Consider the following 60,948-nt stretch of genomic DNA (forward strand, 5'->3'; position numbering starts at 1 on the left):
AAATCGAACCAGAAATCCGGCGAAATTGAACCAGAAGTCGCCGGTGTTGTTAGCGAAATAAGTGTTGGTGGCGGTGGTTGTGGTTCGCCGCTGCTCACCTCTCTCCGTCGTCGCTGCTCACCTCTCTCCGCCGCCGTTTCTCTCCTTCCGCCACCGCCGCCGGTCGCAACAATGAAATCCCTGCAATTCAATCGCCGCCGGTCGCAGCAACTCGATGTTGTTTGAAATCGAAATCTGTTCTAATCGTAGTCGTCAAACCAGAATTCGAAATCGAAATCGCTGGTGTTCTAATCGTTTTAATGCTGGTAATTCGATTTCTGTTAGATTTCTTCGATTACGATTTCAATTTATGTTATATTTCTTCGATTCTAAAATCGGTCGATTGATATTTTCTGAGATTCTAAAATCAATCGATTCTAAAATCAATTGATTACTTCGATTATAAAATCAATCGATTCTTTAATCATTGATTTTTCAATTTAAAAATTAAAATCAATTTCAATTTTGGTGGCTGCGAATCATATCTCGTTTGAGCCTATATCGGGATTTAGAACACTGTTTGATGATGTTAAATTGTTAAAACATGTTTGGATAAAATTTGAACACGGTTGAATAAAGTTAGTACATGTTTGAATAAATTTGGAACATACTTGAATAGAGTTAGAACATGTTTATATAAAGTTAGAACATGTTTGAATAAATTTAGGAAAATTTCGTATTTACTACCTTTTAAATACCCAACTTTTGTAATTACTACCTTATGAAATTTTTATTTTATTTTACTACCTTAAACTTCCTATAATTTTTTGTTTACTACCTCTTAAAGTTTCCATCCGAAATTCCGTCACGTGGGGCCCACTAACGGCTTAAATTCTTATTTCCCTCCTCCTTTTGAACTTCCTTGCACGATTTCCCTTTATGAGGCCAAGAAAGGCTTGAAACATGACCCTCAAATCTCACCCCTTATTATTCTGATGCGGTGGTCACTCTTAATCAACTCATTCTCTCTCCTCCGCAAACAGACCACCTCCAACGCTACACCAATAACATCCTCAACTTTCTCTCTCCTCAAAAACCACACCATGTCCACACCCGAACCCATCAGCCCATCCACCACCAAAGTGGGTTGGATCGGTACCGGCGTAATCGGTCGTTCCATGTGCGCCCACATCCTAGAAGCCGGCTACAAACTCACCGTCTTCAACGACACCATCTCAAAAGCCCAACCTTTACTCGATCAAGGGGCCCACTTAGCTACCGCCCCCGCCGAAGTCGCCTCCCAATCTGACGTCGTTTTCACCATCGTAAGCTTTTCATCCGACGGTGTAATCTCTCTCCTCCAATCACGTGGAATCCTTGTTTATATGAGCACTTCAGATCCCACCCTCGCCGTCGTAATCTCCACCGCAGCCGCCGCTAAATCTATCGCCTCAATAGAAGCACCCGTATCCGGCGGCGACTGTGGAGCTCGCACACTCTCCATCTTCGTCGGCGGCTAAATCTTGCGCCAAAATGACACTTTTGCTTTGACAAAGGAGAAGAAGTAGCCATTTTCCCTACCACTTACATTAATTCAAGTTAATTATGGTAGCAATTCGAATAATAGTAACCTAAATTTGATAATTCTTTTGAAGAACGAAAACCCCCAAATTGGATTAAAACCCTAATTAAAGAACAAAAACATAAAATTGATACCTGTAATGAGCAGATTTATCCTTGGTTTGAGCAAAAAATGAACGATTCACAAATTAAAGTAAAACCCCTAACCTAATTGAAGAATTGAAAGTGATTGTATAATTTGGGTAAAATTTTCGGGGAAATATGAGGGAAATCGTGGAAGGTTGCAAGAATATAAGGAGGGAAATCCTAAACTAGCCGTTAGTGGGCCCCACGTGACGAAATTTTGGATGGAAACTGTTAAGAGGTAGTAAACAAAAAATTATAGGAAGTTTAAGGTAGTAAAATAAAATAAAAATTTCATAAGGTAGTAATTACAAAAGTTGGGTATTTAAAAGGTAGTAAATACCAAATTTTCCATAAATTTATAACATGTTTAATAATTTTAGAACATGCTTGAATGGATTTAGAAATACTTGAATAAATGTTGAACACTTTTGAATAGAGTTAGAACATGCTTGAATAAATTTTGAAACACGGTTGAATAAAGTTAGAACATGGTTGAATAAATTTATAACATGTTTAATAATTTAGAAATGTTTAAATTAATTTAGAACATGCTTGATTGGATTTATAACATGCTTGAATAATTTAGAACATGGTTGAATAAATTTATAAAATGTTTAATAAATGTTAGAACATGTTTGAATTAATTTAGAACATGAGCTTGAAACTTCAGAACATGTATATATGTATATGTGTTGACTAGGTTCCATGTTCTAAATTTAGAACATTGTTGGACAAATTTAGAATATGTTTTAATAAAGTTAGAACATGGTTGAATAAATTTATAACATGAGCTTGAAAATTTAGAACATGAGCTTGAAAATTTAGAACATGCTTGAATAAATTTAGAACGTGGTTGGATAAATTTAGAATATGGGCAAACAAGTTTAGAACATCGTTGAATTAATTTAGAACATGCTTGAATAAATTTAGAACATGCTTGAATAAATTTAGAACACAAGCTTGAAAATTTAGAACATTTATATATGTATATGTGTTGACTTGTTTTAAATTTAGAACATGGTTGAATAAATTTAGAACATGCATGCATAAATTTAGAACATAGTTTAACAAATTAAGAAAATGGTCGAATAAATTTAGAACATGCATGCATAAATTTAGAACATCGTCGAACAAATCTAGAACATCGTCGAATAAATTTAGAACATGAGCTTGAAAATTTAGAACATCGTTGAATAAATTTAGAACATGCTTGAATAAATTTAGAACACAAGCTTGAAAATTTAGAACATTTATATATGTATATGTGTTGACTTGTTCTAAATTTAGAACATGGTTGAATAAATTTAGAACATGCATGCATAAATTTAGAACATAGTTTAACAAATTCAGAAAATGGTCGAATAAATTTAGAACATGCATGCATAAATTTAGAACATCGTCGAACAAATTTAGAACATCGTCGAATAAATTTAGAACATGAGCTTGAAAATTTAGAATATGGTTGAATAAATTTAGAACATGATTGAATAATGTTACAACATGGTTGACTAAATTTAGAACATTTTTGAATAATTTTAGAATATGGTTAACAAAATTTAGAACATGCTTGAATAAATTTAGAACATTGAGAGTGTAAAAGTGTTCTTACCGTAAGAAGTGTTCTTACATAAGGGAGGTGTTCTTACCGGATCCCTCCCCTATATATATATATAAGTGTTCTTACCGGATCCCTCCCCTATAAGGGAGGTGTTCTTACCGGATCCAAAAAACTTTAGGTATATATATATACCTAAAGTTTTTTGGAAGGCATTTAGAGCATCCACGTAGGATTGTACTGTCACAAAATTAAATTATAATAATATTTTTAATTTAAACAATAAAAGTAAAAAATATCATTTATCTTATTCTCTCTTTTCCATGTTATATATATAATATGTATCTTTAGTTATAAGATAAATATTTAGTAAGATTACAACAAACAAAAAAAAACAACAAAAGATAAACATTTTAGAAAAAAATATAGAACATTAAAAAAAAAAAAGTCACCGAAATAATTTAATTAGCTCGTTAAAGTTAATGCAATATTAACTGAAAAAAAAGTGAATGAAATATTGATAAGATTAGTCAATTGGAAATTGAAATGGATAGTTAGCAAGCTAGCATATTCTAACGAAAATTTAGCGGATTATATTAGTATCTTTAAAACACTCCATACAGTAACATATTCTTACGAAAATTTATCATATTCTATCTTTTCCTGTTTTCTACTCCATATATACCATCCGTAGTTATGGAGAAAAAGATAAATATTTAATAAGATCGCAACAGACAAAACGATGGTAGATTTCCATGAAAATTTATCCTACTTCTATCTTTTCTATGTTTTCCATTTATGTATCCTTTCGACCTTTAAGTTACACATGACTTCCAAATGACAACACATTAAAAGAAAAAGAATAGCCCGCAACATAATTCAAAAGAGGTTCAAGATACATGTACCAAAATTATCAAGACGCTATGGCAATTTGTAGATGGTATGGAAGCCCACATATGTTCATACCATTCACCGCAAACCCGAAAATGCCAGGAGTAGAATCAGTGTTAAGAATAATAAAAGGACAAAAGCCGAAAGATTACCCCGATTTTATGGAAAAAGTTTTAAGCTCAAGCTAAAAGAATTGATGCATGAAGTGTCTTGAAGTAGACTACTTCACGATGTGATTAAAGTAGTTAAAAAAAGATCTATATCATTTTTGCAATACATATGTTATCACCGTGGAGTTCTAAAAGATCGAGGGATTAACTCGTGCTCATATACTTCTATTGCTACAAGGAAATAGTGTACAACTCACGTCGGAATACAAAGGCACCATTACCATTAGAAATTCTAGACAAAGAAATTTTGAATTGCACGCAGTTGTACCACACTATATGGTTCATGGACCATGCGGTAATGCCAATACACAATGCCCGTGCATGGTGGATAAAAAGTGCAACAAGAATTATCAAACATATTCAATCTTGCCAAGCATATTTAAGGAAAAGAATAGATGTAATATTTTACTTGGACGTTATTATATGTTTTACTCTTTTTTTTAAAACATACAGAGTAGTTTTTTTAAGCTCATTATAATTATTAATAATAAGTTGTTATTGTGATTTCAATTACCAACGACCGAAAATAAATTGAAGGAAAATAACAAACATAAAGTCATCAATCAAACAAACAAATCGACAATAAAAGTAATTTAAACAACAAGACCAGTTAAACAAAGAACAAATCTAATTAACCTTTAAAAAAATTGCACAACTACGAAATATTATCGAATATATGAGCGCAGTGGTAGATTAGGAAAATAATATTACGTCCCTCTAAAGAGCTGACTAGACTAATGAGCTACGAAGGAATGAATTTTCAAAAGATAAAATCATGTACTTCGTATATGTTAACCAAATTTCATATCTAATGTGAAATTTGATTACTATGTAAACTCATTGATATGATATGTCGACTCCAATAAAAGATTGAAACAATGAAAGTTTTGATTACCAGATTAGATGGTTATAGTATGACAATGAACAAAGAAAGATGGTCAAGAATCAAATAATACAACGCAACATAAATTAACACGTGCATTGCACGGGTTTAAATCTAGTTTAATAGAATTCGAATGCACGTGATGCGTGCCGATATTTTCAAAAATCTGATTTGATATATACGCAAGTAATGGTCCAACGTTTTAAAAAAGAAATAACAATTTTTAAATTTTTTATCAATATCTTACGTGGTGATATGTGTGTTTTATATAGAGTTTTTACCCCCGTCCCTTAGTACTTTTTGATCTCAAATGAGCTCTTCGGAGCGATTTTTAGTACTAATGTGCTCCTTGTAGTGTGTTTGTAGTTTCAGGTTCATTCATTCTAGGAATTAGCATATTTTTGTGCATTTCCTACTCATTTGAATCAATACAAGAGATTATGTACTTTCGAGAGCACAAACATTAAGTTTGAAGAGTTTTGAAGCAAAGCGAATAACGAAGGAAGTACAAAAAGGACTATAGTCCACTATCTTAAGCATAACTCAAGTTCTACAACTCCAAATGATGTAATTTTAATTGGGTTGGATTCTAGACTTCAACAGCTTTCCAACAAGTGGTAACTCGCCTAATTCCGACGAATAATAAAGGAGATACAACGTTTTGAAGATAGAGGATCGTGCAGTTTCAACACGCGCCCGATCGGGCGGGCTTCGCCCGATCCGGATCGGGTGGTCATTCTGGGCGCTGTTCTGGGCATTTTGTGTTAGGTTATGATTCATATGACAAAACATAAATCATGCGGAAAAACCATAAAGCCAGGAAAGCATATTATTTACACATAATCATTTAGCATAGTTTAGATGCATACGCTTTGTTGCGTGCCCTCCCTAGCTGCGCCCGAACCGAACAAGAACAAGTCTTTAGGACTCCAAGTGTCGTCCCTCCGTAGATAGTCCACAGTACGTCCGGATCCGCCTTAAGCTTGACCAACTAGGATCGCCCTTAAGGTACTTAGAATTTTCCGCTATTGTAGGCAATTATATGACTGAATTTTTGCTCTCAAAAATCACTTTGAATACTTGAATACTCGATATAAATTATGAGCCCTTAACTCATATTTATAGACCATGGAATAAGTAATCGAATCCTACTAGGAAACGAATTAATTAAATTAGAATCCTAGTAGAATTCTTATTTAATTAATTTATCTTTTAGGATTAGGAATTTAATCATTAAACAAATCCTATACTCTTTAGGTTTCGTATGTGAACACAAACTCTACACGAGCATGACCCGCAAGCGTGTAGGCAATGCCCGCGCATAGCCCACACGGCCGCTCGGCCTACGCGAGCTACAAGCCCACGCGAGCTGCAGCAATGCTCGCAGCCCATTGCTGCGCGCGCTGCGCGCGCTGCCACGACCTGCTGGGCCTGGCCTTGCGCTGGGCCTGGCGTGGCCTTGGTTGTTCGTGTGGCGCACTTGGCTTGCTGGGCGATGGCCTGGCTTCGTGCTGGGCCCTCGTCCGGCAGGCCTCGTCCGATGCTTATTCGTACGATACGCTTCCGATTAAATTCCCTGTTCCGGAATTCATTTCCGATACGAACAATATTTAATATTTCCGATTCCGGAATTAATTTCCGTTTCGAACAAATATTTAATATTTCCGTTTCCGGAATTATTTTCCGATTCCGATAATATTTCCGATTCTGACAATATTTCCGTTTCCGGCAATATTTCCGATTCCGGCAATATTTCCATTTCCGATAATATTTTCCGATACGTACCATGTTTCCGTTTCCGGCAACATCTACGACTTGGATAATATTTATATTTCCGATACGATCCATATTTCCGTTTCCGGCAATATCATCGTTTCCGGAGTATTCATTTCTTGCCTGTGACGATCTCAGCTCCCACTGAAACCAAGATCCGTCGATTCCGAATATCCATAGATGGAGTATTTAATGCCATTAAATACTTGATCCGTTTACGTACTATTTGTGTGACCCTACGGGTTCAGTCAAGAGTAAGCTGTGGATTAATATCATTAATTCCACTTGAACTGAAGCGGCCTCTAGCTAGGCATTCAGCTCACTTGATCTCACTGAATTATTAACTTGTTAATTAATACTGAACCGCATTTATTAGACTTAACATTGAATGCATACTTGGACCAAGGGCATTATTTCCTTCAGTCTCCCACTTGTCCTTAGGGACAAGTGTGCATTTCCTAATTCCTTTGTCGCTCGATGCTTGCTCTTGAACATAAGGTAAGAGTTGTCATCCTTATTATGTCCAGAGGTGTTCCTCGGTTTCAGAGTTCAACTGATCAAATAAACAGATAATCATAGCCTATGATTCATCCGAGCACGGCCATGTATTTCACAGTTTCTAGCTCTCCGAGTGGCCTTGTACAACTTTTAAGCATCTCATCCCGATTTATGGGAGGACAATCCCAATCTTGCGATCTTGAGATTAGACTTCGTTTGATAGGTGATTACCTGAGCGTTGCCTTTATAGCCTCCTTTTACGGTGCGACGGTTGGTCAACGTCAAAGCAACCAGTTCTCAAACAAGTAATCTCAAATCACTCAGGTATTGAGGATTTAGTGTCTAATAACTTTAATGAAATTTACTTATGACAGATTTTCATCTCTTACAGTAAAGTTTCATAGGTCTTGTCCGATTCTAGTCTTCCCAAAGTAAGTATCTATGCAAATGATTATGACATTGCCATTTCCACATAGTTCAAGAAACAGAACTACTAGTCATCTTGCATTCTAGTTGTCTAACGTTTTCTATGCGTCCAGTTTTATAGAAAACTCCGACTAGGGACCATTTTCAACCTTTGACATTCAAGTTCACTTGATAGACATTTCTTAGTCACAGGACTGGTCCTGACAGTCTATCTTGAATATATCGTCAAATTGAAGGGACTCATCATTTAATACTAAACCAAGATTAAATGGAATATGAAAATACTTTTCATATATGATAAATGTTTCAACCCCAGTGTTTTACAACCATGGGCCTCAAACCCATCTGTAAAACAGTTCATGGAATTCAAAGCTATGCTTGATTTCCAGTGCTACCATGTGAGTGTTGTTTCTCACTTGTTGCATAGGTTTAGTTATCATGCTTTGCGAATCTTAATATCCTTTTCATCGAATGTCTCTTAGAGATAGGATGATAAGATCTTTTGAGTGTGTTTAGTTTGTGATCTATTCTTTCTAGCTACAAGAGTGGTTCTACGCTTTTTGCAATGAAGAACCATCAAGTCAGCAGACATGTGATCTACCCAAGTTCAATGAAGAACTCTTTAACATAAACAACCCTGTTTAATTGCTTCTTAGGCAATAAGTACTTTTATTTCAACTGTATAGGTTGCTAGTGATGCTTTGTTTGGATTTACTTATCCAAGCAGTTCACAGATATGTGGAAGACTTTCCAGCTGTATCTTAGAACATAGAAATTAATATTTTAATTTCCCACGCAACAACTCATGGTCTCCAATCCATGTTGCCATTTCAAAACACGATGCTCTATAGCTCGTCCTTGTCAATGGTTAACTCCAAATGAATCTTGCTTGATCCTTTGCTAGTGTTTATGCGTGCAGCATCAATATTTAGCATATCTTTATTTCCTTGAATCAAGAACTATTCCTATGTACCTTTTCAAGTACCATAAGTATTCTTGATCTCAATCTAGTTGATCTTCACTTAGATCAATAGAGATTGGTATATTTACGTCATGCCTAAAGTCATACGATACGTTTTTGGCGATCCTCATATTATATCATACATGATAAATTCTTTTGCAGAATAATTCCCAATTGAATTCTAGTCATGTAACTTTAGCTCATCTAGTTTCAGTAGATACTAAATCCAGCTAAATTCTTTGACATATAATATAGGTTAAGAATCTTACTTAGATTCTTTGATGTTTAACTTAGTAAATGCTTATACATAGTTCAAACATCCTTTACTCAGATTTATTCATATGGGTCGAATATCTCCAATGGAGTCTTTCGTGTTTGATTTAGTAAATGCCATTACTTAATCCAAAACATTAATATAAGATCTTTGTAAATAGATCTTAATACCCAGTATGTACTAAGTTTCGCCTTGGTCCATCATTGATGAATAATTTCAAACCTAAGTTTTTAGCATTTGAATGTTATTTCACAATAGAGAGATATGTGTGTGATACACATAGGACCAATTAAGTTTTATGTACTCCCACTAAACTTCTTATATATCTATAAGAATCATGTATATTTTATGAAACTAAAATGCTTATTAGCTTCACTTAAAATACAGTTCCAATTCCCAATTGCTTGCTTAAATCTGTACTTAGATTTTATAAGCTAGCTTTCCTTTTCAAGCATTTATTTGGATCCACAAATCCTATGACATACCATGTACATAGTTTCTTCCAACATTTGATTGAGGAATACATTTTGTCATCCAATTGCTATATGTACCAATATGCAATCATTGCTTGAATTATAGACTTGAGCATCACGATTATGCATGAGGTTTCAACACAATCCACACCGTGAATTTGCTTGTAACCTTTTAGCAACTAATCTAGCTTTGTGTTGTGAACACAATTTCATGTTTGATGGTTTTTATCCTTAAAATAAACTTGCAACCAATAGGTGTGAAACTATTCTTGCAAATCAACAAAATTTCAATTTTGTCATCAAAACATTGAGTATGTTTTATGGCCTCTAACCATTTAAAACATTTGAGTCTATATATGGCCTCTAACCATTTTAGGGAATCTGGGTTTCGTCATAGCTTTCTTACAGGTCACAAACTCATTAATCTACATGATAATAGTTTGACTGTAAGTTGTAGGTTTCTTCACTATCTAATAGAAGAATTGCATAGTTTCAGTGACCAGAACTCCATGTTTCTTCACTATCTAATAGAAGAATCTCATAGTTTCAGTGATTTGAATTCTATGCCTACTTGGGTATAGAACATCAAACAATAGAATATCAATAGCCACTTGAAAGTCCTTTGAATATTCTGTTCTCCTTGAAGCACTTGTAAAGTCTTCTAAGAGATGTCTATTCTTTAAAGCCACTTCTAAAGTCTTTAAAGAATAAGTTCGGATTTTCTGAAGCACTTCGAAAAGCCTCCTGAATGCCCGTTTATGTTTGTTGTTCGCCTCGAAAACTTTCGAGGTCTATTTTCTCCCACTTGTCATTTTGGAAACGAATCTCCAAAAGGACATTATTTCGAGCAAACAAACATTATGTTCTCAAAAATTCGTGGTAGAAACAATACCCTTGTGTCTCATTTGAATAAATCACAATGAAACATATATCTATACTTGGGCCTTAGTTTGTCGAATGACAAACACTAAGCTCCCACTGAGTTTTGCAACTCTCTAGATATATTTTATGAAAAGTTATTCTGAAATTACTTTTCAATAGCTTTGACGATTTTGGTTTAGTTTGGTGGTAGTTGAGCATTTTGTTTTAGAAATTATAGGAAAAGTCTTTATGATTCATCATTAATCGAATCAAGTACTAATTGACTTCGATTATTCCAACTAAGATATGCCATATCTTATGGACCTAGATTGTGAAATTACAACACACAATCATTGATGATCATATTTGGTCTCAAGTAATCATGATCTAACCTAGATCTTTATGATTTCTTGCCAAGTGGATTTTATACTTCTGAATCTTTGAACTGGCCAAACAGATTCAACTTATATCACATTTGAGTAAATAAACCTATATTCACTCAAATCCATGTGAAATAATAAAGTCATAAAATCTTTCTTTAGCTTTGAACTCTATTGTCTAGGCGTTCTAACAATAGTTCATATCTTTTGTTACTTTCAACAAGTAAGACTAGCTGTCTTAAATTGATCTAGAAATCAATCAACTTTCAAAAGTCCATCAAAATAGAGCTTTTGAATGTTAACTTGTTGATATGGTCTAAGCAACAATGCCAAAGATTAGTGGAACTCAAATCAAGGGGTTGATTTGAACCTAGTAAAGTTTTATTGTTAAAGAGTTGTTTGTTTTAATCAAGCATATTGACTCAACCCGTAATTGACCATTTCATTCAAATAAACAAACAAACATTGTTTTTGTTTTCTTGAATGTGAGTCTTTCTGTGTTTGAAACAGAAATTTAGGTATGCTGATTATGGAACAAAATAGCCATTAAGTTCCAGCCTTGAAGGACTTTGTTATTCCAGTAGGAACACGCACAAGAGGGGGGGGGGTGAATTGTAATTAGAACTTTGATAGAGTTTCTTGCGGAACTTAAGAAACAATCAAGGAACTGAGAATAGAGAAGACAATAACAACAATTGTGAAAACTTCTTGATACTAATCAAGAAGAGAATTCTTTTATTATGGTAATGCCTCGATTACAATAATCTCTCCAACACAAGTTCCTCTCAAACTCGTGTTCCTCACAGTAATCTACTTCGATTACAACTCCTTAACTTCTCTCTCTCAAACTTAAACTCTAAGTCTGAACAGGATAACTCTATCCTTACTAATACAAAATATAATTCGTGTTTGGATAACTCTAGATATTAATAATGCTTTTGTGTGGATATAAGGAACTTAGGAACTTTGATTTAACTAGGACACAAACTGTTTTAGAAAATCTTAGACAAAACGTTTTTAGGAAAGCAAGAACTCTCAGAATGTTTGTGTACCTTAAACCAAAAACGATTTCCCTTTTATAGTGTTTATCCTTAGGGTTAGTTCCCTTCAAAACCTCAACTTCTAACTGCCAGCACTTTGGTCTCCACGTCCCTTGACTTGAGGAACAAGGGGAAGACCACTTCCCACGTTCAGCCATAAAGCAGTTAGTGGTTTGACTCAATCAAACCCTAAAATATTTCTTTAAAACAGATTTTATTTATCTACAAAAACTTAGGAGAATTTTTAGGAAAATAAGTTTTGTTTAAATAAAATAAAACGTAAATCTATTTTATATTAAATATGTAAAACTTGTTTTTATTTATGTAAATGTTTTCCATAAAAATTGCTTCCAATAAAATAAATGGCCTAATTAAATCATAAGTTCCTTGAGTACTCTATATACCATTAGCATAATTAATATTTACATAAAATTCTAAGTACAGTAGACTACCTAGACTTTATGTCTTCCCTTTGTCTGGAACTTGCAACTCAGAAGCTTCAGACGTTCCAGCTAAGGAACATTGATGAGTTCCTCTCTTGCTAATACAGGAACTCTTGGCTATGAGTCTGTAATAGTTCTTGTGGATATTCGGAACTCTTGATATGTAACTGTGTTGCTCCTCTTGTGACTTCAAACTGGAACAGATACAACTTCCAGCTCTGGAACTCCAGTGACTGTTCCAAGTGTACATCAGGAACTTCACCAGCTTATTCAAGTTCCTATCCTAATAGAAACTTGGGCATTTGCCTGTTCAAAGTCATTTAGCAACCATAATCAGGAAGTTTGCAATATGTGTGTGTCATCAACCAAAACTTAGGAACAACAATATTCCCCCTTTTTGGTGATGACAACACTTGCAAACTTTTTACAAAGAGAGTAAGTACAAACAAGAACTTATACAGACTATTGTGAAACAGAACATAAAAATTGAAAAACAAAAGAAAAAGATTAAAGAGAAGAAAGAAAGAAAAATAACCTTACAGAGAGATTCAGAGAGATTGATGCAGGAACTGGGATTGAGTGTGCCTTGGAAGTTTGCACCCTTGACTTCCCCCTGTTGACATCAACAAAAAGCATAGCACGAAATATAGCCATTCCAAACACAGTGCCCCACGATCAACGTTTGGCAAGTTAAGCTAGCCTCAAAGTATTAAACCAACTCATACAGTAAATTGAAAGCAAGCAGTAATGATCAAAACTAGAAAGCACAGATATGTGTAACCAAGCAAGTCAAAATAAGATGGAACAAATACCCAAGTTTGAAAATTATACAAACCGAAAGCAAAATTAAAAAGATTGTTCCATGGCAAAAGATAAAAGAAACATGGGATAGGGTGATTTAGGCTTGGGATGGGGAACCAGAACCAGCAGTTTCTTCTATCACAGTCTCCTCAAAAGATTCCAGATTGTTGATCTTGGTGAGGATTGTGGCACGAGTTGCATTGGCTTGTTCTGAGTAGTGGTGAAGATTGTTTTGGAGAGTCTTGACACTTGTAACCAATGCACCTATGTGGGCCTGCATTGAGCTAATCCTGTGATCTGTTCCCTCCTGTAGTTCCACCAGACGAGCAACTGTTGCCTTTAGCTCCAATATCTGATCATCCTTTGTGTTCCAGGCACCCCCATGATCTTGAACATGTTCCTGTTCAGATGGAACACGACGAGCTTTGGACTTTTTGGAGGATCTGGGTGTCCTTTTTCTTGGCCCAACAGTTTCAGGCAGTTCCTCTTGATTCAGTGGAACAGCATCCTCCTCTATGGGCATCTCCTTGACATCCCCTTCCTCATTTATTTCCATGAAGACAGGCCCTCTTTTCTTGTTCTCCTTCATTGCCACCCTCAAGCTCTTTCTTTTTCCTACACTCTTCTTGTTCCCTCGAGATAAAGGGACCTCTATTTGTTCGAGTTCCTCCTCCTCCTCCACTTCTTCTTTAACTACAGTTCCTTCCTGATCTTCCTCATCTTGTTTCTCTTCCTTTCCAGCCCTAATGACTTTACCCTGAACCACTTTAAGATTTAATAGATGGAGCATTTCAAGTTGAAGGATTTGGGTGGATTTTAAGGGAATCACAAAGTATGGGCTAAGGTCAACTGAGAAGCTTTTGAAGATTTCTGTAAGAAGGGAGGAGTATGGAATTTTGAATTTGGGGATACAGGTGGATAAGTGTTTGATCATGATTGCAGGAAAGTTTATGGGAATTTTCCTTTCAAGACAATACATGAGACATGCATCAAACAGACTTGCTATGTTCCTTTTCTGAGTTCGAGGAACTACACCTCTCCACACAATATTAAACAGTAATTTTTGAAGAGGTGAAAAGCAGTTGTGTGAGGTGGAGGTGGATACTTTAGAATCTCCTCCAATGGAACCAACTATATCTTTCTCATCTACATTATCTATGGTCACTGTGATTTGACCTTTGAGCCACATATCAAAACCCCTATTGGGTGTACCAAACAGCTGTTCCAGATAAGAGGCATCAAATTCGATGCGAGTTCCATTCACTTTACTTGAACATACATTATCAACACATGCAAAGTTCTTGCAGAATTCTTTCATAGCTTCAGGAATTAAGGGGGATTTGGCATAGGTACTCAACAGACTTACCCACTTTTGTTGTTCAAGGATTTCCATCAACTCTTTAAATTTCGTGGCTTCACACCATGTTGAGTTGATTGCGAACCCCTCGACCAGATTGTTTTCCTTTGCAGTGAGTTTCTTGGACCCTTTTGCTTCCCCCTTAGTTTGAGCAATCTCCTCTGTTTCCTCGATGTTTTCACCAGAAGCTTCCACTCGTCGTTTTTTGGATTTTCTTGTGGAGGATCTAGGGTTTGAGATTGGGGATTTCATTTCGATGTCAGTGTCGGTTTGTTCCCCCTGAGTGATTGCGAGCATTGGATTGTGGGATCGAAGAGGAATTGGCGATTGAATGGGTGAGGTATCCATGGGAACTGGAGATGAAGGGTTTCTCTTTCGTTTGAGGGATGTGAGATCAGTGTTGTTGCTTGTGAGAACCATGGTGGAGGTTTTTATAGGTGGAAGGAGAGGTGATGTCAGTGGAGAAGGCGTGTGAGAGAGAGAAAGGGGGTTGCATGGATTGATTGTGGAAAGGGAAGAGTTTCTCCTATTTATTGCCAATGGAACCGTTCCAAACATTCTTTGAATATGGGTATTCGGTTTTTAATTTAAAAAATAAATAGATAAAAATAAAAGGAAAATGTAGAAAAAAAATTGTGTTTGACTTTGACTTGCTTAATTTCGTATCTCTGACTTAACTAGTTTGAAAGGAACTGCTTACCTTGCTCATTTGAAGTGTGAGTGAATTTGCCACGATGGTAAGCTTCAACTATGTTTGCACACAAGATTTTGTGTTTGTAATAGTCTATATGTACCATGATTTTTGCTTTTGCCTTAGAGGAACTTCAATTTGGCAATTACCTTAGCTTGATCATTCCGAGTTCCATTCTCATTTTCTCATGTTTCTCTCTGTTCAAAGGCTTAGTTAAAATATCAGCAATTTGGTGATCAGTTTGGCAAAAATCTAATTTGATCAAACCTTTCTCAACATTATCTTTAAGGAAATGGTGTCTGATGTGGATGTGTTTGACTCGGGAGTGATGAACCGGATCTTTTGAAATACAAATAGCACTAGTGTTATCACAATAGATAGGAACACAATCATAGATAATACCAAAATCTCTTAGCTGTTGTTTTATCCATAGAATTTGTGAGCAACAAGCTGCAGCAGCTACATACTCAGCTTCAGCTGTGGATAGAGCAACAGTGTTATGTTTCTTGGAACCCCAAGAAACCATGCATGGACCTAGGAACTGTACCATACCTGATGTGCTTTTTCTATTCACTAAGTCACCTGCATAATCAGCATCCGCATATCCTCTTAGCTCGAAGGATCCACTTCTTGGATAGTATAGGCATAGGTCATCAGTTCCTTTGAGATATCTTAGTATTCTTTTCACCGCAGTTAGATGGGACTCCTTTGGATTTGATTGAAATCTTGCACATAGTCCTACACTCTGTATTTCGTTTGATTCACACTTTTCCCATTTGGATCAGTGTCTAATCTGGTAGCAGTTCCCATGGGAGTGTGATTTACTTTGGCTGATTCTAGCTCATATTTCTTTAGGAGTTCCTTCACATACTTTTGTTGGTGTATCATGATTCCCTCCTCGGTTTGCTTGATTTGTAAACCAAGGAAGAAGTTGAGTTCCCCCATCATACTCATTTCAAATTCACTGCTCATCAAGCTTGCAAAATCCTTGCACAAATTTTCATTAGTTGCTCCAAATAATATATCATCAACATAAATTTGAACTACTAACAAGTCAGTTCCTCTAGATTTTAAGAATAAGGTTTTGTCTATTCTACCTCTTTTAAAATCATTTTGAAGGAGGAACTTTGATAATCTCTCGTACCAAGATCTAGGGGCTTGTTTTAGTCCATAGAGAGCCTTATCTAATTTGTAAATATGATTTGGAAATTCGGGATTTTCAAATCCAGGGGGCTGTTCCACATAAACATCTTCCTCTAAGAAACCGTTTAAGAAAGCACATTTAACATCCATTTGATAAAGTTTAAAACCCATGAAAGCAGCAAAAGCAATTAAGATTCTAATGGCTTCTAATCTAGCAACAGGTGCAAATGTTTCTTCAAAGTCAATGCCTTCCTGTTGGTTATAACCTTTGACCACTAACCTTGCTTTGTTCCTTATGATTGTTGCATGTTCATCTTTCTTGTTCCGGAACACCCATTTCAGCCCTATCACCTTCTGGTGTTTTGGTTTGGGTTCCAAGTGCCATACCTTGTTTCTTTTGAATTCATTTAATTCTTCTTGCATGGCAATGATCCAGTCAGCGTCTTCCAGAGCCTCAGTGTGATTTCTTGGCTCAAATATGGAGAGGAACGCGTGGAATGCGCAAAAGTTCCTTAGTTGTGACCTTGTCTGAGTTCCTTTTCTGATGTCACTCACAATGAGTTCCATTGGGTGGGACTTTAGATGCTTCCAAGGTTTAGGTTGAAATTGAGCTACTGGTGTTGTGGCATTTTCGTCAGTTCCTTCTATGACCTGAGTTCCCTGTTGGTCATTGTGGGGTTCCTCTGGTGTTGTTTCTGGATCTTCTTGGTTTTCTGCTTGTTCCTCTAGTACGGGAACTTCTTGATTTTGTTGAGCAGTTCCTCTGGCTGTGTGTTTGCTTAGTTGGAACTCCTCATCATTTTCTGCAGCACGAGATAAACCAATCTCGAAAAATTCTTGTTCCTGTACTATGTCAGTTTTGTTAGATTCATCAAATATTATATGTACACTTTCCTCAACACACATAGATCTTTTGTTATAAACTCTATAAGCCTTGCTATTTAAGGCATATCCTAGGAACACTGCCTCATCGCTTCTTTCATCAAACTTCCCCAAGTTCCTTTTTCCATTGTTGTGGACAAAACATTTGCTGCCAAAGGCTCTAAAGTAAGAGATGTTGGGTTTTATACCTTTTAGTAGCTCATAGGGGGTTTTGTTTAGGATTGCTCGAATCATAACTCTATTTATAATGTAACAAGCAGTATTGACTGCTTCAGCCCAGAAGTTCCTAGGCAGGGAACTGGCTATTAGCATGGTTCTTGCCATGTCCTCTAGGGTTCTATTTTTCCTCTCAACAACTCCATTTTGTTGTGGAGTTCTGGGAGCTGAGAAATTGTGGTCCATACCTTGTTCCTTGCAGTATTCATCGAATTTGTAATTTTCAAATTCTGTTCCATGATCTGATCTTATATGGATCAGTTGGTGACCTGTGGTTTTCTGGATTTTCTTTGAAAATGTAACAAACTCATCAAACGTTTCATCCTTGCTTGTTAGAAATATGACCCAAGTAAAGCGAGAGTAATCATCAACAATAACTAATACATATTTTTTCCCACTTCTGCTTTGAATTCTCATTGGTCCACATAAGTCCATATGGATGAGCTCCAATGGTTTTGTGGTGCTTACCAATTTCTTAGATTTAAAGGAACTTCGGACATGCTTGCCTTTTGCACATGCATCACACACTTTATCAGTTAGGAACTTGATTGAGGGGAGTCCTCGAACCAGTTCCTTTGATCTTAGTTTGTCAAGCAGAGAGAAACTAGCATGTCCAAACCTCCTGTGCCATAGTAGGGAATTTTCTTCAAGGGCACTGAGGCAGGTTAGATTGTTCCTGGGAACTGTATTGAGATCCACAGAATATGTGTTCCCTTTACGAGTTCCTTCCAAAATAACCTTCCCAGTGTTATTGTTTATGATTTGACAGTTTTCAGAAGTAAAACTTACAGAGTTTCCTTTGTCACAGAATTGAGAGATGCTTAGTAGACTGTGCATCAAACCCTCGACTAAAAATACATTTTCAATGGCGTAGGAACTTGACCTTCCAACCTTTCCAATTCCAACAATTTCTCCTTTCATGTTGTCTCCAAAGGTCACAGTTCCTCCATTGTAGGCTTCTAGTGAGAGGAATTTAGATTTGTCTCCTGTCATGTGTTTGGAACACCCGCTGTCGAGATACCACGAGCTGTTCCCCTTCACTAGAGTCTGTAAAGAGATCAAAGGTTAGTTACAGGAACTCGGGTTTCCTCGAGTTCCTTTTCAACTATAACTTCAGACTTCTTAACCCATTTTTGCTTGACATAATTTATGTTTCTTTGATCCTGTTCCTTCATCTTGGAACACTCAGTACTTATGTGACTTCCACTTCCACATGAGAAGCAGACTTTTACACTAGGAAGATCCACATACTTCTTCTTATGACTGGTTTTATGGGTAAAGCCCAATCCTTCTGTTCTCTTAGATTGAGCATTCTCAATCCATTTGGGAGGAACTTTAGGTGGTTGTCTCTGTGCCCTGGCCATGGATAGTTCCCTTTCCAGTTTTTCTTTTTGTTCCTTTGTGGTGATCAGATCTTTGTTTAAGTTTTCTAAGTCGATGTTAAAAACTCCCATGTTGATTTCCAAGGATTTTGTAGGATCTAAACTTAGATTAAACATCTTATATTGACTGAGTTGAACTTGTAGAAGGATGTTTTCATTTCTAATTTTTTCGAATGACTCATTAATAGAGGTATTTCTATCTAGTAATTCAAAGAACCTGCCTTGGACATCAGATCTAATATTGTTCAGATAATTTATGTGGTCTTTACTGAGTTCCAAGGCTCTATCACTTTGTGCTTTTAATATACTTAGCTTTTTGTAATCATGTAGAGTTTCTAGCAATAGTTCAATTAGTTTTGACTTTGAGAGACACTGAAGAGTGGAGGGACTTACTTCTTCTGATGGAACTTGATCAGTTCCTTCTGTTCTAGCCATAAGACAGAGATTTGCAGTTTCTTCATTTGGTTGTTCCTCATCGTCTTCTGAGTCTGTTGTTTCGCCCCATGCAGCTATCATGGCCTTCTTGAAGTTTGGTCTGTTGAAGGTAGACTTGTTAAAGCGATCTTTGACCTGTTCCTTCCCTTTTCCTCTGGTCTTGTCGTTCTCCCACAGAGGGCATTCACGAATTTGATGATCAGTTTCTCCACATTTGAAGCAACCTTGCTCAGTTTTGGAACTAGTGATTTTCTTGGCAAAGTTCCTTCCTTTCTGGTTTCCTGGTTTGAAGTTCCTATAGAGCTTTCTCATTCTTCTGACCAGCATGGCAGCCTCTTCTTCATCTGGTTCAGATTCATCGAGTTCCTCAGCCTTTAGAGCAAGTCCTCGACTTCTTGAGCTCTCGGGAACAGCAGCTCCAAGATGTAATTCGTGTGTCATCAAGGAACCAGCAAGTTGTTCAATGTTGAACTTGGTGAAGTCCTTGGTCTCAAACAGTGCAGTGACCTTTGTTCTCCAACGATCATCTTGTGGCATGCTTCTTAGTATTTTTCTTACCTGTTCATCTGTGGGAATGATTCTACCAAGAGAAACTAATTCATTGGTTATGTTAGTAAATCTAGTGAACATTTCTTGAATAGTTTCTTTTGGAAGCATTTCAAATCTTTCATATTTAGACATCAAAAGGTCAATTTTGGAACGCTTAACTTCATAGTTCCTTCGTGGGTTACTTGAAGTAGTTCCCAAATCTGTTTTGCGTTCTTGCACCCCATGACTCTGTTGTGTTCATGAGGTCCAAGCCCACAATGTAAGATTTTGACAGCCATGGCATTCATCTCATATTTATCAAAGTCTTCTTTAGAAAATTCAGACATTGGTTTAGGAACTACCTCGTTTTCAGCATTGGTCTTTGTTACCTCGAAGTCTCCAACTTCAATTACACGCCAAACTTGGTAATTTTCAGCTTTGATGAATATCTCCATTCTATTCTTCCAGTATGAGTAGAACTTGCCATTGAACATAGGTGGCCTTTGTGTCGAGTAACCTTCTTCCAGTTTCTCTTGTGAGTTCATACTTTCAGGAACTTGACTCAAACAGGGTTTCCTGTGTTTTAGTGAGTACTGGCTCTGATACCAACTGTTATTCCAGTAGGAACACGCACAAGAGGGGGGGGGGGTGAATTGTAATTAGAACTTTGATAGAGTTTCTTGCGGAACTTAAGAAACAATCAAGGAACTGAGAATAGAGAAGACAATAACAACAATTGTGAAAACTTCTTGATACTAATCAAGAAGAGAATTCTTTTATTATGGTAATGCCTCGATTACAATAATCTCTCCAACACAAGTTCCTCTCAAACTCGTGTTCCTCACAGTAATCTACTTCGATTACAACTCCTTAACTTCTCTCTCTCAGACTTAAACTCTAAGTCTGAACAGGATAACTCTATCCTTACTAATACAAAATATAATTCGTGTTTGGATAACTCTAGATATTAATAATGCTTTTGTGTGGATATAAGGAACTTAGGAACTTTGATTTAACTAGGACACAAACTGTTTTAGAAAATCTTAGACAAAACGTTTTTAGGAAAGCAAGAACTCTCAGAATGTTTGTGTACCTTAAACCAAAAACGATTTCCCTTTTATAGTGTTTATCCTTAGGGTTAGTTCCCTTCAAAACCTCAACTGCTAACTGCCAGCACTTTGGTCTCCACGTCCCTTGACTTGAGGAACAAGGGGAAGACCACTTCCCACGTTCAGCCATAAAGCAGTTAGTGGTTTGACTCAATCAAACCCTAAAATATTTCTTTAAAACAGATTTTATTTATCTACAAAAACTTAGGAGAATTTTTAGGAAAATAAGTTTTGTTTAAATAAAATAAAACGTAAATCTATTTTATATTAAATATGTAAAACTTGTTTTTATTTATGTAAATGTTTTCCATAAAAATTGCTTCCAATAAAATAAATGGCCTAATTAAATCATAAGTTCCTTGAGTACTCTATATACCATTAGCATAATTAATATTTACATAAAATTCTAAGTACAGTAGACTACCTAGACTTTATGTCTTCCCTTTGTCTGGAACTTGCAACTCAGAAGCTTCAGACGTTCCAGCTAAGGAACATTGATGAGTTCCTCTCTTGCTAATACAGGAACTCTTGGCTATGAGTCTGTAATAGTTCTTGTGGATATTCGGAACTCTTGATATGTAACTGTGTTGCTCCTCTTGTGACTTCAAACTGGAACAGATACAACTTCCAGCTCTGGAACTCCAGTGACTGTTCCAAGTGTACATCAGGAACTTCACCAGCTTATTCAAGTTCCTATCCTAATAGAAACTTGGGCATTTGCCTGTTCAAAGTCATTTAGCAACCATAATCAGGAAGTTTGCAATATGTGTGTGTCATCAACCAAAACTTAGGAACAACAGACTTAAAACAAACTAGATGACCCTACAACTAATGTAGCATTGCCATGCTTCATTTTTCACTTGTAGGCCATTAGTGTAGCCTAACTTCCATTATTTGAGTTATTACCGAAGTAAGAACCTCAAGCGGTATATGATACCAAGGAAGTTTGATTGCTAGGTCACTTCTCTTTAAACATAAACTTATAGGTAGAACCGGAATCGTAAATTCCTTTCATTTGTTCCTTTGTTTTCCTATTTCTTGTACCCTTTCTTATAGTCTTAAGAATTGAATTCTCTAGTGTTGACTTTTATACTTTGTTAGACATGTCCAATGTCATTTTATCAAAGTTCTTACCATTTATGTTGAATATTCTGTTTCAACTAGATGATCTTACCAGAAGCTTCTAAAGTTCTCTAAGCATCGATCTGTTCGAATGTCTTAGGGATTAGACTCATTCGAGAATTAAATGGACAAAGATGTTAGGTTGTTAACCATTGGTAAAGCTGAGCGTTTAAGCTCAATGCTTTATGATCTCAAAACTACAGTGTATTTTGAATTCACAAGCACCAATTGTTTTGTCATTCGATTTTGATATTCGAAAACAACCATAAAAGTCGATATAAGAAATGTACATTTTAAATTGCTCACTTTCTCTCATTTCCGTGAATCGTTCTTGGATTCACTACCAATCGAGGAAATTTACTGTTACCTTTCTAAAACGGTTTACTGCAGTGCAAGATATTTAATTATAAACAATAATTAAAACTTTCATTGAAGCATGCAAAGTCTAAACATTTATCATGAGTAATAACTTGAAAATTAAAGCAATCATGCAATTTAAACAAGTCATTAGCATTTCATTCGAATTATGTGTTCCGGCAGGTGTGAATAAAATGATTCCAAGATCCTAAAATCATTGAAGAATTAAGCACAGTTTGTCGACTTAATTCTAAAACATCTTAGGTAAGCAAAAACCTTTTGCTAATAGTCTAGAAACTATTCTTGGTTGATAGGCACGTCTAAGAACTTATTAGGTAAACCTATCGATTTTGCCACGACATAAAAGGACTCCTTACTTATATCGTTGAGTTTCACCAAAACTAACATGTACTCACAATTATTTGTGTACCTTGCCCCTTTAGGACCAATAAGTAACACCTCGCTGAGCGAAAACTATTACTAGATTGATGTAAAGGATATCCAAGCAAGTGTATATTTTGGCATGGCACCTTTTAACTCAATTTTTAAGTTTGGAACTTAAGGCTCTTACTATGTTGGTTAGATTTTAAGTGAACTAAAATCCTTAATCATGCAACATAATCAAGCCGCAATCTCATGCATAATTAAGACATATTTAAAGCAATAAATAACTTAAAGAATGCATAAGATAAATGTGATCTAGTATGGCCTGACTTCATCTTGAAGCTTCAACTTCAAAGTCCGTCTCGAAAATCTCCGTGGGAGGCACCATTTTCTTCAAATAGGATAAGCTATAATTAAACTAATTACAACTATTTGATGGTACGCAGACCATATTTGAATTGAAAAACAATTTTGGTACTTTAGACCAATTACATTCAAATTAATGGTTCACATACCATATTTTCTATCCTATTTGGGCCATACTAGTCACTTCATAACCTGCAAAACAGTACATATACAATATATACCATTCACCCATTCATTATCATGAATGGCCCACATAGCTGGTTAGTAAAACACATTATGCATCACATAAACATTTGCAGCAATTAATCAAGGGCACCAATAATCTACAAATTATTCAGTCCTTATTAATTCTAATCAAGTTGTTTTAACCTTAAGGATTTGTAGACCTAATCAAGAGTATATTACTAAAAAGAGCTCCCACTTAAACCAATAAATTCATACGCTTTACTAATTTTAAACATAAAAATGTATTTCTAGTCTAACCGGAAACATACAAATTTAATTAAAATTTAAAGCTCATATAAATTTATAATTGAATCCAAAATTTAATTTAATTTCAGTCGTATTTAAATTAATTCATGATTTTAATTTTAGTAAAATAATTAGAATAAATAAAATTTATTATAATTACAATATTCAAAATTAAAATCCAAGAAAATAATTTAAATTATTAATTTTAAAATTAATTAAAATTACGTAAACTGAAAATTTCAAATTAAAATTTCAAAACGATCTAATCGCAACGCAACAACCCAACGCAATGCACGCCCATGGGCCACACGCATACAGCCATCGCTGGCCATGTGCGCGCAGCCCATGCGTTGCGTCGCATCGCTGCTGCTCACCATCGCAAGGCATCACGCGAGCTGGTGCTCGCTGCGCGCGCCAGCGCTCGATGCACGCGAGCCATCGCTCGCTGCGCTCGCTTGCCAGCGCTCGATCCATGCGAGCCATCGCTCGCTGCGCGCCTGCCTTTCCCGCACGCGAGCTTGCGCTCATCGCACGAGGCAGCAGTATGCGAGCTGGCGCTCGCTGCGCGCGAGGCATCGACGCTGTGCGTAGAGCTCGTGGCACGCGAGCTTGCGCTCGCTGCGCGCGAGGCTCCACATGCTTGCGCGAGGCAGTGCGCGCTGTGGCGCAGCACGCTTGCTGCCCACACGCGACTGTTGTGCCTTGCTTTCGCCCCTGCCCACACGCCAATTGCTCACAGCCCACGACACAAGGCAGGGCTGCTGCCTTGTGCTCGTGCACCATGCCCTTGCTCGCTGCATTCGTACCGCATGGGCGACGAGCTCCCTTGCTCGTCGTCGCATGCCCGCACTATACAACACCCCTTAAGGGTAACACGTAGCGTCCATTGCTTTGTGCGTGCAAGTTATATGAGCGAGTCGCATAAAATTAAAAATTTATATTCAAAATTAATGATAAATTAATAAATAATATTAATTTCATAATTCTAGGGCGAAAAATCGAAAATTTATTATTTAATTGATTTCCGATTAACATGGATTCAAGTCTAGGTCATAAAAATTTAAAATTTAACATAAATTTACAATTTTTATGGTGGTTTTTAATCATAGGTATCTAATTAAATTATAACTAATTATGAAAATCAAATTAATTCTAAATTATTCCAATTTTCAACAAATTAATCATAATTACAAATTAGATTGCATAATTAACAAGGCTAGGCATTCAAACTTGTTAAACATATACAGTAGGTCAATCAAAAATTCAAGATTTAACAACAAGAATCGCAAATATTTAATTTATTATCTTAAATTTACGAAATTTTGCATTCGAAAAACTAAAACCTCCGAAAAGTCATAGTTAGGCTTCGAATTTGAGAATTCTGGGTTCGGCCGAAAAATACATTTTTTGTCAAAATTTTAGAATGCCTTTTACATGCGGAATTGACACAAAAATCACTCGATTTGGATGCGTAACGAAGAAACTGCCGAAAAACTGCGTACGTATAATTAAATAAACGCAATTTGCAATTAATTAACAATTACGAAAATTAATCACCCCTTTTAATTCTTGCAAATTTGTAATATTTAACCATGTTCATGCAATTTAGATTATGAAAATAATAAGAGGCTCGTGATACCACTGTTAGGTTATGATTCATATGACAAAACATAAATCATGCGGAAAAACCATAAAGCCAGGAAAGCATATTATTTACACATAATCATTTAGCATAGTTTAGATGCATACGCTTTGTTGCGTGCCCTCCCTAGCTGCGCCCGAACCGAACAAGAACAAGTCTTTAGGACTCCAAGTGTCGTCCCTCCGTAGATAGTCCACAGCACGTCCGGATCCGCCTTAAGCTTGACCAACTAGGATCGCCCTTAAGGTACTTAGAATTTTCAGCTATTGTAGGCAATTATATGACTGAATTTTTGCTCTCAAAAATCACTTTGAATACTTGAATACTCGATATAAATTATGAGCCCTTAACTCATATTTATAGACCATGGAATAAGTAATCGAATCCTACTAGGATACGAATTAATTAAATTAGAATCCTAGTAGAATTCTTATTTAATTAATTTATCTTTTAGGATTAGGAATTTTAATCATTAAACAAATCCTATACTCTTTAGGTTTCGTATGTGAACACAAACTCTACACGAGCATGACCCGCAAGCGTGTAGGCCATGCCCGCACACAGCCCACACGGCCGCTCGGCCTACGCGAGCTACAAGCCCACGCGAGCTGCAGCAATGCTCGCAGCCCATTGCTGCGCGCGCTGCGCGCGCTGCCACGGCCTGCTGGGCCTGGCCTTGCGCTGGGCCTGGCGTGGCCTTGGTTGTTCGTGTGGCGCGCTTGGCTTGCTGGGCGATGGCCTGGCTTCGTACTGGGCCCTCGTCCGGCAGGCCTCGTCCGATGCTTATTCGTACGATACGCTTCCGATTAAATTCCCGGTTCCGGAATTCATTTCCGATACGAACAATATTTAATATTTCCGATTCCGGAATTAATTTCCGCTTCGAACAAATATTTAATATTTCCGTTTCCGGAATTATTTTCCGATTCCGATAATATTTCCGATTCTGACAATATTTCCGTTTCCGGCAATATTTCCGATTCCGGCAATATTTCCATTTCCGATAATATTTTCCGATACGTACCATGTTTCCGTTTCCGGCAACATCTACGACTTGGATAATATTTATATTTCCGATACGATCCATATTTCCGTTTCCGGCAATATCATCGTTTCCGGAGTATTCATTTCTTGCCTGTGACGATCTCAGCTCCCACTGAAACCAAGATCCGTCGATTCCGAATATCCATAGATGGAGTATTTAATGCCATTAAATACTTGATCCGTTTACGTACTATTTGTGTGACCCTACGGGTTCAGTCAAGAGTAAGCTGTGGATTAATATCATTAATTCCACTTGAACTGAAGCGGCCTCTAGCTAGGCATTCAGCTCACTTGATCTCACTGAATTATTAACTTGTTAATTAATACTGAACCGCATTTATTAGACTTAACATTGAATGCATACTTGGACCAAGGGCATTATTTCCTTCATTTTGCAACCGCCCGATCGGGCGGAATTTCGCCCGATCGGGCCGACTATCGAGCACATCGCCCGATCGGGCGAAGCGTCGCCCGATCGGGCGACGCCAACCTCCAGCGTATTTCGCGAGTTTTTATTTCCGATTTTGGGCTCTATTTTGGGCAAACTATAAATACTAGCCCCTTATATTTTTAGTGACATCTTTTATTCTAGTTTTCTAATTACTTAGTCTATTTTAGTTCTCTCTATTTTCTCCAAACACTTAGTTTTAATTTTAATCAAAGATTCAAGCTTTATTATTCCATTGTTCTTCAAGTCGGTATTGTTTCTTGCTTTAATTTATCTTATTGCGTGATCATGTTTTCTATTATGTTAATTGCTTTGTTATTTATTATCATGAGTGAGTAGTTTAATTTCTAGGGTTTAGGGGATCCATGAATGCATGATTGGGATTATATGTGGACTTGATTAATTGATTGATTGATTATAATTTCTATAGCTTATTATTATTTCTCGTCAATTCTGTTCGGCCGGACTATTTTGATTTGAGTTTGATTTACCTTAGATTATGCGCCGAGAGGTATAAATATGATGTTTTTGGTCTGTGGCTATTAGATAGGAATTATTTCTAGAACGTAGCGAGAGCCAGCTAGTTGTTCTATCCTAAGGAATTCATAAGATTCGAGAGATGCATGTTTTCCTAATTATGATTGTTAATTGATTGTTATTGTCCGTTGTCCAATCCCGGTCTGCATTTATGGTGAACCGTTGCCCTAGATTCCTTTAATATTGTTATTTTCCGATTTGTTTATTTGCTTTAGGTTAATATACAAACCAATCCAACTCTTTGTTACCAGTAGTCTAGATTAGTTAAATAATAGTAGAAAGAACACTTTCCCTGTGGATACGATCCCTGCTTCCCTTACTATATTTTTAGTTGGTGAACGTTAGGTTTATCTTTGATAGGAGTGCGATTTAGCCTGTCAAATTTTGGCGCCGTTGCCGGGGAAACGGTTTTATTTTCTGTTATTAATTATTTTTCTAGATTATTGTTTGTTACTTCTCAAGGGACTCCTGTTCCTTGAGACCGGATCTCACGACTGTTTTCTAGTTTTTGCTTGTTTATGCCCAGGACTGTCCATACCAGCGATCTTACTTCGTTCGATCCTGAACCTGAACGGACCTTTCGTAGACGGCGTAGATTCGTTGAACAGTTGAGAGACTATTTTGACTTTGAATCCGACTATCTGATTAGCAATCTATTCCATACAGATTCAGATATGGGTGACCAAGCACCACCACCGCCACCCCCACTTGTGCCAAGGCTTACTGACTACTCTAAACCAAGTCTGTCTATGCTTCCCAAGGCAATCATGCCTTCCATTGCGGTCGAGAATTTCAAGATCGAACCCCAGCTGATAAACATGATCGAGAGACACCAATTCGGTGGGGAAAAGGGTGAAGATCCTAATCTCCATATTCAGTCTTTCATTCAGTATTGTGCCACCATCAAGTAGAAGAATTTAACACTAGAGCAGACTATGGAGATACTCTTTCCATTTTCATTGAGTGGGAAGGCAAAGCTATGGATTAATAGTCTCAACCGCGCAGCTATGAAAATCACCGATTGGAATTCTTTGGCCCTTGCGTTCTATGTTAAATATTTCCCACCTGAGAAGACAGCTCGTCTAAGGGGACAGATATTAGGTATCTCTCAACAAGAAGATGAGAGTTTGTTCGAAGTTTGGGAAAGATTCAAGGACTTGCAAAGAGAGTGCCCACACCATGGCCTGGAGGACTGGTTCCTGGTTCAGCAGTTCTATAATGGTCTGGGTAATGAGTCTAGGTGTCTTTTGGATTCAGCTGTCAGTGGGAGATTTATGCAACTGGAGGTGCCCAGAGCTTTAGAGGTGATTGAGGAGATAGCCATCCATAGTGCCCAATATGGGAATCCTAGAGGTTCTGCCGATCGTGGTGTTAAGCATGAGATGAACTCTATTGAACAGCTTACTGCCCTACATCACAAGCTGGATAACATGCAAACCGCATCTTCCCAAGTCACCCAACAAGCTAGTGTCGCCGCAATGAGTGCTCAGTTGGCCAATGTCTGTAATAGTTGTGGGATGCAAGGTCACTATGCACCGGAATGTAGGAGCTCTATTGAACAATGCAATGCATTCCAGGCCTACAAGCAGAACAATCCGTACTCCAACTCATACAATGAGGGGTATAAAAACAACCCCCTATTATCATATAGGAGTACTAATGTTCAGAACCCCCACCAGATTCAACACCCTCCACCACCACCACAACCTTACCAACCACCACCACAGCAGCCCTACCAACCGCGAAGTAACTACAACCCGCAGCCTAGTGGACCACCTGGCTTTCCTCCACAGCCTCAACCCACACTGCCTGATCCCATGCTTGTTGAGATGCGGAATATGATGTTAGAATTGCAAAAGTCTCTGAGCGAAAAGGATGCCAAAATCGATGCCCTCACTGCTCATAACAAGATCATGGATAAACAGTTGGCACAAATGGCTACTACTCTCGCAGAGAGACCCAAGGGTCAACTCCCTTCACAGCCTGTGACCAGAGAGTCTGTAAATGCTGTCACTTTGCGGAGTGGATATGAGTATGATGGGCCACCTATGACTATAGAGGAAGGGGTTGAAGTATCTGTAAGTGGTGCTGTGCCAAGAGAAAGTGAGAAGGTGGTCAAAGAGAAGGAAGCTGACACAAGGGTTGAGAAGAAAGTTGAGATACAAGTTCCACCTATCAAACTTCCCTTCCCTCATCGTCAGCTAAAGAACAAGCTAGACAAGCAGTTTGGTAAGTTCTTAGAAGTGGTAAAGAATCTGCAGGTAACGATCCCTTTCATTGAATTAATTACTCAAGTACCTGCATATGCTAAATACATGAAAGACATCTTGACTAGGAAGAGAGCATTTAGTGAGGTGGAGACTGTTGCATTTACTGAAGAGTGCAGTGCCTTACTACAAAATAAGTCTCCACCCAAGTTGAAGGACCCCGGGAGTTTCTCTATCCCGTGTAATATTGGCAACCTTTTTATTGACAAAGCCTTATGTGATTTAGGTGCCAGTGTTAGTGTCATGCCCTTGTCTGTCTGTACTAAATTGAACATGGGTGATTTAAAAGTTACCAACATAACTCTGCAAATGGCCGATCGATCTGTAAAATACCCCCTAGGTGTTCTAGAAGATGTGCCTGTTAGAGTAGGTAAATTTTTTATCCCTGTTGATTTTGTTGTGTTGGACATGGAAGAGGACAGGCAGATCCCTATTATTTTAGGCCGACCTTTCCTACACACTGCGGGGGCAATCTTAGATGTCAAGAATGGCAAGCTGACCTTAAATGTGGGGGATGACAAGGTTACTTTCAATTTAACCCATGTTGCTAAGAGCCCTATGGTAGAGGAGTCATGTTTTGGAGTCAATGTTTCTAATGATTATTTTAATACTAAATTGACTCATACTAACTCCAACAATCCTTCGGAAAAAGAGCATGTTTCAAATTGTTTTGCAGGTGGAGGTAATCGGAGTATGAACTCTTCGGCATGGGTTCGAAGGGAAGCACGATTTGATGATGCTCAGACCCGAAAGGCCGAAAGTTTGGTGAACGGTGGGCATCACATTCATGATCGGGGTCGTGGTCTGTCACCCCCCGCGCCACATAGCTCATCCAAGGCAATTGATTTGACACCAGATGGCACCATCTTTGGTGCCCCCATTCGATGAGTTGTCGTGGCTCTCATCCCCTTCCTTTCATTGTCTGTGCATAAACTGAGATTGTGTAATGGGGACATTACACCAATCTAATAAGGGATGAGTACTTAACTATCCATTTATTGCTTTCCGTAGTGTACTTTATGCTTTCGTTTTGTGTGTTTTAGTATAATTTTTGATCAAGTGTGTGATTCAGTGTAGTCCTTGGTATTGGAGAGGCGAGATGAGTGTATTTTACAGTTTTGGTGTTTAATTTTATGCAGGTCTAAGGCCCCAAGCTCGAAAAAGTTGAATAAAGCCAAACGGAGCAGCTTGCATTTCGCCCGACCCGGATCGGGCGAAGAGCGCCCGATCGGGCGCGTGTCGATACAAAGAAAAATTTGGGAAATCGCCCGACCGGGCGAAAGTGGCCTGATCGACACAAAAGGCGAGTGAAATGCCCGATCGGGCGAAATTCCGCCCGATCGGGCGGTTGATGATGACGTCGTAGAAAGGTCAAGGAAGGATTCTAGGCTGAGAAAAGTCAATAAAACAAGGCATTGCATTTCGCCCGATCCGGATCGGACGAGGTGCGTCCGATCGGGCGCGCACAGATTCAACGAAAAGGTTCGAAATTCGCCCGATCGGGCGATCTGCTGCCCGATCGGGAGATTTGCGAATCAGCGACAAATAAGCCACGAGTTGCTCACTTTCCTCATGATACCCCTTGAGCCAATGAGGACATTGTCTGATTTAGCTTGGGGGGGTGTTTCACTCACTTGTACATATTAGGTATGTTTTTCCTTTTATTTTTGCATTTACTTATTTTTGTGTGTTTATTTTGGTGTGTTTATTGCTTTGAAAAAAAAATACAAAAATACGTTCCGATGAATACAATATCATGCTTCCCTGTGCCCCTTGAGCGGAAATTATTTTGATTCTTGGTATTTGATGATGGGCAATGTAGATGTGTTAGCCATGATTTGATATTCGATTGCTTTGATGCCTTAACATGAGTCAACTCCGACTAACTACTTGTGGACTTGGTGCTTGACTAGTTGACTTGGTTAGGATGTGTGATAGCTTCCTGGTGTGTCATTGATTTTGAGTATTGGTTTGCAACTATTAGTAGTGTTTTATGACTCATATACATGCACATTGTGGAGGACGAAGGCATTTTTCTATTTAGGTAGCCTTCAGATGAATTTAGATATATTTGTTCCCTCTTTTTCTACCCATGTTGTGCTTGTGCCCTTTATTCGGTGACTAACCATATTACAAGCCCATGAAAGCCCCATTGGTTACTAGTCCCAAGCCTAGCTTGGGGGAGCTAATAGTAGTGAGGTGAGGGAGTTGTAGTGTGGTACATTTTGAGCATATTGAGTATTGAAAAAGGGAGTTTCTCTCATCATGATAGTTGTTGAAAAATAAAAATGAGTTGAAAAATCAAAGAGATGAGAAGATGTGAAGGTTTTACAAAAGGAAAAAAAAAAGAGAAAGAAATTGAGCAAAAAAAAAAAAGAGAGAAAAAAAAGAGAAGTTCATTATTTTCAGAAAAAAATAAATTCAAAGCATTGTGTCATTCAAGTATTACAATTCCTTATCATTATGAGTGATTGGTTTTATAGATGAAAAGGGCAAGAAAGTATGGTGTAGTTCATTTGATTGTTCATGTGTTGAGTGGGAGAGTTGTGGTCATCACTTGTGATTGATCATGGTTGTATTTAGGATTTATGCTCCCCAAAGCCAAGGCTTTAAGCTCACATTATATCCAAATTTACCGCACCCTTACCTAAGCCTAACATTACAAGCTTTGAAGACCTTCCGACCTTTGTGCATAGAGCCGTACTTATGTGAAAATAGTTGTTTATCAATGCAAGTTATGACATGACACATTCCGAGTCGACTACTAGGTTGAGTGTATGTTTTTCTAGACACACGAGTGTTGTGAGTTTGGGAGGGCATTGTTCACTTATATGTTGGGAGGGGAGCGAACGGGTACATCTTTTACCTGCCACATAAATGAGTGATGAGTGTGTGAGCACTAGTCTTGAATTCCATTGTGCACTTGTGGTTCGCTTTGCGTGACGATTGTTAGGGAGGATTTGTGGTTGGGTGGATTTGATTGGTTGACATTGATCATGCTCGTTAGATTTTGCCTTGAATTATGTTTTTCATTTTGAAATATGGTGGGGGTGAAGTTGGTCTTGTATTCATCGATGATTTTCTTGCTTAGGGACAAGCAAGGATCTAGCTTGGGGGAGTTTGATATGTGTGTTTTATATAGAGTTTTTACCCCCGTCCCTTAGTACTTTTTGATCTCAAATGAGCTCTTCGGAGCGATTTTTAGTACTAATGTGCTCCTTGTAGTGTGTTTGTAATTTCAGGTTCATCATTGTAGGAATTAGCATATTTTTGTGCATTTCCTACTCATTTGAATCAATACAAGAGATTATGTACTTTCGAGAGCACAAACATTAAGTTTGAAGAGTTTTGAAGCAAAGCGAATAACGAAGGAAGTACAAAAAGGACTATAGTCCACTATTTTAAGCATAACTCAAGTTCTACAACTCCAAATGATGTAATGTAAATTGGGTTGGATTCTAGACTTCAATATCTTTCCAACAAGTGGTCACTCGCCTAATTCCGACGAATAATGAAGGAGATATGACGTTTTGAAGATAGAGGATCGTGCAGTTTCAACACGCGCCCGATCGGGCGGGCTTCGCCCGATCCGGATTGGGCGGTCATTCTGGGCGCTGTTCTGGGCATTTTGCAACCGCCCGATCGGGCGGAATTTCGCCCGATCGGGCCGACTATCGAGCACATCGCCCGATCGGGCGAAGCGTCGCCCGCCAACCTCCAGCGTATTTCGCGAGTTTTTATTTCCGATTTTGGGCTCTATTTTGGGCAAACTATAAATACTAGCCCCTTATATTTTTAGTGACATCTTTTATTCTAGTTTTCTAATTACTTAGTCTACTTTAGTTCTCTCTATTTTCTCCAAACACTTAGTTTTAATTTTAATCAAAGATTCAAGCTTTATTATTCCATTGTTCTTCAAGTCGGTATTGTTTCTTGCTTTAATTTATCTTATTGCTTGATCATGTTTTCTATTATGTTAATTGCTTTGTTATTTATTATCATGAGTGAGTAGTTTAATTTCTAGGGTTTAGGGGATCCATGAATGCATGATTGGGATTATATGTGGACTTGATTAATTGATTGATTGATTATAATTTCTATAGCTTATTATTATTGCTCGTCAATTCTGTTCGGCCGGACTATTTTGATTTGAGTTTGATTAACCTTAGATTATGCGCCGAGAGGTATAAATATGATGTTTTTGGTCTGTGGCTATTAGATAGGAATTATTTCTAGTACGTAGCGAGAGCCCGCTAGTTGTTCTATCCTAAGGAATTCATAAGATTCGAGAGATGCATGTTTTCCTAATTATGATTGTTAATTGATTGTTATTGTCCGTTGTCCAATCCCGGTCTGCATTTATGGTGAACCGTTGCCCTAGATTCCTTTAATATTGTTATTTTCCGATTTGATTATTTGCTTTAGTTTAATATACAAACCAATCCAACTCTTTGTTACCAGTAGTCTAGATTAGTTAATTAATAGTAAAAAGAACACTGTTTCCCTGTGGATACGATCCCTGCTTCCCTTACTATATTTTTAGTTGGTGAACGTTAGGTTTATCTTTGATAGGAGTGCGATTTAGCCTGTCACGTGGACACCTAAATGCTAAGTTATTAAACTAAAGTTTGATCAGAATGAACTAAAAAAATCTTATTTGGATCTATCATAGGCCGAAAACATACAACTATGAAGTATTTTTGTGTTTATGAGAAGTGTTTCTCTTAGAAAAGAAATTCATACGCAACTCCTTGAACTTATAGTCATTATTTATTATTATTATATTTCATTACAATCGAAATAAAAATTCAATTTCATGGTTGTAGGTTTGAGCTAAATCAAATCTGGCAAGTTTTCTCACAATCGCCCAAGCAAGGTTTCATCTGATTAACATCTGCAATAGGAAAATATAAAAACTCATGTTAGCACTTATATATACTACGTAGCACATAATCCAAATATCCTACAAAGTTATAATATGTACTCCATAAGAGTTTGAAGGGGAACTGATTTGAGCACACCAGTTAATTGATCTTGTATCTATTTGCAGTCGTGTGTTGAGGATCCGAGGCCCTTCCCTTGCGGGGTCCAGGGCGGTTGCCCCTCAAATCACCCTCAGGGCCGGGCCTGGGCATATCCTATGTGACAACATATAAAACTGTGCTACACTCACGTGAGTTATGAAAAAAATCAACTAAATAGTATGCCAAAATCACTTTTCGAGTTTCAACTTGTACTCCACAGTATATTTAATTGCATTTTTGTAAAACTATATGAAAAACTTACACCAAAAAGAAACTATATTAATCGACTCATTTTTAAATAATAATCAAAATGAACTCAGATAATAGAATCTTTCACAATTAAACAAATCAACCAAAATGAATCACATGTTTACCCTAAATGAGAAAAGGGTAATGACAGATAGAGAGAGGGAGAGAGACCTAAGTTTGATTGTTTGTTGGACTGGAGACAACGAGTAGAAGTACAATCATATTGACACTTATAATTCGAGATTTCATCTGGACACTTGGTACCACATTCGTTCAAACATGTAACTGGGCATAACCATTCTCTAAAGGGCACACAAAGAACCATGCATTTGAGATAACACCCTGGAAGTTTACAATGCACGATGTCTCCCTCTACCATCATGCACATACACATAATGCACATCATCAACACTATTATCCTATTTCTCCTCATTCTATCCACTCCTTCCATTTTTCTCACTTATTATACTGTTTGTCTCTCCTTTTATTTTCTTCAACTATTCTAAGAAGTGATTTGTATTTTTTTGATAGTAAGAAGTGGTTTGTATATATATTTCAATTTCGATATTCTTTTTACATACAATAAAGTTTGATTGGCAGAAAAATCAATGTGGGATGATTCTTTTTTATTACTATCAAATTAAATCCATTTGGATTCTATTATACAATCAAATGAATTTCCTTATCAAAAAAAAAAACAATCAAATGAATTTGGAAACATATATTGCTATTGATGGATTGCGTTGGATCTCGATTTTGCTAATTATCATAAAATAAAGGTAAAATTACTTTTTACCACCTAAAAAAACTAAAATATGATTTTACCACCTAAAAAAAAGTAAAACTTATTTTTACCATCTGAAAATAGAAAAATAAATAAAACCGTTAATTAGGGCCCACTAATTCAATTTTCCTCCATTTTTTAACACTTCATGTGCGAATTTCTTTAACTTCTTCACACTCATCTCTTTATTGCCTTTGAATTTTGTCAATTATGTGATTAATGGGAGAAAATTTTATGTGATTTCATGGAAGATAATGAAGTAGGGGAAGGGAATAGAGTTAAATACATGAAATCGTGGAAGAAGAGAAAATATCATAAATATTACCGTTATCGTGGCCTCCCACATCAAGGTTTCATCTATATAATCTTTTCATTTTCAGGTGGTAAAAAATAAGTTTTAATTTTTTTACGTGGTAAAATCATGGTGTAAAAATGCGGCCGAGTTAACTCGGTTTTTGAGTTTGCCGATACGATACTTGGCGAATTATCACGCCTGATTCGAATAAGGCGATATCTCGGCCGATTTGACTGGTACGGTCTAAAATCGGCCGCATTTCCCGTTCCAACCCGGGATGATTACAATTCATACCGCTTTTTCAATTTTGCAGGGATAAGATTACTATTGTTTTGTTTCACTCTCACCAATAATGGTGGTCTAAAGCATATGAAACAGAAGAAAGAGGACAAAGGAGGATAAAGGAGAGCATATACTCATATAGCTATAAATACACAACAAATAAACCAGATCTTATCAAACAATTAAAAACAAAACCAAAAACATACCAGGAAGTTGCATTCGAAAGGAAGACGAAGAAGAAGGTGGAGCGAGGAGCTAAAGTTCGACCGATCTAGACTTGTAAAAGACTATTGTAGAATTTCATTGAAATTTTGAAAGGGGACGATCGCCATTGCCATCTCTGTATGTAAGTTTGAGTTTTTTTTTCGAACGCCATCTCTGAGTGGTACTGGTGAGTAGTGAAGTAGTTTGGGAAAGAGAAAGTGGTGGGGCTGAGTTTTAGATAATTATATCTTGACTTGTCACATTATGCATTTGTTTAATTATATTTTATTATGATTGTACTTTATTAAACTTTTTTTTGATTCATAAAGTACTTTTATTGTTTCTAGACTTTCTACTACTACTTTTATGGGTACTACCGACAACTAGATTCCTCCAACAAGAGTAATATGCTTTATTAGTTTTTAATTTTAGGTGTGAAAGATACTGTAAATAACGTATAATTGGTTAAAAAAAATGTACTTCATCTTGTGGGAGTATTTATTTTGCTATTCTTTTGCTAAGCTAGATTTTATGCTTTGACCCATATTAAATAAATGTTAAACACATTAATAAGTTTAATAACAATTAACAATTGCATATGACATTAGATGATTTTATTTTATTTTCAGAAGGTTTAATAAATGGCACCTAGAGACGAAGATATTGGGTGGAAATTTGGTGAAGCAGTTGATGAAAATAAGCGTAAAGTAAGATGTAAATTTTGTCAAAAAATAATTAGTGGGGGTATAACAAGACTAAAGCAACATTTGGCTCACAAATCGGGTGATGTAGCTCCATGTGAAAGTGTATCTGTTGATGTTCAACGAGAGATAATGACACTTCTAATGCAAACTATGGATAAAAAGAAGGAAAAAAACCGATTTACTAGAGATTTTGAAGATGAAATAGTAAGATCAATGAATCGTCCAATTGACGATGATGATGATGATGATGATCCTGAATTGGAATATGCTTTACGACAAAGTAGAAACCAACATCAATTTGATCATAATCAAGAAACATATGAGCGTAATAGAAGTGGTTACTATGATAGAGGAGGTAGTAGTAGTATTCCTCCACAAATGACTAGATCAATATCAGTTGGAGTTGGGAGAGGGAGAAGCACATCATTCGAACCAGCATCATCTCCTTTAGCTAGATTAAGGGCACGTGAAATTGAACTAGAAAAGGATTGCCCAAAGCAAAAGCAATCAAAACTGAGTACTTCATTTTTGAAAAAGGCAAAAAGGTCTATCATAAAAGCATTTGGGAATTTTATGATTGATGTTAATCTACCATTTAGGGCAATTGAGTCTCCTTGTACTAATCCTCTCATGGAAACTATACGTGAATGTCCAAATGTTCGAGCTCCTACGGCATATGATATAGCACAGGTAATGTTAAATACATCACGTAATCTTTAAATTCGTGTTAGCTTTATATTTACTAATATAATGCAATACTATTATTTTTATATTTTTTATTTAGGTATATCTACCTGAAGAAGTTAAAGAGATGGACGAGTACATTAAATCATTTCAGACCGTTTGGAACGAAAGGGGTGTGACAATAATGTGTGATGGTTGGTCAGGTCCAACCAACATGCACATTATTAACTTCCTTGTGTACTCGGATCGTGGCACTGTCTTTCATAAGTCAATTGATGCAACCGATGTGTATCGTAGAGATGCAGACTACTACTTTAAGCTAACGGAAAAAGTAGTACTAGATATAGATGAAGATAAGGTTGTCCAAATAGTGACAGACAATGAAGCTTGTGTGAAGGCTGCTGGGAAAAAACTGATGGATAAATTCCCTCATTTATATTGGACTTCTTGTGCAGCACATTGTTTAGATCTTTTATTGGAAGACATTGGAAAGAAGAGCACAATTAAACCTGTTATAGATCGAGCAAGAAAGATAACACAATATATATATATATATATATATATATATATATATATATATATATATATATATATATAAAAGTATAAATGGGCACTTTTTTACATGAAGAAGTTCACCGGTGGCAGAGATCTCACATGTCCCGGCATCACACGATTTGCCACACAATTTATAATGCTAGAAAGTGTTGTGAGGCATAAGGAAGGCTTGCAAAACATGTTCGACTCTAGTGAATGGATAATGTCAAGATATGCCAAAATGAATGACGCTTTAGCTGTTGAAGTTCGTGAGACTTTGTCTAAAACTCCTTCAAATGATGTTGCAAGATTTTGGGTAAAAGCCGGCGAGATATTGAAAATACAAGAGCCCATTTTGAAAGTATTGAGACTTGTTGATGGAGATTTCAAACCAACAATGGGATACATATATGAGGCAATGGAGCGATGTAAGTTTGCAATAAAAAACGATTGTGAACATTATAAGCGTTATTGGAGTATGATAGACAAAAGGTGGAATGACAATCTACATACAGACTTACATGCAGCAGGTAATATTTTTATTTCTTCTCCCCTACATGAATATTATATGAAAAACAAATAATCAAATTTATGATTGTCATTGTTAGGATGTTTCTTAAACCCTGAGTACATGTACGGGCCTACACCTATTGGAACAGATAGAGAGCTCTTAAAAGGGGTGAGAAATGTGATATTGAGAATAGAGCGGGATGAAGATGCATCAATCAAGGCACTCCAGCAAGTAAGTTACTATAATTAACTAAAATACAATTATAAGTCATTTTTTCAAAATACATTAACAAACAGGCAATATACAGATTTATTTGTACCGTGATAAGAGAGAGAGTTTCGGTGGTAGTTCGGCACAAAGGGTAGTTAAACAAATGGATCCAGGTATAATATTATTTATGGGACACTAATTCATTTTAAGTTATTATAATTGGAATTTTTAAAATATATTTTTTCTATTTTTGTATTGTTTTATGCAGCTTTGTGGTGGATGACTTATGGTGATAGCACCCCTGAACTAAAGAAAATTGCAGTGAGAGTTTTAAGTCAAACCACATCATCATCAAACTGTGAAAGAAACTGGAGTATGTGGAGTCTAGTTCATACTAAAATAAGAAATAGGTTGAAATACCCAAGGCTCCATCAAATTGTTTACCTTCGATACAACATGAAATTAAAGCTGAGGCATTTGAGGAGGCATGGTAATGATGAGCTCAATTCCAGTTATGATCCAATTAATTTGGATTATATATTTGATGTCGAAGATCCATTAAATGACTGGTTAGAGGAATCAGAAGCGCCTGTTTTTCAAGGAGATGATTTGAGTTGGTTAAAGGATGATGATGATGATGATGATGATGGGGACGGCGGTGGTGGTGGTGTTAGTCAAGGTTCAATTCATTTAAGCACTGATCCAAGTCAACAAGCTGGTGGTAACCGTCAATCTATTTTAACTCCACCAAGTAGTGACGATGGAGATGCCGATAATGCTAGTAACACTCATGGTGGAAATGCATTTGACACATCTTATTCACATGAACCAATTGAGCGCATTCAGAATCCACCACACTCTACATCTGAAAGACAATATCCCCAGACATTTCAAAGACGTACAAGGGTAAGACAACCTTCTAGTGAACCACTAGATAGTGATGCATCATGGAATGAATTGTCTATAAATGTTTTTCCACCCGAGTCATTAAACTCTACCTCTCAAGGTCCTACCTCCCAAGATTACAATTATCAAGATCATTTCCACGGTGATTATAATTACCAGGGACCAGGTGAAGGTGAATTTGATTATAATGTGCCGCAACCTCCTGACGGTGTTTATGTTAATAACAATGGCACAATTAATTATGGGGGTGTTCATTATCATCAGCCATCATATTATGGCAGTGGTTGTGGCAACTCAAGTCAAAATGAATCACCATGGGCGGATGGTACGAGATCATACCTTTTTGGGGACTATGGAAGAAATAGCTACAATGAAGATACCCAAACACAACCGGCACGTAATTCCTTTTGGTATTAATTTCATAAATATTAGAGTTGATAATGTATAATATTATTAATATATATGCTACTGTAATAATGTATAATAATGTATAATAATGTAATTGTACTAATGAGATAATGTATTAATGTTATTAATATATATGCTTTCTATTGTGTGTTATCAATGGTGTCTTTAGCAATGTAATAATGTAATTGTACATATTAATAATGTAGATTGGATCATTGGAACAAACAAAAAAGTAATATAAGAACAAAAGGAGATATAAAAAAAAAGAAAAAAAAGGAAAAAGCTACCCACTTGCTATGTTTTAGGCGCCATATATTGACAATTTAGGCGCCAAATATTGCAATTAGGCCCACAACGAAATAAACTAGGGTTCATAACTTCCATTCTCTCTCCTTGAGTCCTCTCCACTGTATTCTATCAATGGCGTCGCAAGCACTTTCATCTACCAAGGACCTGCTTTTACCCAACAAAATAAAAGCAGACATGCTCTAATGAAGCGCCTCAACTTGTTCGCTTCTTCTGGTGTCTCTATTGATTTGCGTGTGGTAAAATTTTTGAACTTCTTTTTTGTTGATATTTTCCTTAAAGTTTTTTTGTGTTTTCGTGAATTTTGCCTGAATTTTGCTTGTGATTGGAATTTGGAGTTATCTATTTATGATAAGTCATTATTTATATATTTGCTAGTACTTGTATGAATTTTATCTATTGATGAAATGTTAAATTATTGAAGTTAAAGCTAACTTTTCAATAATTATAGGATGAGAGTAGTATACTAGTATTGAAAATACATGTTACGATTAAATAAAATTTTGGGTTAAAATCTTTTAAAAAATCACCTAAAAAGTCATTAAATCAAATTCCTACCGCGACATCCGCGATCCGATCCGCGACTAACGCATCATTTTCGTTACCGAGATACAGCGACCGAACCCGCGACCGCGACCGATACCACATTTTTACACCATGGGTAAAATACAAATTTTCTATTATTTTTGGTGGTAAAAACAATTTTTCCTAAAATAAAAATGCTTAATATTTGGAATAAAAAAGTGATGGGATTTACAGTCAATCAAATTAACATAATAGCAGAATAATCCCAATGCCAAAATTCATATATAAAGTACAATTTAAGCATAACATACATTCACTACAAGAAATAGAAGTAAATAGGGCGATTGGTCCTAAAAAAGGAAGGCGACAATAAATTTGCCCTAATAGAACAGATCAAACACAACAACAATGAATCGCCTTCCTTAGTATTGACAACGAGGGCGACAATATAGGGCGCCTTCTTTGACAGTAACAACGAGGGCGAAAAAATTGAAAACGCCCTCTTATTCAAAGTACGGAATAACAACCAGGGCGACATTTGGAAACTGCCTTATTTGAGTATAACAAAGAGGGCGCCTTTTAATCGTCCTCACATTTATAGAGAAGAAAATGAGCCAGTCGCATTTGCAGAGAAGAAAATAAGAAAGAAATCAGCAGGTATTTCTCACTTTCTCCTTATTCTTCTCCTGATTTTTATCCAAATTTATTTGAGTTCTCCGATTAATTGCCAAGAAAGAACATCGATCAGATTCAATCGATTTCATTTTTTCTCTGTAAATTTCTTGGAACCCGAAATCAATGTGTTTTAAATTCCTCTCCGACGGTACGAATCTCTTTCTTTCGCCCTAAAAATTAATTATGAAGCAAGTATTATCAATCGGTTGTGTTTAGCGATTTTCTCGCTAAAATTTCATGTATTTTACTCTGAATCTTAATTTTGTCGTCGTTTTGTTGCTTAATTTGGCCTTAATTTTGTATATTCAGAAATATGTACAAATATATGAATCAATTTGTGGTATTAGGTTAATTATTCTCGAAATTCGATTTAGTTTGAATTGCTTGCATATTTGATCGAATCGCTTGAAAATTAGTTCAAATTTCTTGCAGATTTGATAGTATTGCTTGACGATTAGTTTAAATTGGTTGGAGATTTGATCGAATTTTTCAAAATTTCGGCAATAGGATTGAATACGATTGGACGAGCTCTTCATCTTGGCCTCCAGTTTGTTAGAATCGGTATTTTTTCCCTCTCTCTACTCCCAATTTTGCAATTATGCTTGTGTTTGAATCAATTCGATTGAAGTTTTTGTAAATCATTTTTGAGTTTCATGTTTGAGTAGTTTTCTTGTATTTGGTTGCTTTTCTGTGAAGTATAGTTATTCCTCCATTAATTAAAGTTAGAAATGTTTCTGGTGAAAAACTTTTGAAGCTAGAAATGGAAATATATGATTAGGTTGTGATGATTGATCATGATTTAGCAGGATTTCCCAGTGGTTGATCTGAACTAGGAAATTTTGTTGCGTATAAGCATAGCTGCATAGATCCCATTGTAGAGAAACATATTATGCCATCCTCTAATTCTTATTTGTTTGTTAGTATGGTGTCTAGAAAGTTCATATATGAGTTGTTTTTCTGATGTTTAGGCCCTTTTTGTTGAGTGCAACCAGACTTTAAGAAGGTAAACTTTACTTTTCCATTTTTTTTGTACTGGGCTATCTGGCTAGATTTTCAGGTCAGGCAAGAGCTTAAATGCATAGCTCCGTTGAGCACTTTTGGTTTTGGCATTCATTTTGTATTAAATGAATCCATTTCAGTAATTTCAGTACTCATACGTGTTTAGGTTATTTTTAAAAAATTATTGGATTTAAATGTGTTGTTGTATGTAGGAATCATTCAATTGATGTCACTCAATGTAAATACCTCTTACAAACTTGCAATTTTCTTCAAATAGAATCAATTATCTCTGTTGTGCATATAGTTAAGGACAACATTTAACATGTACCATTTTATCAGTGATCTCTCAAGGAATGTCCTTACTGGGACAATACCACGGGGATGGGCTGATGCGAAATTGGAGTTCGTAAGAAAACATATACTCCGTTCTTTCTTTGTCAATGTGTTTCTTTGAGCTTAATTTCTTATCCTAGCAAGGTATATTTTTTACAGGTCTCTGTTTGCCAATCGACTGTCATGACCAATTCCAAAATATTTGGGGAATATCACCACTCTCATAAACCTGTATCTTCCTTTCTCTCCTTTTTCACAATTTCTATAAGATAAATGCACAAGCATATAGCATATATTTCTTACTCTATACTCAAATTATTTATGGAACATCAGAAGCATTGAGAGCAATCAGTTCAATGGAACTATTTCTCCTGAGCTTGGGAACTTGGTCAACTTAAGCGAACGGTACACCCTTTTCCCCCCTTTCTTGTAATAGGCTCAATATATATTTATCCTATCATTTTTTTTGTTACATAAACATTAATGTTAAACCTTGTTTGTGTCTTTCCTTGCACTTGATCAAGAACTTTAAATGACAACAAACTTACATGAAAGGTGCCTTTGGAGTTGAAAAATCTGGCCAATCTAAGGGTACTGTAAGTAGTTTATTTGATTGAAGAATTGAGATTTAAGTATAGAGCTTTTTGTTCATCTCTTTCTCTCTCAATCATTTGTTTTTTTGTGTACTTGTTAGTCGATTAAGTAGCAACAACTTCAATGGGAGCTTGCCTGATCATTTTGAGAATTATTCAAAACTCCAAAAGCTGTAAGTCGTTATCCTTAAAATCTTAACATTGTAAATATTTCAATGATAGTTTTGATTTATCTTAGTGGTATCATTGACACTTGACAGAGAAATGATTAGTAGTGGCTTTGAGGGTTCAATTGCTGTTCTCGAGGCTGAGTTCGATCAAGTATCTCCACCTGAGCTTCTGAAGCAGTTTGAAGAGGCCATGATGTTAAGCGCCCTAAGGTACATAGATTGTCACAAATCACAAGTTTAATGTTAAGAATGCTCTTAAATTTCTAAGTGTTGTATGTGTGTGATGAAATTAAGACTCAAAATTACTTCTTACAATGAAGAATAATGCTTGCTTTACTTACTATCACCCTGCTTTAGTGGAGGCCGTTTTGAAAAATTGTCCAAACTCTATGAAACATTTCCATGGAGAGTGGAGAACGAGTAGCTGCACACGAGGAAGAGAACTCCATCTGGTTGTTGTTGACTAATTATTAATCCTAGTTTTGTGTACTATAAACATTGCTTCAATGGGATAAGTAGCACTAACCTATTAGCTCAAATGGGAGAGCATTGTGCAAATGCGCAAAGATGTGGGTTCGAATCCCATGTAGGTTAATTTATTTGATGTAAATTGGCTAATATTTTTTAACAAAATAAAAATAAAATAGCAAAATAGAAAATGGTGGGCGATTTATCAACTGGGGCACCAAAAAAATATAGTCTTCCTTGATTTAATCAAAGAGGGCGAAATAAGCTGCCTTTCTTGATTCCAATCAAGAAGGGCGGGAAAAGAAAGTGCCTTCTCTGAAATAATCAAAGAGGGCGAAAGAAGTCGCCCTATCTGATTTCAATCAAGGAGGGCGAAAAATATTGCCCTTTTTGATTGCAATCAAAGAGGGCGACAATTATTGCTTGCCCTGCTAAGCTAATACAACGAGCCTAACAGGGCGATGGGAGGGCGATTTAAAAGTCGCCCTGGTAGCCTAAAAGGGCGAGAATTACATCAAATAGGGCGATATTTTTCGCCCTCTTTGATCTTATATGTTGTAGTGATATTTGTAGCATGTACTCCCGTATAGTCTACGAACAGGATCGAGAACTCCAATTGTAGTTCCTCTACTAAGTCCACCAATAGTGCAAATCCGCCTTGAGATTGATATCTTAGATCTCTTTCAAGGTTTGTAGCTTTTTAGGGAAGAACACAGTTTGGAGGCAAACCGAGAATTAGGGTTCTCACTTGTATGTCCAGGGGTATGTGTAACGTGTGTAGTAGTATAGAAAACATATGTGTCTTGCAAACTAAGCAAACCGACCGACCAAGGCCAATGGTCTTTGGCCGGCCAACAAGCCCACGAGGACAATAGCACGCACAACAAACAGCTGGGCCACGGGCCTCGCGCTGCTGCTGCTGCTTTGTGCCTTTGTCGCGCGCGCCACAGCAGCAGGCCATGGGCCAACACTGCTTTGCTTTGCGCGCTGCGTCCATGGGCCTTGCGCTTGTGCGCTCCGGCTAGTGGGTTGCTCTTTGTGTTGCGACTTAATTATCTTTTGAAATTTTATTTATCGTATAGCTCGATACGATCCAACGCCGTACAATAAGATTATTCGTTTCGCCTAGATTATGAATATACGCAATACGGTATACAATTCCGATCCAACGTCATATAGTATATTTATATTTTCTGAACTAATTTTTCGAAAATCCATTAAGTGAATTTCCGATTCATTTAATTCGGCGATCTGTTTTATGTCATTGGTGTGACCTTGTAGGTTTAGTCAAGAGTATGCTGGCCAAACAAAGATTAGAACTCACTTGTTGTAAATATTGCTCCAGCTAGCTGTTTCGGTCACTTGATTTTACTGAATTATTTATTCGTAATTAATCTGAACCTTAGTATTAGATGAATGCACCTTGGGTGAAGGACACATTTCCTTTAGTCTCCCACTTGTCCTTTAGACAAGTGTGCATTCACATTCCTTTGTCGCCTAGTGTTACTTGCTGAACATAAGGTAAGATCCAACTATCCTTATTAGGTCCACAATTGTTTCTTGGATTACTGAGTTCAACTGCTAAAATTTTATAGAAAGTTGAGCCTTAACCATTTTGAGCATGGTCATCCATTTTCACAGTATCTAACTCTCCGAGAGGCCTTGTTATACAACAACACCATACCCTATCAAAGATAGGAGAACAATCCAATCTTGTAATCTATGAATACCTATTTTGATTCATAATACACCTGACTACTGCTTTTATAGTCTCCTTTTATGGTGCGACATTTAGCGAGCATCAAAGCGAACTAATCTTCAAACAAGCAATCATAATTACTCATGTTTTGAGGAATGGTTTTAATCACTATTAATGAGAACAACTTATAACATGACTTTAATAGCTTAAAGTATTCTCATGACATTTATGATATTTTTGATGCCTACAAGGATATCAAGACTGGAGTCTGTGATAAAGAAACACCCATAAGTGAACTTGAATATTTAATCACAAAAGGATCCCTAATCCTGATCATTGAAAGGTTGGACGAACAATGACTAATGAAGATTAGATTGCAAATTGATTTATAGTTTAGTTTCTTGAACTAGATGGGACTTGGATGTCAAAAATCATTTGCATAGATAATTATTGGAATTCGTATCAGATTGACCATGAGAACACTTTAAGAGATTAAAGTCATGTCATAAGCTGTTCTCATTAATGGTGATTGGAACCTATTCCTCAAAACATTAGTAATTATGATTACTTGTTTGAGAATTAGTTCTCTTTGATGCTTGCTAAACGTCGCACCTTAAAAGGAGACTATAAAAGCAGTATTCATACTAGCTATGAATCAAAGTAAGTTGTTCATAAGTTACAAGAAGGGATTGTCCTTCTATCTTTGATAGGGTATGGTGTTGTTGTTGTACAAGGCCGCTCAAAGAGTTAGATACTATGAAAATGCATGGACGTGCTCTGATTGGTTAAGGCTTAACCATCTGTAAGAGTTTAACAGTTGAACTCGGTAATCCGAGAAACACTTCTGGACCTAATAAGGATGGCTTGGAGCTTACCTTATGTTCAGTAAGTAACACCAAGATACAAAGGAATGGGAATGCACACTTGTCTAAAGGACAAGTGAAATACTGAAGGACATATTCCCTTCAGCCAAGGGGCGTTGGTCCAATACTAAGGTTCAAATTTTTTATGAATAATTAATTCAGTGAGATCAAGTGATCGGAACAGCTAGCTGGAGCAATGCTTCCGATCAGTGTGTTCTAATCCTTATTAGGCTCACAGCTTACTCTTGACTGAACCTACAAGGTCACACCAATGACATAAAAAAGAAAGTCGGATTAAATAAATCGGAAATTCATTTAATGGATATTCCGAAATTTAGTTTAGAAAACGTAAATACACGTTAAAACGTTGGATCGTAATCATATATCATATTGGGTATATTAGTAAGCTGGGAGAAACGAATAATCATATCGTACGACATTGGATCGTCAAAGTACTATACGATAAATAATAGCCGCACGACCTATTGTACGGATACGAGGGAGTTGCCAGCCCACGAGCCAAAGCGCGCAAGCGCAAGGCCCATGGGAGTAGTAGCAACGTCAAAGCAAGCGCGTTCGGACCATGGCCATGCTGCTGGCACGCGCACGGGATGAATCAAGGCAACATCAACATCAGCCTAGCTCCCGGCTTGGGCGCGGCCCAAGGCCCAACGCTGGTTGGCTGTGCGGGTTGTTGGCTGGTCATAGGCTTCAAGCCTTGGTCGGTTGGCACCTTATTTTCCCTAGGGTTTAATATACTAAACCCAATATGTTTTCCACATAACTAATAACACACATCTAACCCTAGAGCTCAACTAAGAACCCTAATTCTTAGTTTTCCTCCAAGAGTAAGATTTTCCCAAAAAGCCAAAATACTTTGTGGAAGTTCTAAGCTTACGGAATCAAGGCGGATCTGAATATGTCGGTGGACTATTGTAGAGGAACTACACATGGAGTTCTTGTTCGTGTTCGTAAGGCAAGTGGGAGTAAACGCATCCAATGTATGTTTCATTTAATTTGTACTTTTACATGTGATTCTGGATTCGGGATTGTTCTTCCGGTTTGTTAATTAGATTAGCATAAAGCCCAACACTCTCATCAAATGTTTTCCAAGCTAAGGCATCTAATGGATGCCTTGAATTCTTCTTATCATGTTCACCCAATCGCTTTGTATCATGCCATCTTATCTCTTCCGCTGTTTCTGATGACATGTAGATTCTGTTTAGCTTCGGGATAAGAGGGAAATATCGCATTACCTTAGCTGGCACACTTCTCTTCAATGTATTTGTATCGTCATCACTTACATCGCCACTCATACCCTTAGTTCACTTCCACCTTGATGTACCACAGACATTACATACAATTATTAGGACAAGCATCAATGTTTCCATACCCAAGTCCCAATTCTTTTATCAGTTTCTTACTGTAATAATAAGACGCGGGAAAATCAAGTATTTAAGGAAATGCATCTAAAATTAGCTTTAACAAAATATTGAAAGAGTTAATAGATCAGTAGTTCATGCACTTCAAGTGAAATAAGTGTCAAAGAAAAGATAACTTTGAAAAATTGATACACCCCTCGTATAATTTCTCCTTAGAAGCTTCAAGTAACTTCTTATACGTCGCCTCTTCTTCTACTGTAGAATCATCATATTCAACATATGTTTTATATGTCACGGGCTCCTCAATCCATTCATCATCCTCTCATGCTTCAAAAGTTGGCAAATTGGGAGGCATATTAACAATAAAAGTTGATCTAAATAGTCCTCCCATATTATCTCGACCTATAAACCCACTTTGACTACTGGGGAATCCTTCACTAGTAATCCCTCCATCACTCTCAAACATGCGCTAAACCATATCCACTTTCCCATGAAAGGTCAAATTCTTATAAGACTGTTAGGTTATGAACAATCAAAATTAATTGCCACATAATCAATTAGCACAATTTAGTATACATAATATGTGATGCGTGCCTTCCCTAGCTTCTCCCGAAACGAACAAAAACAAGTATAAAGCTCCAAATGTCGCCCCTTCGTGGATAGTCCAAAGCACGTTCGCATCCTCCTTGGGTTCAACCGACTAAGATATCGTCTAAGGTATTATGCACTCGGGAACTCACTATTAGTGATAGACAAGAGTATTTAATCTTATGTATTCAAATTGTGTATTAAATTTATGACCATGGGTCATATATTTAAAGGGAATAGATAGTCGTATCCTACTAGAATTAGGATAATCAAAGCCCTTAGAATTAGGATTTAGGTTAATCACAAATTCTTAGACATCCAAACACTTAAGTATTAGGATAACGATAAAATTCTTAAGTATGTAAGATAAGGAAAACGGATAGCTTGTGGACCAAGATACTTGTCGGGCAAGTAGCCTTGGCTCCCAAGCGTAGCTTCCAGTCCACGCCAATACTGATGGTTGCTCGCTGGCTTGCCATCCACGCCACTCCTGCATGCTGCTCGCTGGCTTGTTGCCTACGCCATGGCTCCCAGGCCATGCACTGGGCGCTGGGCCTTGTGCTCGGCGCTGGCTTGTCGAGCGATGGGCTGGCTCACTTGCCGGCTTGTCGCTCGTCGTGCTTTCGGTTTTTTTCCGACTCGAACAATATTTACTTTTCTGATAATATTTCCGATTCCGACAATATTTCAGTTTCCGGCAATATTTTCGATTCCGTCAATATTTCTATTTCTATTTAATATATTAAAAAACCCACGATATTTTCATTTCCGATAATATGTCCGACTTCGATAATATTTATATTTCCGTCATAAACCATATTTCAGTTTCCGGCAATATCTTCATTTTCGGCAAATATTCTTTCTTTGCCTTTTGATGGGTTTAGCTCCCACTGGAACCAACATCCATCATTTTCGAATATCCATAATTAGAGTATTTACTAAATATTATATTGACCTAAATACTTGATCCGTTCGCGTACTATTTGTTAGGATATGACAAATATAAACAGTATATTTAATGCGGAAAAACCATTAAGCCAGGAATCCAAATTAATTGTCACATAGTCAATTAGCATAATTAGGATACATACAATGTGATGCGTGCCTTCCCTAGCTGCTCCTGAACCGAACAAGAACAAGTTTAGGACTCCAAATGTCGCCCCTCCGTAGATAGTCCACAGCACGTTCGGATCCGCCTCAGATTCAATTAACTACAATATTATCTAAGGTTTTATGTGCACTCGGAAAGCTTATTATTAGTTTTAGGCAAATTATTAAATTCTCTCTTGAACTTAATGTATGTGAATACTTATTCAATTGCATTATGAATTGTGATCATGAACCACATATTTATAGGGTGGAAATAACGGAGTTAGAATTCTACTAGGTTTCAAATAACTAAATCCATTAAGATTCTAGTTAAATTATACCATTAGAATTTTACGTTTAATCAAACACCTAAGTATTTCAGATTTAACAAAAACATCCAATTTGAGTAGAATTAGGAAAACGAGATTACTTCACAAAGAAGTAATCCTATCCGGCCAAGGGATTGCTTGTGTGGCCCTTGAGCCCACGCTGCTGTGCAGCCCGCAGCTCGCAACTCCCAGCCCACGAGTGCTTGCTGCTTGCTCGCTGGCCCATGGGCGCTGGCAGCTGCACGCGGCCCAGTGGGCGCTGCTGCTCGGCCTGCTTGCTCGGCGCGCGTGCGGGCTTGCTGGGCGCTGGGCCTGGATTCGTGTTGGGCCTTGCGTCTTGCTAGCTCGTCCGTTGATCGTTTCGTACGTCACGCTTCCAATTCGTTTTCCGATTCCGGAATTCGTTTCCGATTCGAACAAATATATAATATTTCCGATTCGGGAATTTAATATTTCCGATTCGAAGAAATATTTCCGATTCCGGTAATATTTCCGTTTCCGGCAATATTCCCGATTCCGGTAATATTTTTGTTTCCGGCAATATTTTCGGTTCCGGCAATATCCCTAGTTCTGATAATATTTTCTGATACGTACCATTTTCCGTTTCCTGCAACATCTACGACTTGGATAATATTTATATTTCCGTCACAATCCATATTTCCGTTTCCGGCAATATCATCATTTCTGGTGCATTCTATATTTTTCCTTTTGACGATTTCAGCTCCCACTGGAACCGAGATCCGTCGTTTCAGAATGTTCATAAATAGGGTATTTAATTCACTTAAATACTTGATCTGTTCACGTACTATTTGTGTGACCCTACGGGTTCAGTCAAGAGTAAGCTGTGGATTAATATTATTAATTCCACTCGAACTGAAGTGGCCTCTAGCTAGGCATACAGCTCACTTGATCTCACTGAATTATTAACTTGCATAATTAACAAGGGCATTATTTCCTTCAGTCTCCCACTTGTCCTTAGGGATAAGTGTGCATTGCCTAATTCCTTTGTCGCTTGATGCTTGTTCATGAACATTAGGTAAGAGTAGTCATCCTTATTATGTCCCGAGGTATTTCTCGGTTTCATAGTTCAACTGATCAAATAAACAGATAATCATAACTTATGATTCATTTGAGCACGGCCATGCATTTTTCAGTTTCTAGCTCTCCGAGTGGCCTTGTACAACTTTCAGCATCTCATTCCGATTTATGGGAGGACAATCCCAATCTTGTGATCTTGAGGTTATACTTCGTTTGATAGGTGATTACCCGAGCGTTGCCGTTATAGTCTCCTTTTACGGTGCGACGCTTGACAACGTCAAAGTAACCAGTTCTCAAACAAGTAATCTCAAATCACTCAGGTATTGAGGATTATTGTCTAATAATATAATGAAATTTACTTATGACAAATTTTCATCGCTTACAGTAAAGTTTCATAGGTCTGTCCGATACTAATCTTCTCAAAGTAAGTATCTATGCAAATGATTGCGACATTGCCATGTCCACATAGTTCAAGAAACAGAACTTCTAGTCATCTTGCATTCTAGTCGTCTAATGTTTTCTATGCGTCCACCTTTATAGAAAACTTCCGACCAGGGACCATTTTCAACTTTTGACATTCAACTTCACTTGATAGGCATTTCGTAGTCACAGGACTGGTCCTGACAGTCTATCTTGAATATATCGTCAAATTGAAAGGACTCATCATTTAATAAACCACAAATTAAATGGAAAAATGAATTATATTCATTTATATGAATGGTTAACCAAAACGTTTTACAAAGTATCAAACCCTAAAACTTTAAAACATTTATTAAGGAAATCAAAGCCATTCTCCAATATGATTGATTCACATAGCTGCAGTGTGCGAGTTTTGCTTCGCTTGCGGCAGAGGTTTAGTTAATGGATCTGAGATATTGTCGTCAATTTCAATCTTGCTTATCTCGACTTATTTTCTTTTAACGAACTTTCGTAGAAGGTGAAATCTACGAAGTACATGCTTGACTCTCTAGTGGTGTCTAGGCTCCTTTGCCTGTGCAATAGCTCCGTTATTGTCACAATATAGAGCTATTGGTCCTTTAATGGAGGGGACTACACCAAGTTCACTTCCTTAGCCAAATAGCTTCCTTTGCTGCTTCATGTGCAGCAATGTACTCCGCTTCAGTTGTAGAATCTGTAATGTTGCTCTGCTTAGCACTTTTCCAGCTTACTGCACCTCCGTTGAGGCAGAAGACAAACCCAGACTGTGATCTGAAATCATCCTTGTCGGTTTGGAAACTTGCGTTCGTATAGCCTTTAAAAATTAATTCATCATCTCCACCATAGACTAGGAAATCATCTTTGTGCCTTTTCAGGTACTTCAGAATATTCTTGGCGGCAGTCCAATGCGCCTCTCCTGGGTCTGACTGGTATCTGCTCGTAGCACTGAGTGCGTACGCAACATCCGGGCGTGTACATATCATAGCATACATTATTGAACCAATCAATGATGCATATGGAATCCTACTCATTTGTCTACGCTCATCTAGTGTTTTTGGGCACTGAGTCTTGCTAAGAGTCATTCCATGAGATATGGGTAGGTAGCCTCGCATGGAGTCTTCCATATTGAACCTTTCAAGCACCTTATTGATATAATTGCTTTGACTAAGTCCAGTCATCCTTTTAGATCTATCTTTGTAAATCTTGATGCCCAATATGTACTGTGCTTCTCCTAGATCCTTCATCGAAAAACATTTCCCAAGCTAAATCTTGACATAGTTCAACATAGGAATGTCATTTCCGATAAGTAATATGTCATCGACATATAATACTAGAAAAGCAGTTTTTCTCCCACTGACCTTCTTGTATACACAAGATTCGTCTGTTGACGAAGCTAAAGTCATTGACTACTTCATCAAAACGTATATTCCAGCTCCTTTATGCTTGCTTCAATCCATAAATGGACTTCTTAAGCTTGCATACCTTTGTTTTCATTCTTTGGATCCTCAAAACCCTCAGGTTGTGTCATAAACACAGTTTCTGTTAAAACGCCGTTTAAGAAAGCGGTTTTGATATCCATCTGCCATATTTCGTAATCGTAATATGCAGCGATTGCTAACATTATCCGAATAGACTTTAGCATTGCAACTGGTGAAAAGGTTTCATCATAATCCACATCGTGGACTTGCCTGTAACCTTTTGCAACTTATCTAGCTTTGAAAACTTCTAGTTTCCCATCCTTGTCCTTTTTCAGTTTGAAAACCAATTTGCTTCCTATGGCTTGGTAGCCATCTAGCAAATTGACCAGATCCCAAACTTGGTTTTCAGACATGGAGTCTAATACAGATTACATGGCTTCTTGCCATTGCTTGGAGCTAGGGCTCGTCATAGCTTGTTTGTAAGTCGCAGGTTCATCGCTTTCCAGCAATAGAACTTCACGGCTCTCGTTCGTCAAAATACCTAAGTATCTTTCCGGTTGAGACCTATATCTCTGCGATCTACGTGGGGTTACATTTCTAGATGGTTCTTGATCTCACCAGATACTTCTAAAGATCTCTGAGTTTCAACTTGAATGCCATCTTGAGCATTCCCTAGAGTTTGTTGTTCGACTCGAATTTCTTCAAGGTCTACTTTTCTCCCACTTGTCATTTTGGAAATATGATCTCTTTCCAAAAAGATACCATCTCGATCAACAAACACCTTGTTCTCAGATGTATTGTAGAAGTAATACCCCTTTGTTTCCTTTGGATAGCCCACAAGGATACATTTGTCAGATTTCGGTTGAAGTTTGTCAGAAATTAATCGTTTGACGTATACTTCACAACCCCAAATCTTAGGAAAAGACACATTTGGAGGCTTTCCAAACCAAACCAAGTTATGGTGAAGATCGATCCCCAAGTTATGGTGAAGATCGATCCCGTCGTACTCCATTGGGCCCAACCAAGTTGGCTCGTCCTCGGGGTCACGGCCCCCTCCGGACTCCAACGGAAGAGACGAAGAGTCATTCCTCGTCCGCCGAGAGGCCCGAGCGGGCCGATAAGTAGACTCCCGTCTCATCGGAAGAGAGGGGCTTATCCGTGGCTGCATCATGTAATCCGAAGCCTCCGCCTCGGTAGAAGACGAACTGTCACCGGACATACTACATTTCGCAAGACGTACGAAAACCATAAGGCATCACACCTTGAGCTTAGTAATACAAGAAATTACATAATGAAATTCCAAACACGACAAGCTAGTGGCAGCAAACAATTTCGTTCCCTAAGTATGAGCATGTTGCTAAGTTCATAATTACTAATAAAGTTCGTACATACGAAATTGACCACGAACTACTCCGAACATCAAAATCATGTGTTTTCTATCATCCATGGGCTATGCAAACAACAAGCAATACACCAAAAACACCTAAATTGTGTCCCCAATACCAATTCGTAGGCACACTTGGGGGCTAATTTTGAAAAAATCAAAATTGCCCAAGATCAACATACTTGCAGAATTTAACATGCCTAGGCACTCATACATGTTATAAACATCACATACAAGCAAACAATTGCTAAAAATTGGGCCAAATATTAAAAACCGTAATTCAATTTGGGCATGAAATGTCATACGAATTTCTACTCAAAATTAAGCCAAAACTCAAGTTAAACTCAAAATTACTTACATATACGTGATCTAGAATGACTTGGGAACAATTTTGGTGAAAAATTTCTGCAAATCCGAGCAGAATTGATGAAGAATGTTGAGAGAGAACTCGAAAAAAACTCGAACAAGCAGCAGCAGAAATGGTGAACTGCCACTGCGCTGTTCGAATTTAAAGAAGATGTGCGCTGGAATTTTTCAGCGCTGAAAAATTTCAGCGCTCAGTTTCACGCGCTGGAATTTTCCAGCGCACAATGGTTCCATTTCAGACAAAAGGACGGGCCACTTCGCCCCATTTCTTGCCAAGTAACCGCTTAACTTTGTTCTGTTTTCCTTCCCACGGAAAAGTAACGGTATTTCAAATACTGTTATTATGATAATAATAAGTTATTCCGATGGCCCACTAACAAGAAACTGTATTCCGGAAAATCACTGTAACCCATTTAGGTAACAGTTCTTAAACAAAAAATCATTTTCAAAAACAAAGAAAAGTCGGTATTACAAAAAATATGTATTCTGTATTCTGAAAATTTTGAAAATTCTGTATTCTGTATTCCGTATTTCGTCATTTTGTATTTTGTTATGAAGTTTATTCATTCCACGTTAACAAAAATGTTAATATTTCGTATTCTATACACTAGTGGAAAAAGGGTCATTTGCATCGCACTTTTAAGCACATTTGCGTCGCACATCGTGCGTGGCAAAAGCTCTCGACGCAAATGACTAAAAGTCATTTGCGTCGCACATTTGTGCGACGCAAATGAACCTTATTTGCGTCGCACATTTAGCAAATGTGCGTTGCAAATGACTTTTCAGCACCATGCCTGAAAAGTCATTTGCAACGCACATTAGCTAAATGTGCGACGCAAATGACTTTTAGGCGAAAAAAAAAAAGTCATTTGCCACGCACATTAGCTAAATGTGCGTTGCAAATGACTTTTTTTTTTTTAAAAAAAATTCGTTTTTTAATATTTTAGTTACAACCCAATAAAAGGCAAATTCACCATAGATCACCCAACATGTTGATAACCTAACTACACTTTTAACATAAAAGTTTAAGTGAACCATAAACGAATGAGGCCCAAGATATCATTCAAGCAGATGAAAAAGAAAGTGGAGATGGAAACAATAGCCATGAGATGAGTAACTTGAATATGGAGCTGAGTATAAACAACAACAATCTCTAGGAAGTTGATGACCAAGTTGCAAAGACAGAGAAACTTGGACTGCAACAGACTGCAGCCATAAAGTTAGTACAAGAAGCACTTAATGCAATCCTACAATATGATGCAGAGTCATTTCATCAACAGCCAAATCCAGTCCAAGAAATGGCTAATAGTTCTGTCAGAGAGAGAATTTCAACTCCTACAACCTCCATCGAAGAAAATTGCAGCTAAGGTGGTGAAATAGATGGAAAAGTGACTGGTAGATCAGCAGAAAAGCAACAGCAAACAGGTAAAAGATCCTACAAAAAGAACCAGATGAACATAAGAGTTCATGAAAACAAATGTCCAAGAGTTTCAGCAAGCTCAAAAAATTGTTTGTGCCTGCAAAATTCATCAAGGCGATGGAAAAACTGAAGAAAATAAACCCACGCAAACCACAATACTTATCTGCTGTACAAACTCATAATTCTAGTTTACAAACTTTTAATAAACTTCGCCCGTATTACATTGGAGTTGTAAGCTCCTACAACAGTTGAAGCAATAGAAACTCACCGAAAGACACCTTAAAACATTCTTCATGATAGCCATAGTACAACCTACGCAACCTGCTCTCTGTTTCATTAGAATAAACAACTTCCCAACTGATCATCACAAACCTCAGGACACTTGCAAGTTTCATTAATAATAAAACAACCATAGCAAGCAGGCATATATACACTTCCCAACTGATCATCACAAAGACTACCAACCAGAAACAACCAAAAATAAAGGTTATCCAACATCCAAGTTAGATATGGTTACATATGAAGCACCCATAATAACCAAGGTTATCCTACGTCTTCCTGACAGTCACAATATATAAAAGGAAAGATATGCCAATACAATCAAAGGGCCCAGGAAATTCATTGTGAATGAAAAAAAGAGAGCAAGCTCTAGATAATTAGTGGATGCAAGATTCCAATTCAATTTATGCAAGAAAAATACAGAACTGTAAAAATCAAAAAAAGAAAAGAAAATGAATGCAGGACCTTGCGAAAGGCATTGTTCACGGCGAGCATCAAGCTTACACTGGTTCAATTTCTCCGGCATATTCGCCTGTTACATAAAAAAACTCCATTGTCAGACCAAAATCAAACAAATTACAATATGAAATAAAAATAAAAATTTGAACCGAGAAAAAAAAAGCCGAGAAATTAAAATTGAAGCACACTAAATTATGAATTTACAGCGTTCGTGCGACACTAAGCCACAAATCTGTCCTAACTGATGTTCTAGGCTTTTTACTATAACTTTAAGCAAGTTCGTTCTGGAGTCTGGAACGACCAGTCTATGGTCAAATTGGTCGCCATTAACTGATACTATTAAGAGGACATTGTATATCACTGCACCTTATTCCCCTTCCTCATGACACATTTCTAGTCTACTTCAGAAATTAAACCAAAAATTCTCAACTTTCCAACAAAACTCTAAAAGCGCTAACCAGATCAATAACCAACCATTATTCTCAACTATAACACTAACTAACCAATCCAAATCAATAAAAACATCTATGAAATCAACAAGAAATATACCAGGAAATTAAGGGGGGAAAGAGTAAAAAAATCTAGCAAAGAAATCACAATATATCACAACAATCAATCATTCTAAAACAAACAATGCAAATTTCGGATGAAAACTAAAATTAAGAAGAAGAAAAAAAGGAAACAAAGAGAGTTATTCAAAGTAAGTAAGTAAAGAAGAAAGATACAAACTTCTATCTGAATTCATACAACTTCAAGCTGATTAACATTTGCAAGCCAAAATGTATAGCTTAATCAAGAACAAACAACAATAATTCAAAGTCTTACTATAGTCTCATACATTTTGGAAACATGAGGAATGAAACTTACCATCGGAGTAAATCTTCTTACTCCCAAACGAGACTCAATTCAGCCAAACCACTGCAACAGAACATTCAAATGAACACAATGTCAGAACAAAAAAAATCTGCGCAAAATTAACAAAAACAAATTCATAATCCCTAGCAAAATATTACGCACACTCACCCCCTCATTGTTCTAAATTATTGGAAATTAGTGACCTAATTCACGTAATTTCTCACCAAATCCCAAACCCAAAAAAAGAAACCCTAAATCTTTCAAATTAAACAAAAAAGTAACCACAAAATTCAATGAAAGTGTACCTGATTGAGTAAATAAGGGAATCAATTGAAGAATTAGGGTGAAGAAGATGGAAATTGAGGGTAAGTAAGTGTACCTGATGGAGACAGGGATCGATTCCTATTCAGTGGGCATTCTCCAATGGAGGCGGCGGCGGCGGCGGCAGCTGTGGCCTACGGTTCCAGCGAAACTCTCTCTAAATGTAGCTGCGCCTGGTGTAGGGTGAAGAAGATCGATGGAGGATGAGGGTGAAGAAGATCGAAGATCGATGGAGGATGAGGGTGAAGTCGTTAAGGTAGCTGCGCCTGTTTGTTTTGTTCTTCGACAAATTAGGGTGCAGTACGCGTGGGTGAGGAATAATTAAAAACTTCTGAATTTTTTTTACCTCCTCTGCGTCGCAGAATTACTAATCTGCGACGCAGGTGACTTAAAGAGTCATTTGCGTCGCAGATTAGTAATTCTGCGACGCAAAGGAGGTAATATTTTGCGTCGCATTATTACTAATCTGCGACGCAAATGACTCTGAGAACATTTTAGAGTCATTTGCGTCGCAGATTAATAATTCTGCGACGCAAATGACTAATTTTAAAGCTTAGAACTGTCAATTGCGTCACATGTTTAAATGTGCGAGGCAAATGTGGTGATGCAAATGATTGTTTTTCCACTAGTGATATTCTCTATTCCGTTATTCCGTATTCTGTTTCAAGGTTTATCCATTCCTCGTTAATAAAAATGTCAATATTCCGTATTCCGTATTCCGTCATTCCGTATTCTGTTTCGAAGTTTATTCATTCCTCATTAATAAAAATGTCAATATTCCGTATTCTATATTTCGTATTCTGTGTTATGTATTCCGTATTTCGTCATTCCGTATTCTGTTTCGAGGTTTATTCAATCCCCGTTAATAAAAATGTCAATATTTCGTATTTCGTATTCTATATTTTGTATTTCGTATTCTGTATCCCGTATTCTATAATCCGTATTCTGTGATTCGTATTCCGTTGTCATTTTGCATTTTGTATGCGGTTGTCGTCCCGTATACTGTCATCATTCCACTTCCCATATTCCGTTCTCAAAAGAAATCAAGTTACGTATCTGTTTTTGAAAAACTCGGTTCCACCATTTGAACGACTTCAATGACTTCGTGAGAAGTCAATTCAAATCAATGGGTTCCGGATGACTCGTGACTGATCTATTGGCATTCCCAGTTATGACCCTTCAGTCAAATCTTATTACTCGGGGGCTCGTGGGACCCTCGTTCGGACTTGGTCTTAACCAAACTAGGTTCTAGACGCACTCCGTCTACTAATACTTTAATTGTCGTCTTGCTCAGACTCGATCAAAGTGGGGGCTAACTGTAGACGCCAACATTTGTTTCTAGGCCCGATACGGTGTGTTCGATTATGAAACCAAACATTGCTTGACTAAGCTTTGCTAATCATGCAACGAACGATCCATGACTGACTGATAATCCCTTAAAGCATACTTACATTTTTAGAAACTTTTATTTATAGTAACTGCTATTCTTGAACGCTGCCCAGAATGGTAACTGCATAAGATAAAACATCCGAGTGTATAAGTCGCATTACGATTTGTCATCGGATAAAGGATAAAGAGTTGCATCCCAAATCATATTCTAAAAGATAAAACCGTGAGTGAGATTCGTGTAAAAACCAGATAAAACTGGAAAAGTGAAGTAAACACCAGCCCTAGAAAATTCTATCGCTGACACGTACGCGCCACAATATTCTAGCGCACAAATCAAAAGCGCCATTATTTTATGGCGCTACAATTTGGTTCTCACCCAATCACGCAAGATAGAGTTTTAACCCAGCTGTCAAGTAAACACATCTGGCGCTGACATGTGAAGCGCTAGAAAATAACATCACTTCTGATTCAAGCGCTGGAAATATCTAGCGCTTCACACATCTCAGTAGAAAACTCACATTTCTCAATTCTATCTTATTCTGGCCTATTTTAGTATAAATAGGGGCTCTAAGTTACAGAAAATAACACACATTCCTAACCTAAAACCTTAAGCTTGAGTATTGGCCGAAGCTTTTCTCTATCCCGTATTCGTGTGTCTGCCGCATTAACATTCTATTAAGCAGACCCTGCCTGCACGACCACCTGAATCAGTCCGAACACTGCCGAAGTGCTACCGAGATCTAGACCCAATCATTAAGCCTAAAACATACAAAAACTCTTGAAGGATCTCGTCCCGCAGTCAGTTAGTAATCGGAAAGTTTGAAGGCCAAACGGAAAGCTAGCAAAGTCAAGTGGTAGGTGTTCCTGAGAGCCGCAGTATAGCCTACGTTATACTGTAACCTGAATCTATATTTCACGGCTTTCATCACCATATAAATCTGTTCACTTTAATCTGTTATATTACTCACGCCTAAATCAGATAATTCTTGGACAAACCGATTTGTTGCTAAGCACCTTGAATTAACCTAAATCAGCGTTTTGACGTCTGTCTAGTAATATCTGTGCATTAAAATCAATCCAAAGTAGTAATGTAGCATAACGTATTTCCCATAGTCGTCACATTTAACTAGTAAAGACCGCCGCGTGGTCTAATGTCGGACACTCCCCGTATTAGTAAACGTCCCCCGAATTCTCAATCTCTGCTCTGCCGGATGTACGTTGAGGGATCTCCACACCAGGGATCACAAGGGAACATATGGCCGTTGTGAGTC

At 37.2% G+C, this 60,948-nt stretch overlaps 1 protein-coding gene, 2 long non-coding RNA genes and 1 pseudogene across 3 annotated transcripts; 2 read left to right on the plus strand and 2 right to left on the minus strand.

Annotated features, from left to right (window-relative positions):
* Positions 1–28,315: 28,315 nt before the first annotated feature.
* On the minus strand, positions 28,316–28,415 carry LOC130470998 (uncharacterized; annotated as a pseudogene).
* A 9,920-nt stretch (positions 28,416–38,335) lies between these two features.
* On the plus strand, positions 38,336–40,444 carry LOC110791342 (uncharacterized). Its single transcript, XM_021996093.2, has 4 exons — positions 38,336–38,786; positions 38,865–38,998; positions 39,075–39,150; positions 39,246–40,444. The coding sequence occupies exons 1-4, from the start codon at positions 38,345–38,347 to the stop codon at positions 40,298–40,300; spliced, it is 1,707 nt and encodes a 568-aa protein (XP_021851785.2). The 5' UTR covers positions 38,336–38,344; the 3' UTR covers positions 40,301–40,444.
* A 2,844-nt stretch (positions 40,445–43,288) lies between these two features.
* Positions 43,289–43,829, plus strand: LOC110780503 (uncharacterized). Its single transcript, XR_008929505.1, has 3 exons — positions 43,289–43,360; positions 43,463–43,534; positions 43,654–43,829. It is a non-coding gene; the product is annotated as an uncharacterized lncRNA (long non-coding RNA).
* A 12,294-nt stretch (positions 43,830–56,123) lies between these two features.
* On the minus strand, positions 56,124–58,431 carry LOC130469130 (uncharacterized). The gene is made up of 4 exons (XR_008929506.1): positions 58,347–58,431; positions 57,980–58,030; positions 57,119–57,185; positions 56,124–56,389 (listed from the first exon to the last, which is right to left on the minus strand). It is a non-coding gene; the product is annotated as an uncharacterized lncRNA (long non-coding RNA).
* Between the last annotated feature and the right edge of the window lie 2,517 nt (positions 58,432–60,948).

The sequence above is a fragment of the Spinacia oleracea genome, chromosome 3 (assembly GCF_020520425.1).
Source record: "Spinacia oleracea cultivar Varoflay chromosome 3, BTI_SOV_V1, whole genome shotgun sequence".
NCBI classification, from domain to species: Eukaryota; Viridiplantae; Streptophyta; class Magnoliopsida; order Caryophyllales; family Amaranthaceae; genus Spinacia; species Spinacia oleracea.

Coding starts and splice junctions, on each gene's coding strand:
- LOC110791342 (XM_021996093.2), top strand. CDS start 38,345: ATGAAGAAGTTCACCGGTGGCAGAGATCTCACATGTCCCGGCATCACA. Junction 38,787..38,864: donor TACAGACTTACATGCAGCAG/GTAATATTTTTA, acceptor TGTCATTGTTAG/GATGTTTCTTAAACCCTGAG. Junction 39,151..39,245: donor AGTTAAACAAATGGATCCAG/GTATAATATTAT, acceptor TGTTTTATGCAG/CTTTGTGGTGGATGACTTAT.